Below are 72,089 nucleotides of genomic sequence, written 5' to 3' on the forward strand. Positions count from 1 at the left end.
TAATTCCTATTTGAGGTTAATCCTAACAAGTGGTATCAGAGTCAGGTGGTCGTCCTTTTTTTTAGTTATACTATCATCATTTTTTATTTTTAGTGATCTTCTATAGGAAAGTCTCATGGTTGAGTGGGAGATGAGGGTAAGCTAAGGGATGAAAAGTTTAATAGGAAGAACTTTTAGTTATGGAAGATGCAAATGGAGGAATTTCTCTATTAGAAGGATTTATGGAAGCCGTTGGAAGGAAATAGTAAAAATCAAAGAACTATGAAAAAATGAGAACTGGAAAATTTTAGAAAGAAAGGCACTTGGAAGAATTTAGTTATTCTTAGCACCATCAATGACATTTAACATTACAAAAGTGAAGATGGTAGAAGAGTTGATGGAAACCCTAGTGAAATTGTATGAAAAGCCCTTCGCTTTAGATAAGGTATTTCTCATGAAGCATTTATTTGATATGAAAATGGAAGAAGGTGGATCTATTGTAGTTTATTTAAATGAGTATAATACTATTAATAGATAGTTATCTTCTATGGGTATTAATTTTGATGAAAAAATTAGGGCTCTCTTAATTTTGTGTTCTTTGCTTGAAAGCTAGAATGGCTTGGTAATGGCTGTGAGTAATTCTATTTTTGGATCTAATAACCTAAAATATGATGTTGTCATTAGTGTTATATTGAGTGAGGAAACTCATAGGAAAACATTAGGTAGATCTACATCAAGAAGTGCTTTGAATGCACAAAGCAGAGGCAGAACCATTGAGAGACTAAATAATTTCAGAAATTGTGGGGAATCAAGAGGAAAGAAAAAAGGGGAAGAGGTCTCAATCCAAAGGACCAAGAGATTGCTGGTACTATGGGAACTAGAGCATAAGAAGAAAGATTGTTGGACTCAAAATAATAATGAAGGAGATAAACAACAAGGGAATAAGGAGGAAAACGTGGTAAGTATCAAATCTGAAGAGGATGATTTTCTTCTTCCTTTAGAAGTATTGATGATTTATGGGTTTTAGATTTCGGTGCTTTATTTCATGCTACACCTCATAGAAGTTGTTTCATTGATTATGTCCAAGGTGATTTTGGGCTTGTTTATTTGGGGGATAATGAACCATATCAAGTTGTTAGAAAAGGAAAAGTTAATATTAAGTTGCAGAATGGGAATCGTTGACCACTAAATGAGGTAAGACATGTTCGAAGGCTACGTAGGAATTTAATTCCAGCATGACAACTCGGTGATGAGGGTTGTGCAGTTAATTTTAAGGATAAAAATTGAAAAGTTTTAAAAGGTTCCCTTATAGTAGAAAAAGGTGTGCAAGTAGGCACCTTATATCTTTGTACATGTCATGTTGTTCCTTCTACTTTGATTATTTTAGAGAAAAATGAATGTTTAGAAACAACTGATGTAGTTGAGTAGGGAGAACAAATAGCTAATGTAGATTCTAATACAACACTATGACACAAAAGACTTGGGCACATGAGTGAGAAAGGTATGAAATTACTTCATTCAAAACATTTACATATTTTTGTGAAAGTTGTGTGTATGGAAAACAAAAGAGATTTAGTTTTGTCAAGATTGGGAAGGAAAATAAAAATGAGAAATTAGAGCTTGTGCATATAGATGTATGGGAACCAACTTAGGTATCTTCCCTTGGTGGATCTCATTATTATGTTACATTTATTGATGATGCAACTAGAAAAATATGAGTTTATTTCCTTAGACAAAAATTTGATATATTTGAAACTTTTAAGAAACAGAAATGCTTGGTTGAAAATGAATCTAGTAAGAAAATAAAATGTATCAAATCTGATAATGGTGATGAGTATTATAGTCATGAATTTGAAGATTATTTCTCCACTAATGGTATCTATAGACAAAAAACTATTCCAAGGACTCCATAGGAAAATGGAGTCGTTGAATGCCTAAACAAGACTATAATGGAGTGTCCAAGGAGCATGAGGTTGCATGTTGGGTTGCCCTTAAACATGTGGGTAGAAGCTATCAATACTACTATATATTTGATTAATAAATATCCCTCAACTCCTTTAGGTTGTGGTATTCTAGAGGAAGCATGGACTGGTAAGAAGGTGAGTTATTTTTCTCAAGACCTTTGGTTGTGAAGCATTTTCTCATATAGATTCTAAAACTAGAACCAAGCTGGGAGCTAAGTCAAAGAAATATGTATTTGTTGGATATGGGGTATGTATAGGATCATGTTGTGCCAAAAAGTGGCATTCTAAAATATATATAGTTCTAAAATGCCTCAAATCATTTTAAAATCTATTACAACTTTTTTCCCAGCTACCCTGATACTAAATGAAAACAATTAATATCTTTATAAGGTCTACTATATTTTTTGATACCAACCCTATATGGTCAACTTTAAAAACATCCTTAAAATGTGTTTTTGTTCTTTTTTAATGTGATTTTTACTTCAATCATGTAGCTAATGACTTTTTTTCATCAAAATTGATAAAATGAAAAGGGTTTCTTAAGAATGTTCTTATTTTTCCATAAATGTAAGGTTTGTCAAATTATGAGTTTAGTAATTAATTATTACTTTTTTTAATGGATTTATGTATAAAGTGCTAACTGACACAGTATTTGAAAAAAAGCTATAACTTCCAAATGGTAAAACATTTTTTAAATCCAAAAAATGCATCACATTCTATGTTTCTTCCACTATAAGGAAAAATAAATAAATAAATAAATTTTGGAGAGTTTTGAATTAGTTAAGGTGGTCAGACACGAGAGTTTTTAAATTCCAAAAATACTAAAGTCAAAAATTAATTATTTATTATTTATTTAGAATAAAAATACTCTAAAATATGTGTCACATACAAGCATGAGTCTACTACTTATATCTAGAATATTATTAAAAAATATTATTATTTGATTTTGATTAAGATCATTAGACATATGTCTACTTCTTATTTTTTTTCTAAATTTTTTGTAATATAGCATTAAAATTCAAAATTTTGACCAATCAATTTTTTTTTTTTTTAAGATAAGTCCTAGTTTTTTAGAAACTAGATTCAATTTCCTAGAGATTATTTTCTCTCGACTTTTTTATATAAAGCTAATAACAAGTAGAAAATTGCACATCAAGTTGACATAACCCTGATTTTTTGATTTGTTATTTCCACTTAAGAGCATAGTTTGGTTGACCATTATCCTACACATACCCTATGGCATTAATGAATTTGGTTATAGGCTTTGAGATTTTGAAAATCATAAAATTATAAGAAGCAGGGATATCATATTTAATGAGAAAGTGTCGTACAAATATTTATTTCAGCAACATGAGAAGAAAGAAGGTCATTATGTAGCGTTGGATGATACTCCAAAAGCTTATATTTCAAAAATTCATCATGATCTACAACAACCAAAACAAAAAATACCACATAGCCCAGTGAATGTTAGACAGTCAACAAGGCCAAGTAGACCTCTAGAAAGATTTTGTCTTTCCTTGTATTCTATTTTACTTACTGATACTGGTGAACCTAAATGTTATGATGATGCTATGCAGGTGGATAAAAAGATTTACTAGGAGTCTGAAATTAAAGAAGAAATGGAATTTTTGCTAAGAAATAAGACATGATATTTATGCAAGTTGCCTGTAGGTAAAATGGCTTTATAGAATAAATATCTTTACAGGTTAAAAGAAGAGGATAAAGGTAAAAAATGATTTAAGGTCAAGTTAGTGGTAAAATGATTTCCACAAAAATGGGCATTGATTTTGATTAGATATTTTGTCCTATTGTTAAAATGACTTATATTCGCTCTATTTTAAGTATTATGGTTGTTGAGGATTTGTATTTGGAGCATCTTGATGTTAAAACAACCTTCCTTTGTGGTGATTTGGATGAAGAGATATATATGGCACAACCATGGGGATTTGAGGTCAAAGGTAAGTTGAACGTAGTGTGTAGATTGAAGAAAAGTTTATGTGGCTTGAAGCAAGCACCTTGGCAATGATATCTGAAGTTTGATAGTTTTATGCATGAGCATGGATATAGTAGGTGTCACTTAGATTATTATTTTTATTTTAATAGGTTGGATGATGACAACTACATTATTTTATGTTGATGATATGCTTGTAGCTGGGTCTAATATGGATCACATTAAGGGGTTGAAATGCCAGTTAGCACATGCATTTGCTATCAAGGATTCGGGAGCAGAAAAAAAAATCCTTGGTATGAAAATTTTTAGAGATAGGAAGAATAGGAAATTGACATTATCTCATGTTGATTATATTGCAAAGGTGTTGCAATGTTTCTCTGTGGAGAATGCTAAAGTTGTCAACACACCTTTACCTGGGCATTTGAAGTTGACTAAGGATATGTGTCCCAAGAAATAATAGGAGGAGGAAAAGATGTCTAAGGTACCTTATGCTTCATATGTAGGAAGCTTGATGTGTGCTATGGTATGTACAAGGTCAGATATTACACACACAATGGGAGTTGTTAGTAGGTATATGAGCTATCAAGGAATTGAGCATTGGAATGTAGTAAAATGGATTCCCAAATATTTGAGAGGTACATCCAATAAATGTTTACACTTTGGGGGCTCTACTACTGATTTAGAGGGATATGTTGACTCAAATTTGGTAGGGGATATTGATACCTGCCAAAGTACTATAGTTTATGTATTTACTATTGGTGGGGTAGCAGTGAGTTGGGTTTCTTGTTTCTAGAAGGTTAATGCTTTATCCACTATCGAGGCAAAGTATGTTACTATTACAGAGGTAGCCAAGGAGATGATATGGCTTCAATTCTTCATGGAAGAGTTGGGATATTCACAGCATGATAATTATTTGTTTATAGATAGTCAGAGTGTGATTCATCTTGCCAAGAATTTAGCCATGCATTCAAAGAAAAAATACATATAGTTGCAGTACCATTTTATTTAGTTAGTTTTGGATGATGAATAGTTAAAGTTGGACAAGATACATACCAATGACAATCTAGTGGATATGTTTACAAAGGTAGTGACAAGGGAGAAGTTGAACTCCTCTTTAGCTTTGGTTGGTCTTCTATACTAAATAGAATAAATGAACAATAGAGTCTAGGGTGGTTTGATATTCTAGTGGGAGCTATAGGTTTAGTGGTACGATATGATCAGTCTCCAAGTGGGAGGTTATTATTGTGGAGTCTGATCAGTGTCCAAGTGGGAGATTGTTATGATGTGGAGCCTAATCAAACTCAAAGATTCATTTGGCATGGTTTCCCTCCATATTATTTCTATGGGGGTTAGGGGTAGTGCCCCCAAGATGGGGTCAAGGGGTAATTCCTATGTTGGGTCTTGGGACAATGCCTAAGGTGCACTCCCTATTTTAGTACAGGGTGGGGTTGAGAGGCAATGCCCATGCAGGGGTTTTTTAGGGCAGTACCCTTGAAGCAAAAAAATGCCCTTATATTGTAAATAGCGTCAGCTACTATTTTTTTATTATTCTAGCCCTAATTTGTAAGCGGCAAAAATCTTGTATAAAAAGGCTTAGGGTTAGGGATTTTTATAATGTGTGATGCAAAAAATACTTCTTGCAATATTATTGAGAGCTGTAAGGGATTAAAGATTATGATTAGGTTATAATGACTAGATAATAATATTATTGGACTTGTTGTTGCTAGACATAGTCTAGGGATTGGGTGAACCACATTAAATCCTTATGTCTTGTGTTCCCTTATGTATGATTTATTATTTGTTGATATTGGTTATATTTGCATGTAACTATAATTTATGTCTAAGCTTAATCCTAACATTGGTTTCATGTTGGCATGGGTTGGCTCCAATTTCATACCATCCATTATGGGATGGGTTAGCACCATCTTTTGTAGATGAGATTGACAAGTACAAGTTAGACCCCTTGCAACATCTACACACCCAGGAAAATTTGGTAGAGGCTAGAGTTGGTGATAGTGTTTCAGGTACCTATAGTTGTTAACATCTCCATAGTGTAATTGGGTGTGAGTGTTAGTTTGAAGGGGATTCAGTTGTGGATAGAGTTGGTATTTCAGTTGGGTTGAGTTTCGATGAGTTGTTTCCTTCATTAACACCCAAGGTTTGGTTTTAGATGTTTTTGATGGTGATGTTCATCATTTGGGTGTTGATGCTACATGAGTTGCTTGTAAATTTTAGGGATAGTACAAAATTATACCATTGGGATCCAAGTAGACTATGAAGTTCATTTTTTTTTGAGGATTGCTTGGGGACAAGCAAACTTAGGGAGGGAGGACTATAATGTACCCATTTTTTTTTTTTGGAATCATCAAAAAGTTTCAAAGACTAGCTTATTATTGTAACCCTTGTAGCTTAATATGGTGGTTAGAGGGTTTTATTGGGGATTGACACTTTAAGATGGGGCATAATTTCATATTATCATATTATAATAAAGTGCAAGTATAAAAATATCTTTTATCCCACATTGGAGAGAAAAGTATGTGAGTTCCCCAAGGAAAGAATAAATTAACATGAGAGGTTTTTTTTCTTATCATCCAATTATTTTCATTTTCATTTGATGAGTTTTGTAGAGCCAAAGATTTGAACATTTTCCACTATAGAATGGAGTTCTTTTGTGTGCCTCCATTTGATCTAGTGAAATGGCTAGTGAATTTAGTAGTAGGAGGACATCATAGAGATGTTATATTTGAACATATTGGTGAAAAATTCTTCAAGGATTTGTAGCTATTGGAGAAGAAAAATTAGTCTTTTCATTGTGACAAATTTGTGGCCTCGGGCTAGATTATGGAGTACAATTGAAGGAATAAGTCAAATATGCCTATAATGATTTGTTGTAGTATTGTAGCTACTATGGTGAATCGCTACAGTAAAATCCAAGTTTACATTTTGCATTACATTGAAGTTAGATTTGAATATCTTAGGGAATTTGTAGGGATTTAGGAATCAGTTGTGGAAATTTTGTAATTTTGTTTATATTAGAATCTTATATCAAAAAGTTGTCAGAAGGGATTAGAATATCATTGTACAGCATAGAAGGAATTTCCCTAATGTCTTATTCTTACTGATGCTTATTTTCTCATTTGTAACCAATGTTATATGTTTCAAGAAAATACCAAAAAAATTTGTATCTTCATTGTTAGATGTTTTGGATTTCTTTGCAAGCATATTTGTTTAAGCTTTGCATTTAGAAAGTAATTATAATTTAGATCTATAATATATCCCTTGTGTGTAAAGTGTTTCATTGAATTCTCAAGTTAAGAAATCAAAAAATCCAAATTAGAATTGCAAGGGATATTACAGACTAATACAAAAAAGGTCTTCCATACATATGGGATCAATTTTTTTGGGAATGACCACAATGTAGGTTTCATTAGTTTTTTTCACCATATTCCCAATTCAGAAAAAGTGGTAAATAACTTTGAAAAAATCCTCTCCCATAGTGTCCCAGTATTCCTAGAGAAAAGCTAGGGGGAACCCATCAGGGCCTAGAGATTTGTATCCTTGGAAGGAGAAAGGAACAATTCTTATTTCCTCTCTATCAACCTTTATTTTCATAGAAGCCTTGGAAGGAGAAAGGAAGAATTTTGATTTCCTCTCTATCAAAAAAAATTTTCATAACAACATTGTCCTCAGGAGAGACAAGCTTAGTAATGCATTCCAACAGATCATAACGTTCTTCATCTCCATCATCAATAGCTCCCCTTTAACAAAATTAGTTAATGGATTTAGTATTGATATTAGTTTCCTCTATAACCACCCTATCATTTTCCACTTTAAGATACCTAAATTATCCACTTTAAGAGACCTAAGTAGATGAAAAGAATAAAAAGTTATGATTTTTTATTTAAGTTTGGGATTAAGTTGGTTGGATAATAGTACATGACATAGACATTTGTGCATAGTCAAAATGTTCCAAAATATTTCAAGATTCAAATGAGAATTTTCCATAAAAAAATATTTTTATGTATGTCCTAACATTCAGAAACATCTATAAATTCTTATTGTGACCATTCTACGAATCAAATCTAAAATTATTTTTCCTTCTATAATACATTATTCTTAAACTTAAATCTCAACCTAAATTCATCTCCCACTTTCTCAAAATGAAGCTCTACCAAGATCATTTCATCTCCTAACTATTTCTTTCATCCTACCTAGTTTGTCTCCTTGTAAAGACCAGCATGGCACATAATGTTAAAGAGGATCAATAAATGAGAAAGGGGGGATGTATCAATTATTTCACACTCATTAAAAAGAATTCAATTATAAGAAATTTTTTTTAACACATATCCATTACTTTTTTTATTATAGAGGTTAATATTTTCCAAGTTTCATTTATATTGTTTCTCTTTATATTTTTCTATAAACATTTCATTGTAGTGTCCTCATGATGGGGTCAAGGTGCAAAACCCCTTGTAGGTTCCTAGAGATATTCTTCTTTTGGTTAATATATTTTAACCCTAGGTTTGTAACCAACATAAGTCTTGTATAAAATAGATTGGGTTTAACGAATTTTATATGATGGTTTATTACCTTCTTCCACCAATATTGTGTTTCAAGGGTTTGAAGATAATAATCAAATTGAATTATTAGATTTAATTATACTGGACTATTTTTTCTTGTGGATGTATCCCAAGATGGCTAAACCACCTCTAATCTTTGTGTGTTATTTATTCTTTTGCATTATCACTTATATTTTCATGCAACAATTATACTTCTTTCTAATAACCCTAACAACTTTTACTTGAAATATTTTAGTTAAAGAACATCAATACACCATCAAAAGATAATCATTAAATAATACACATAGTGATACAATTAACACCAATTTTATACATATAAAACCAAACTTGGGAAAAAATCGTGGAAAAACTAATTCTCACAAAATGATAACAACATCAATCGATGTAACATAAATTAGATAATTTAGCACAAAAATTCTAGGTACAAGAATAAAGAGTACTTCATTAATCCAACTACATAAGTAGCTATGCCCCAAATACAAAATTTATCACTACTAATAGAAGGTTCACTGCCAATAGAATAAAAGATGAAATTATAACATAGTACAATGTTAGGCCATTTTAATTTTAGTTGAGAAGCAATTACGTTTCCCTGATCATCTATTTGAGTGGTTTGTAATTTCATTACATGCAAGGATCACTAATATTTTCACATGAAAACTTTTGAATTCATAGTTTCATACTTGAAATAAATTGGTATATATATCAAACTCCCAACATAAACATGCCCACCAAAAAATATTTAAGGTGGAATACATTACCTTAAGAAATATAATAATCCTCAATAACACCAACATACAACCATGATCTTTGGTGCCAATGGATATGATTAAAACACTATGTAAAATTTTTAAGACTAGAACCATTAACACCCTTCACATAGGATCGATCCAAAACATAAGTCCGACATAAGAATCAGGTTGATCCAAGAAATCACTAAGACATGAATTGGATTAGAATTAAGACTTAGCCAATGGTCATGAACAGCATATAAATCACAAATTATCAATGAGAAAGATAATCAACACATATCCCCCAAATATTACACCACAACAAATGGAAAGAAATAGGTCTATACTGATTGATGCACCTAAAAAAATACCAGACATTGAGATGAAGAAATTGACACTAATTTTAACAATATTAACATCAATGAGAACCAAGATGATAATCCTAAATCTGATAATCAAAAAGTTTCCACCTTGTTCATTGATGGAATCAATCATCAATAATAAAGAAAAGACAAAAAGATTCGAAACCATAAAACTCTATATCTAAAACCCTCCCAAAATACAAAGATAATATCCCCAAAAATCTCCAAAACTAGATCCTCATTTGGAAAAAATGACAAATGGTGATGAGTAACATGAAAAAACTACTTTCCATCACTAATACACATATATCCCTCTACAAGGAAGGCCCCAACATTGATCTAGAGAAATATGAAGTGAAAAATGTCGGATCAATGGCTACACCAATGGTCATTAGTGAGTACAAAGAAGGGGCATCATTTTTGACATCACCCAAAGATACTCACAAGTATCTTTGCATAATGGTTTAATGAATATTTCTTCTATATGCTCCTTTATGGGTACATACTCAAATCAAACATCTTTTTCTTCAATTTTCTCTATGACAAATTGATATCAAATGTTAATATACTTCATTATCCACCCCATTACAAAGTTCTCTAACATACTAAATTAACACTTATATTATCACAAATCATCAAAATTAATTTTGGAAAACTAATCCTTGTATTCTTCAAAGTTTTGTTCATCCCTAAAAATTGCATATAATATGAGGATGTTGCAATAGATTCATCTATCTAGCAATAGAAAGAATTATAATACATTGCTTCTTTATTTTCTAAGAGACTAACCTAGAAGCAATAATGAATGATCCTCTACTAATACTCTTTTGGACATCTAAGGATCTTTCCCAATCACCATCTATGTATGTTTTAATGATAAAATCCAGCCCTTTTCAATACCACAATCTATATTCCACTATTACTCTTAGATATATAAAGATCCTTTTTACTATAATAACATGTGATTCTTTTGCTTCTTGCTAAAATATAGATGCCAAAAAAAATACATACATAATATCATATTTAGAAGCTACTAAAGGAAACACACCTATACTAATCAATTTATAATTCCTTGCATTAGCCTTCAGGAATAATATTCTTTTGTGAGTTATTGTAATTCGAAACAATACTAGTTCTAACTAGTTTTGAGCTCTCTAACCCAAACTTCTTCAAAAATTCCTTAGCATACTTCAATTGAGAAATAAATATGCCTTTTTTATATTGGTCTACTTGCAATCCATCAAATAATTTCATCTCTCAAAATATAGACATCTCAATTCTTTTTTTTTTGCATATTATCGAAAAACCTTTTGCATGTATCATATTTTCCTCCTAAGATAATATCATTAATGTGCACAACCAAAATTAGAATTATGTGGGTATTAACTTTGTAATGCAATTTTTTCTTAGCCCAACCTTTCTTGGATTCTTAATTGATCAAATGTATACCAAAATTTGCATTCAAATATTTGGGTATCTTATTGAATTCATGAAGTGTCATCTTCAATCTAAAAGTTAAATTAAGATTCTCTCTAATTAGACCTTCAGGATGTTCAATATAAATATCTTCCTTCATCTTACCATTTATAAATATTGATCTAACATCGATTTGATTGACTTTCAAGTTGTTGAACATTGTAAATGCCAAAAGAACTCTAGTGGCTTCCATTCATGCAATCAATGCATAAGTCTCATCAAAATAAATCCCTGTAATCTTAGAATAACCTCTACAAACAATTCTAGCTTTATTCCTTAAAATCCATTTAGTTCACAACACATTCTTCCCTTTTGATATTGAAACAAGTTCCCAAGTTTGATTCTTCTTAATTTGATATAGCTATTCTCTCATATCTCCTATCCAAATCTAGTCATTAAATTCTAATTCTATTGGTTTAAATTCAATTTCTGATAAAAATACTTCTTTTACTATAGAATTTTTTATTTAAGATGTGAGATGATACACATTCCAATCGACACACTTGAATTGTCACCATTTTGTATGAAGAATTATTAGCTATTTTACTAACACATTTATAATTATAAAAAAAATTTATTAGCTATATAAGACTTGAAGTTTATATCAATGCTTTATATTTTAGGCTTGTGTCTAGAATAAGCACACTATCCATTGACATTTGGGAAAGAAGATGACATATGAAGTCCATTGTTTTACCATAAATCTTGCATGGTGGTGCAGGTGGCCATGGAATCCTAGACCTACATCACATGGAAAATATATTTAAGCCAATATGCTTCACTCCTTGAAAATCTTTTTAAAAAATGAAACCAACTCATTACTTGCAGTGCATACTGTTAGAGTAAATATTTAATTTAATAATTATTTATTCTATTTACTTAAGCTTACTTAGGTAAATGCATTTATTTAATTGTTGTAGTCTAGGAGTTTGTTATAAGTTGTTGACAATATGGGAGTTTGTTCTCTCCTAAGTCATACTTATCCTCTCATCTTGTTCGAGGACTCTCCACCTTATGTGGACATATGCTTAGTTGTCAACCCTATCTTCTAGCATCTTCAAGCTTGTTCTAGAAGATTCATTGAGTCCTTTATATTGGGCTCCCTCATTGTATTTTCATATCACTTTTTGCATATTGTAAATACATTTTTAGTGTTTCATATTTTTCTCTCTTATGTTAGTTTAGGGTTTTTCCCTTGCTCCACACTCTTGCTTCATTGGTTTCCCTTTGATAGGTTATTTGCACATAGGTTGATCTTGGGCCTCTTTAGAGATAGATTTTATCAACTCCTACATGGTATCAGAGCCTCCTTGCTACTTCTTGTTGGAGGAATTTTTAAAGCCATGATTCAGAGACACAAACCCTAGTTTATTTGTGCTTTTTTCTTCAAATTAGGGGGAGAGCAATTTTTTGGAGCACTTTGGGCCCAAACAGATGCTGCCATTAGATCTCGAAGAAACTTTTTAGTTAGGATCCATATAAAAAAAATTATTTTGGTGACAGGGCTCTCAGAGGCAAAATAACTTTTACTTAGAGGGCTTTTGTTACAGACTATATGAATGTGTAGGGTGAAAAAAATAAATAAATATTTAAAATTTGGGTATTGCTAGCGTGCCGCTAGGTGGCCAACCACACTTTGCTGACCATCGACTGAGCCACTGTAGAGTAGCCCGGCCTGGCTGCCACCAATGAGCCACCCTAGCGTAGCCCTTCCTTAGCCTCCATCAACTCTTCTTTGACGTCCCCCACCTCTACCCAGATGGCTCCACTCCCACACCACCATTTGCATCAGTGCTAGCATAGGGTTGTTCATGCATAGTCAGCACATGCAATAGTTTCTACAGTTGATACGTGGCAGTGGTGTCACATGGCCTCTTTTTTCACTGCGACGACTATTGGGCCATCAAATTTTACCTCATGAAATGCTAATGTTAGCATGATGTCAGTACTACCTCAACACCTTCCTACCTCTCCTCTAGGGTCCTTTTTGACCTACCTTTGATTTTGTGGCCATAACTTGAGCATACATAGGTATTTTCCCAATCTAAAATAAGAGCCAAAAAGCTAGTTCTGAGACAGAGACATTGGTGTAGGTATTTTCAAGTTTTGATGTAGTTTATTACCTTTTTTTAGTCAAAGTCTAAAGTTCTATTTTTGACTTTGGCAAGCTTTTCTTTTGCATCCCATGTCCATTTTTTAAAACATTATAGTTTTGGAAAGCTGATTCTGTCTACTTTTTAGAAATGTTGTCATTTCCTTTAGATTTTTCCCCATTCTCTTTCTATCATGTTTTTGGCATTTTTTCTCTATGGTGGATAACTTGGGTGTTTCAAGTTCGAGGGTCATTTTCTTGGTATGGGATCCTTTGTTTTGAGCTATACTATATTTTTTATCAACTTGTTTTTTGTTTTGATCATTATAGCTATCATTTGTAAGCATTTTTATGTATATGCACTAAGATAAAGTGCCACTCTTGCATTTTGGGGGTCATGAAGGTTGTTTTGAGATAGTTCTACCTGCATTAATTTCTTAAAGAACCATGGGGGGATAGTAGTTGCCATATTTGTGTCATCTTCCTTTGTCAAGTGAGTGTCCCTTCCATGACATTAGCCCCATGTAAAGTCAGTGTGACCATGCCTTTATGGGTGTTTGTACCTCTTCATCTTTCTCGTCATTCTTGGTTTGTCTATAGGAGACTTTGGCCCACCTTTTTAGTTGCTTGTCATCTCACCCCATCTACATTAGGGGGGGTTATTCTATTGTTCTAATGCTTCCATGGTTTGATGGTTCATTAGTGTGAGCTATGTATTCAGTGGTTGATCCTATATACAAGGCAATTGCAATGGCTAGCTACCTATGCATTTCGGTGAGATGAATCATCTACCATCTAGACACGCTTGGTTTGAGCCTTCTTCTTCCATGATGGTTCTTTAGATCAATAGTTTATTTTTGATGATATATTTATGGCTTCTTCATGCTTTAGTGATGCTCTTCTTGATCACTTTATGTTCCTATTTGCAAGGACATTTCTCTAGTTGGAGGATTCTTTAGTCCTTCACTAGGTTACCTCTTTTTGGGGGAGGGTTTTCCCACGTGGTTTTCTCTCTTTCTCCATTTTTAGTGGTTACATTTTTTTATTTGTACATGGGTACCTAACATGGCCTCATTTTCGGGACCCATTCTACATTTTCTCTTAGTTTTGTGAGCTTAAGGCATTTTCCTAAGTTGCACTTAAGGGGGGGTGTTAGAGTAAATAATTTATTTATTATTTATTTATTCTATTTACTTAAGCTTACTTAGGTAAATGCATTTATTTAATTGTTTTAGTCTAGGAGTTTTTTATAAGTTGTTGACAATATGGGATTTTGTTCTCTCTTAAGTCATACTTATCCTCTCACCTTGTGTGAGGACTCTCCACCTTATGTGGATGTATGCTTAGTTGTCAACCTTATCTCCTAGCATCTTCTAGCTTGTTCTAGAAGATTCCTTTAGTCCTTTATATTGGGCTCCCTCATTGTATTTTTATATCACTTGTTGCATATTGTAAATACATTTCTAATGTTTGCATATATTTCTCTCATGTTCGTTTAGGGTTTTTCCCTTGCTTCACACTCTTCCTACATTGGTTTCCTTTTGACAAGTTATTTGCATGCAGGTTGATCCTAGGCATCTTTGGAGTTGGATTTCATCAACTCCTACACATACATTAGAGTAACATTCCAAATGGTTCAGTAAATATGTTTTGCCAAAATTATGTTGATCGTCATAAGTGTCGATGAATTGTAGTAGTTGATTATCACTTAAAATCTTTCACACTGCCAATGCACAAAATTTTCTCACCCATTTCCTCTATTGCTTCTATTCATTATTTGTAGGAATAAATTATGTATCAAATTATTTTTACAAGGTAAAACTCGTGATATGAATTATTACCACTTGGTGGCATGTTTTGAAAAGATGCCATGAACTTGGTCAATAATCAACATTTCTAAATTAAATTATTCCTTCATTTGTTTGTTGCATTCTTATAGGAGTAATTAGCCATAGAGTAATTTACATCACAAATGTCATTTTGAATCCATTTGTTTGCTGCACTTTACCTTTTTTAGTAGAAAGAGTGAGCACTTTGTACTTTTAATCAATAAATAATGTAGAAATTAGTAGGTTGAGCATATTTGTTTTGAGTGAAGATTTGGATTCAAAAGTAATATGAAGGCAGACAAACTATTTTGAAGTACAAATAAAAAAATAAAAGTCACGATAATTGTTTTTACTAAAACTCTCATTTAATATAAGAAAATCACATTTTTAAAAGTACAAAACTATTAAAGCATAGTAAAGGAAGAAAATAGATAAAAATGATGGGTAAAGGGGTAGTTTAAGCACAACAAACACAATTTGTGTGTTAAATATTTGACATGACATCATGTTTAACATTAATGAAATTCATTTAAATAAACATTATAGTTATATTTATATATTATATTGTAACTAATAATTATTAAATATGTCTAAAGCATAGATTTCAAGTGAAATATTTACTTGTAAACCATCATTGTTGGCAGAATTATCAGTAGGTCCAAAAGAAGCAATGTGTAACACAAACAAGAACAAATGATATAAATTTCAATCTTGACTAGTGTGAAAGAAAGATACTTCTTATTTGTTTTAATTTGATTATTACATTAAAAAATCATAGAATTTACATCTCTCTACTTTCAAATACATTAAAATATAGAAAAATGTTGTAGCGTCCAATAACATGATTCACTTTATTGTGGTATTGCAACAATAATTGAGGTAGGGAAATGAAATATTTCTAAGAAAGAAAAAATCATCTTTATTAAAATTGTTTATACACGTAAAATACACGTTGAATAATTTTAATTAAAAATATATTTAAAAAATAATGTATGCTAAAAAAAGATATATTTAATAGAAAAATAATATATACTAAAAAAATAATATATATAAGATTTATATACATATAATTTAAACATATTTCATTATGAAAATGATTGTCACTCGTGGTATGCTTGACCCAATAGTCTCCTTTGAAAACTAAAAATGACATAAAATATTCTCAAAAAATAAAATATGTAAAAACATTTGAAGTAGATTTAGTAGATGAACACCAATGTACATTGAACAAATATATTGCAAAACAATTGTATGAGAAAGATGCTAGGTTCCTTATGCAACATTGGGCAAAGGTATGACATTTACATGTATCATTTTTATAATAATATGTGCATTGAGAATGAGAGAGGAAAATGATGTTGAGGGTTGAGAGAGGGATGACTAAGACTAAAATGAGGGTTAGGGTTAAGGTTAGCGATTTAAGCCTAGAGAGCGATAGAGTGAGGGGATGGGAGAGGGAAAGCGTGTGTGTGAGAGAGAGAGAGAAAGAGATATAGAGAAAAGTGGGGGATATTTACAAAGGGAGAAAAAAAAAAGGGAGTGAGTGACAAAGTGAAAAATAAGAGGAAGGGAGAGGATGGGAAGATGAAGAGATAAAGTGGTAAAGATTATGTGGTGATAAATAGATCGATCGATAGATAGATAGATAGATAGATGCATCAAGAATTTCATCTCTTGAAATATAGACATCTCAATATTTTTTTTTGCATATTATCAAAATACTTTTTGCACATATCATATTTTCCTCCTAAGATAATATCATTAATGTATACAAAAAAAATTAAAATTATGTGGGTTTTAACTTTGCAATGCAGTTTGTACTTAGCCCAACCTTTCTTGGATTCTTAATTGATCAAATGTATACCTAAATTTGCATTCAAATATTTGGGTATCTTATTGAATTAATGAAGTGTCATCTTCAATCTAAAAGTTACATCAAGATTTTTCCTAATTAATCCTTTAGTATGTTCAATATAGACCTCTTCCATCATCTCACCATTTAGAAATGTTGATTTAACATCAATTTCATTGACTTTCAAGTTGTTGAACATTGTAAATGCCAAAAGAACTCTAGTGGCTTCCATTTGTGTAATCAATGCATAAGTCTCATCAAAATAAATCCATATAATCTTAGAATAACCTCTACAAACAAGTCATCAAAATGCAGGGTCGGAAAGATAAAGGTGAGTGAAGTCATAACTACCCTCGTTAATGCATCTGACACATAATAAAATAGCACATGCACCACCTAGCCTGGAAAAACTTATGATCATCAAAAAATGTAAAAGTGACTACCGGCCATTATTTTTGGTGAAGGCATCATGTCACTAATGGCGAAGTGCCCAATTTCTCTAATAGCGACAAAGTGACTAATAAAAAAAGTTTAGATTTCTATTGACACCTTTTGTACCTCAATGTTGTAATTCCTTTTCAGGTTCTGACATGTCTGTTGTAAACGTGATGAAATATCTCTGAAACAATACAATCTCCGATCACCATATTTCCACTTGACGGTATTTCTTTTCAACTTAGCGATGGTCATTATGTCACTAAGGGTAAAATATTTGTATCTTTTCATAGCGAGATAGCGATTGTCGTAGATCTTTTAGGGATCAAGCAGTTAGAAACACAAAAGAAAAGATGTGACTCAGGGTGCAAAAAGTTTGAAAAGGATGGGAATCTTCACATATTTTTAGTTTCGCGCCTGAAAAATTTAAAAGAAAACAAGACCTAGGGTTTCGACAAAAATTTGCTTCAAAGACCTACAAAATATGACTTGGCTAGAAACCCTATTCACCATAGGTGGATCCCAATCTGAATTCTTCTATACCTTGGACAAAGGAATTCGATTATGCAAAAATTTAGACCAACAAAACTATCATGGAAAAACTATGACGAAGATGCCACCTGCAACTATTAGACTATCATAGAAAAATTGTGATGAAGATGACATTAAAAACTATTGGACTACCATGTGTACAAGTCACAAAATGATTCCAACATATGAAATTAATTGTACTACATAGGATAGTGATGACTGAATTTCCATGCCCTCCAAATTTGGTGGTTGTAACATTTATACCAATTTCATTTGTGGGATACACACTCTTGATAAGTTAGTTAGCCTTGCGACTAAGGTCGATGGGGAATGTTGACACATGCAACCTGAGCATGAGTTTGAATTGGGTATTTCCTTGGAGATATTTACTTATTTTCCAAATAGAAGGTATCATCTCCATTTTTTCTGTCATGATAAGAATGAATTTATTTTCTTGTGTGTATTTCTTCTCATAGAATGAACAAAACTTATTAATGCTCCACCAAAAGCCATAGAAGGAACAACAATCTAAAGTATGGGCTTGTCGCTGCCAAGATCTCCTCCCTTTCCAAAGAACCCCAAATAGAAAAAGCAAACAAACAAATTCAAGAACTTTTAAGCTTTACCCAATAATAATATCCCAGGAGTCCAAGAACAACATTTGACTACAAGGGTGGCGATGAGAGGTGTGGGGTAGCATCCCTTTAGAGCATATAAATTCTTCTACAGTTCATGTTTTGAATGCCATAAAAACCTAGAATTAACATTAGAATCTATGGTTTGAATAATATAAAGTCTTAGAATCAATCAATACAAAATACATGGTTTGATTGCTATGAAAACTTAGGACTAGTACTAAATTTCATGCTTTGAATGCAATAAAGACTCGGAGTAGTCATATAATGTTTTGTAACTCAACATTGCACTCTTCCCTAGAACATCTAATATCAAAGTCAAAACTCATAAACAAAAAATCAATCAATTTCATTTCTAGGGCTTTTATAATTCCTCAATAAAGTTTGACTCATGAGGCTTCACCAATATGTCACTTTAATGACTTATATAACTATTTTTTGTGTTTGAATTAAGTTATGTCATTATTAAAGGCATACTTTTCCATTAAATATAATGGCTCCTCAATAATACTTTATGAAGATAAGTAATAAATTTACAATATAACCATTATAAATAGCTTTATTACTGTTACTATAATATTAATATCTCATTGATTACTCATCATCTCTCTCTCTCATCTGAACTAGTTGGTCAACCATTGCTTCCATTGCACAACCAACTGCCTTACTGAAAATATTAATGGTTCTCTCTGGTAACTCCTAACTTACTATAACTAGTAATTCCCTAAATATTTGATAAAATTAATAGTGCCAAGGGTCATCACTGTGTTGAGATCAATCCAGGTGCCTTGCCAAATGTAGAAATGTTGGATACATAACTTACTATAAATTGTAAGTGTACCTAACTAAAACAAATGAGGAGCAATCGTAAACACTTCTATACTATAGAAGGGAAAGATCCTCTTATTTTTCTAGATGGGGCCCTCTAGCCATCAGCCTTAACCTACGAGGGCCAATAATAGGTCAATCCAAACATAAACCATGGCGAGCTAAAATGAGGACATTACACTCTACAACCAATCCTACTTGTCAAAAAACACATAAGACACTTCAAAAAACATTTTAACGAGCCCTCTTAACTTCAACGCGCTCTATTCATCTTTAGAGATCCCATTTTTCATCACCAAATCTCCATTAAATGATCTCTAGCTTCTCATGGAGTTCCTATATTAGAAGCTTCATACATAGTATCACTTCCATCATCTGCAATAGCTGGTGATAATCCAGATGTAACCAATGCACGATTGCCAACTAAAGAAATACTAGAGCCAATGTTGAGATCTAACTCCACAATAATAGCTAATGAGTTTCCATGTTTTTTTATCAATGGGTTAATCTATTGAATTTTTAGAAAATTTACGAGTCAATAAAAAAAACTCATCAAATCAAGCTTCGTGTTATTCTCAATTATAACAACAACCATTTAGGCCAACTGTTCGTAAACTACATATTGATATTTGGTTGAAACTCAATAGTTTGGATGGTAAATCTGATAATGTTTTTATGGTTGTAGAAGAAGAACTCATTTTTAGCATATCCTTGCTCAAAATAGTTTCCACAAAAATTAAGATCCACCAAATATTCTACACCTCAAAATAGAAAACAATCAAATGATGCTAGTTGTGCACACCATGTTTACTTTGGTTCTAATTATCTTCCTACCAAATAATAGTATAGGGCTTTTCTATAAAACAATGCTACTAGCTACCACATTTCTAAAATGATCAACTGCATGCCACTATCAACTATACTCTTGCACCTATGCTTGGTGCAAGCACTAGTATATATATAGTACTTAAGATACCACTGAATATCTAAATCATTGTTTTTCAAAGAAGTTGTAAGGCATAATTCGAGTGAATTTAAATACTCCAGGCAATTCTTGAGTGCGGATGTTTCAATTCCTTAGTGTCAAAACTTGAATATATTTCATGCTTATCATTTCCTCTAGCAATTCTTACGTAAAACATCATTAAAATAATTGTTCCCTTTGACAGCATCAAAGAGTGTATATATACAATATTTTTGAAGTTATTTTGTGCTAAATGAACCTTTTGTGATCAAGTCTTGTAAATATCTTGGTTGGTACAACTGCAGATTTCTTACTGGCTTTGTACTAGTACCCAAGATGAACATTGATGACATTAGTAGAATTCCAAGTTTTGCACTTGTATTCCTATTAATTGTACTTGATTGTCGAATATGTTAAAGAAGAAACAAATGTTAGTTAATTTATAGACTGTAACTGACCTGAATTGCTTGATGTATTTTTTAAATGTTGATATGCATATACTAAGAATTGTTTGTTGCTGCAGGCCAAGCCACAGTTGACAGACAGGCCAAAGCTTCCAACTATTGTTGATCATGTGATTAAAGAGTTGTTGAACTTGAAATATCTTCAGCAAGTAAGTTGCATGCAAAATATTTCTTTTGAAGGGAATTGACATTATTTTTTAAAATACATTCATTTTATACAATTTTACTCATGTTTTGGTGGATAAAAACTTAACGTTCTTCCACATTTCTTGCCCATTTTATTGCATATCTGAAATAAGATATAATCTTGCCATTTTTCAATAGCTAGATGTCTTTAACTGTGATTGGAATTTGGCATAAAATGTATTTTTTAGGTTAGATTGTCAGCTAGTTCTAGTTGATCACCATTTGAAAATTAGAGGTGCTAATCCTTTCATTGAAGATAAAATTTATAATGCACTACATATCATCACACTTATACAAAAAAGTGAAAGGAAACTCAGGTGCGGAAATAGCTTCCTACACTAATCTCATAAGGAAAGTATGATGCAAATCCTATTAAAATCTTCTACACTTACAGATTCAATATCATGTAAACAACAATATTGCAGCCAACCATGCATACAAAAAATAGACAGAGAAACGAACACATAACACAAGGATTTTCCGGTGGGGAAAAAGCTTTTTGTAAAACAACCCCACCCCTTCAGAACCTGCACAATGTATTATCTTTAACACAAGGTTATAATACACTTGCAATGCAAGTTCAACATCAACAACATAAGACACTAGTAGCTACTCGCAGTACCAACAATACACCTTTTTCACATCACATCTCTTCGCAACTCTAAAAATGCTTATAACATACACTTCACTTTAGGGATACTCCCAAAAAGTAAACCGTATTAGGGTTTTACCATTCTCTGAGAAAATAGGAACCCCAAAAAATTTGGGGTAGAGTGTACAGTACTCAAATATCTTAGTTGCCACATGTCTTCACATGTCATTGAATCTTCCTAACATAGCTCTTACGTGTCATAGGAATTTGTCATAACCATTTTAGTCATGATCTCCTTACACACAATTCAAGATGTCAACACATCAAAATTATTTGCAAGAAATAAATTTCAAAAAAATAATAATAAGAATAGGAATTATACAAGGTTGAGACACCTTATTCCTATCAAAAAGTTGAGCCAAACATTTGATTATCTAGATTTAAAGTCATTGTCCACTTCATAATCTTAGCAAGAAGAACACCATAAGTTCTTGTGAACCAAGTATTTATGATGAAGCAAGAAGGAAAGAAAAATGAAAAAAATGTGTTGAGTCGGGAGATAGACATTGGAAAGAAAGCCATTGATTATAAAAAGTATTAAGATCAAGTTTTAAAATAATGTTTTAATTGACAAGCACAAAGTAAGATTAGTAGCTAAAGAGCAACAAATTTTCCTTGTACATCCGTGCACTATCTCCATGATTCCATGTTTGGTCCTTAGCCTCTTTGCAATAACCACATGATCGATGATTTCCAAATAGTGCCAACATACTATGTGAAAAGGCCCTTTCTAGATCATATGTCAATGCAACAATTTGTCAAATGATGGAGCTTTGAGGGGACAATGATCATCTTCAACTGTGTGACTTTGGCTCATTGCTTCAAATTTGTTAGAGGATATAGAAACTTACTGACTGTGAACAACAGGTATGTTCTTAGAAAAAAAACCCATACTCATTGTAAACAGCAAGTATGGACTTAATGCATATTTCATGAGTTGTGGTTCATAAAAACCCATACTCATCAGCTTGAATTGTTTGTTTAATACCCAATGCATTGAGGTGATGCTTACAATTTGAATTCATAACAACCATTTTTCATCAACTTAAATTTTTTGTTTAGTACCCATTGCATTGACATGATACTTACAAGGTTGAAGTATTGCAACTTCCTAGAAGGTTTGCTTACTCAATTCCATGATGATCCAACTTTCCTTGATCCTTGGGAGAATGATGCAGGAGCATCAAGGTCAAGGTTGAAGGCATGAGAAGACATTAAGGTCTCAAGATAACCAACATGACCATGTTAGAACAGTTGATGTAATAAGACCCTGTGAAGGTCCTTTTTGATATGTTTGTAATCATTTTAGTTACATTTGAAAACATTAATTAACAAAAACCATATGTGCAAATATAAACATTAATCACAACATGTCCAATTTATTTGTAGGTATATTTTTCTATGAAGAAAGACCATGCCTAACAATATGAATCTAGAAGAAAATAATGAGACAATGGCTGCATTGTGGGCTCAATTTTGAAGAAAACCTGATAAATGTTATCGTCCTTGCAAAAAGTGTAAGGGTTTAAAGAATCGAAGAATTCTAATCATAATAGCCTAGAGGCATTGTAGGCAATATGGTCATGTTGAAGGGGGCCACGATTTTCATCCATTTCTGAATGTGGATTTCCTACTAGAGGAACATGGAGGTGTGAATATCCAAGCTGAGGATAACGCTCCCATGGAAGAAGATGATAATGTGCCAGAGCACATGATTGAAGAAGATGGGATTGGGGCAAGTGATGAGGAGGCTCACAATGATGGTACTAGCGAATCTGATAATAATGATGAAGATGGTCTTGATATATCTTTACTTGAGAAGGCACACGAGCCCTTATACCTAGGCTCCCAAAAAACTCTACTGTTGGCTATAGTGTTGTTGGTGAACTTAAGGGTTATGAATAGCATATCCAATGTAGCAATGCCATGTATGCTAAGGTATGTCATTTTTGTCATCTTCAAGGTTAGCATACAATTACTATTCATTATATTAACAATGCATATTTGTTGTTGTAGGTTGATTAGTAAGTTTTTGTTACCAACATCAAATGTTTTTCCTCGTTCATACCGAGAATTATCTAACATTATGGATCAGATTGGAATGAAGTATCATACAATACATGCATGTCCCAATCATCACATTCTATATCATAAACAACATGAATTTTTAATAGAATGTCCTGATTGTCATGTTAGTAGATATTGGTAAGACCAAATAACAAAAAAAGTGCCTCAAAAGGTTCTTCGGTACATTCCCATTATTCCACATCTAGAACGGTTATTCAGGTGCGCTAGCTTGGCACAATTTATGGATTACCATGCACGCAATAGAAGTTAGGATGACATTATGTGAATGCCTAGCGATGGTTCTACATTTAAAGAGATAGAAGAAACATGGTCACACTTTAAAGAAGAACCTCATAATCTGAAACTTTCATTGGCGGCAGATGGTGTCAATCCATATGGAGATATGAGATCTGTTTACTCAGTATGGCATATTTTTGTTATTAACAATAACATTCCTCCTTGGATGTCAATAAAGAGGGAGTGCATAATGTTATCAATGATTGTGCTTGGTATTTTCTTTTTATAGTTATCTAAATTAATTTATAAATAGTGCATGAAAATGGTTATAATAATTACGTAATGTTTATGTTCATTCAATTGCTAGGTAAATACCAAGTTAAAGATATGAACATGTATATTGAGCCCCTAATTGATGATTTGTTGAAGTTATGGAATGGCATCACTATGTATGACATCTCTAGATAGATAGGACATCGACAATTTCAATTCCATGCAATGCTTGTATGGACAATACATGATGCCCCTGAGCTAACTCATTTTTGCAGTATGTTATATTGTTAAGATCACATATTTTTAGTTTATTATAGTGCTTACACATTACTATCAAATGCTTAAGTTGCGCATGATAATTGTACATGATCCAATTATACATGATCTTTTAGGTCTTCAGACAAAGGGAAAATTTGTATGTCCAGTTTGTGGTTCAAAGATGAAATGTTGTCATTCGAGAAGTTTAGGAAAACAGGTGTTTGATGAGTTTGGACACTTTCTGCATAGTAATCATAGGTGTCAAATTGCCAAAAAAAATCTTTTTAATGGGAAAGAAGAGACATCATCAAGGCCACGAAGAATGACACCTCATTTATGGAAGTTGGAATACGATCGACTAAATCGTCGAGGTAATGTCCAATTTGTCGTCCAAAGTTTACAATTTGTATTTTGATATTGTCTTATATTTACTAATGTTGTAACTGATGCTTGTGAAGGTCATCAAGGCATCAATGACCAACTTTCTAGAGGAATGAAAAGTTATCCTACTCAATTTAGTAGGTTACCATACTACAAGGATCTCCCAATCGCGCATTTGTTTGATGCTATGCATATTAGAAAGAATTTAATAGAGACACTATGGAAAATGTTGGATGGAAGATGTGATAGAGAAAAAATTGCTAAAATTTGTACTGACATTCATGAATCTAATCATGCACTAAAAGTTTTCATTGAATCAAATAGGAATGGAGATCGCATAAATACAAGTGCCCTTCCTTGGTTATTAATGGAGCAACAAAGTGATGCATTAAAAGAAGTCATAAAAAAAAAAAAATTCCAACAGGATTTGTTGCAAATATAAGCACTCTTCTATCAAAGAAAGGTGATTTTGGGCCAGGGTTGAAGACACATGATTGCCATACCTTCCTCAAGGTAAGTCATGTTTTCTATTTACAGTATATTTGTAAGATTGAATGTAGTACTAGTTGCATTATTTAATAATATATTGAAATGATCATTTTTTAATGATTGCAGTTCATCCTACCTCTATCCCTTCCACAATAGTTTGACAATAGTATTAAACAAGTTATATATGATCTTGGAAAATACATGAGGTTAGAAGAGTGTTTTTTCTTAGATTTGTAGCTTTTTATCTGAAATCTATTGTATAATTTTATTTGAAATCTCCTCTATGTGTTTTTGCATGTTGAATCTCATTTAGGTGGTTATCATCTAAAGAAATTGATTAAAAAGATATAAAATATTGGAACAGAAAAATTCCACAGCTTATGTGTGAAATGCAAAAGTGTTTACCTCCAACATTTTTCAATGCTCAAAAACACTACCTCATACATCAAGTTGAGGAGATTGAATTGTGTGGACCTATACAAGCTAGATCAATGTGGATGGTTAAGAGGCATTTAAAATTTATGAAGGGCTTGGTTTGACAAAGAGCATGTCCTGAGGGTTCTATGATAGAGGGATATATGATATACCAGAACATGGTTTATATCAGTGAATATCTTCCAAAGTTTGCAGTAGGTATCCATCTAGATCGCATTTGGGATCCCAACTATAATGACAAATTCAAAGGGGAGTACCTGATGGAGAAAGGTAGATTGAGAAGGGTGAGAGGTAATTATAAGTTTTTTTTTGTAATTTAACAATTCTTAACCATCATCAATATATATAAGTTATTTCTAACTGGTGTAATTGTCTTCTTTATAGTTGGTCGTGAGTGGGATGCACTACATTTGTATATTGCAAACAATCTTGATTGGATGACAGTATGGATTGAACAGTCTCAAGAAAATGGTCACTCATTAACATGGGATGGCATTGCATCATTGGTTAAAGAAGCTGATTGTAATGGAGATCCCAATGTTATGCCAATGGTACTTGATCTAATATATGGCTTAAGAGATGAAAAGGTATGCATAAGATTACTAATCATGAGACATAAGTTTCATATCAACTCACAGATCAATGAGAAGATTCTGGACATGTTTGAATAATTGCAGGTCAAACAACACAAAGCTATGTACTACCATGGCTATAAATTCTGCACAAAAAAGTTAGATGAATCGAAGAAAACATGTGATTCTGAGATAACTGTTGTCTTCGCGATCACCAATATTTCATCTAGAACTGACATACATCCTCAACAATCTAAAAATTGATACTATGGCATTTTGGATGATATACTTGAGTGTGACTTTAATTCATTCAAAATAGTTCTATTTGTTGTCAAATGGTTTAGGTTATGACTGAATCAAAATGATCCTGATAAGAATATTATTGAACACGACAGTGGATTTACTATGATTAATACAAGGTCATTTGAGCCAGTCGGAGATGAGACCTATGTTCTTCCAATTCAATGCAAGAAAGTGTTTTACTTTGGTGTTCCAGACAAACCAGGTTGTTCATTTGTTGTTAGAAATGACCCAAGAGGAAGGTCGGTAAAGTATAATGTGATCGAAGAAGAAGATATTGAAGAAGCACAAGAGGAAGTAAATGATTATCAGGAACAACAGTTACCCAGTGATGAAGAAGAAGATGGTGATAATTTTGGTCATGCTAATGATAATGGTGATAATGATGATGATGATGCTGATGATGATCATGATCATGGTGACGAAGATGGTGGTGATCATGGCGATGATGGTCATGATGATGATAGTGATCAAGAGGATGATGGTGGTGACGACGACGATCAAAGTGATGAGTATGATGATGGTGATGATGATGATGATGATGATGATGATGACATGGATTATGATCATGATGATCAATGAAATCTTTAGGTACGATAAATTTCAACTATGATGGGGTCTTGTATGACCAAATATTTCTTTCCAAACCATATGTGCACATATAAACATTAAGTAGAACATGCCAAATATTTTTTTAGATATAAACATTAATTATGCTAAATTTTTAACTTAAGACATGATTTACATATACAGTCTACTTTATTATTAATATATTTTTTGGTAAGTCTATTACTTTAATTTTGCTACTGATTTCTAAGACTTACTCATTTTTTTCACAGGGCGATATGGATGCACCATGTTAGACACCTTCAGTAGAGGTAAACATTAATTATTGTAAATTTTAATGTTAATATGGAAACAAATGTCCTATTATTATGTTTTTTTCTTTATGGCTTTGGAGTTATTTTGATGAAAGTATATGAATATTTGATGTCACAACTGATAGGAAAAAGCTACAATGATCACTGATCAAATGCAATCTGAAATATGAGCATCATATCTACATGACATTGGCCTTAGTACTGACCCTGTATTCATCACCCAAAAAATTACACAAAGATACACTGATGAGCGTGTTCAAATTATCATCAAGGATGACAGAAGTGAGGAGAAAGAGGCACTGAGAATAGAATTGGACCGTAGAATCCTATCTTTGAAACTAAGCAGTAATTCGACTAAAGCAGTAATAAAAGTTCAATAGATATTAATATTTTATAGTATCTTATGGATCATGATCTCTAATTTTATGTGTTCTTGTATAGACATATGTGCTAGTTGCAACATCACATGCTGAACATGGTTAGGGTTGTTTCACAATACCTTCGTGTAAGTAACACTTTGTTTGTTTTGATCAACATTATAACACGTACCATTTTTTTTTTTGATGTTTCTCACTAGTATCCCATTTGATCTTTATCTATTGCAAATGTCTTTGATAACAATATTCTATTCTTCAGCTCATGATGAAGTGTGGACTCCTCCTTTGGTTGGTGGTCCACTATTGTCTGCTGCATTGTCGACAACAAGGACCATGCAAACATCATCGTCTATGCCCAATAGAACTCGTAAAACCTTGTTTTGCTATATTTTGTAATGTATTTCTACAAGTTGATGAACAATGAAGTAGCACATTAGTGCTTAAATGACGTCTACAGAAGCTTGCATACACACAAACACATGCATACACACACCACGCATACATACATACATACATACATACATATATATATATATATATAACCACACATAGAGAGACATGGACATCGGTAGGGAGGTAGACCAACAAAGAGCAGTACTAAAATTGTCATTTAATTGTTATGATGTTTCAATTGATAGAGAAACAAAGAGCAGTACTACTAAAGCTGATCCATTTCCTAGAGCAATTCGTGTGATTAGTACTAGTTCGTATGAAGGGACATTGTTGCTAAATAAGAAAACTATGTTTCCATTAAGAGAACGAAAGTTCCAGGTGCTTTAAAATTGATATTTTTTAAAGTGTAAATTTAGTTTACTTTTACATTAATCATTTTGGACTAATAAATCCTTTATGTTTTTGTAGGTAATAATGCTTTCTTTGAACATCTTTTTCATATGACATTGAGACTGTTTGGACCCACCATACGTAAAAGGTACGTAGTTTCATATCATTGCTACATAATTTTTATTTTCTTCTATTTATTGTAATATATTAAAGTTATTGATCTAAAAATCTATTTGTTTTTAAAAAGGTGGAATTTACAAGCTGGGGAATTAAAAAATCAGCTAATTACATCCATTTAGGAGAAATTTGAGAAAAACATTTTTGACACTGGCCTACTTCTGAAAAGAGTAGCAAAGCATATAAAGATTGTGAGGGATCAATATAGAAAGGGTCTTAAGGATAACCCAAAGTATGACCATCCTCCTATGATTCCACCAATGGAGTGGAATGAAATAATAGAAGATGCAAAGGAGAAAAGGCTATGTGAAGATAGAGATAATGAAGCAGCGCAGGGCAAAAAGAGGTATCTCATTATAGTATTAAGTACATTGTAATCATGCACTAATTATTGATATTTGTAAATATATAACCTAAGATGTTTGAAATTGTTCATAGATTGCAGAACACATCCATGGCTACAAAAGCAAGAATAGAAAAGGTTGGCCAACACAAACTTGGCTCTGGTGGCTATATGAATCTGCAGTCTCGACTTGTAAGTAGAGCAATGAATTTTGTTTTTTTTTTCTTTAATATAATATTGTAAACAGTTTTGTTTAATGAAACCATACATCAAAAATGGATGTTATCAAGCAAAAACCACAGGGCACAGATTTCAATGTGGAGGTCACAAATGAAGATAGAAAAATTTCCTTGAAAGAAGGCTATAAAGTTGTGGTTGCACGCCTACGTGAAGAATCTGTAAGCCTTGCCCAAGAATCTAGTGCACCAAATGATATCTCACAAGTAAATTGGTTAGATGAAAAGTAAATGAAATTAAATAGTTGAGAAGATTCTTTTTTGGTATTATTTTTAAACATAAATTGACTACATAACAATGTGCATAACATTTTACTGCAGCCTTCATATCCTACCACAGAACCTACTCTTGACAAAGGCCATGATGTGCATTATAGTGGTGGAGGTATTAATTTGCTATTGGAAATCAATTATGCAATTATGAATACAATTTAACATATTCAATTGGAATTTGACATGTATCCTTTTTTTGAATATTTCAGAGCATGTTGAACATCATGCTGAAGGACTGGACCATGTTCCAAGTGTTCAACATGTTGATGCGGTGGCAGATCAAAATGTTAATGTACATGATGTGGCATTTTCAGGTAAGAAAAATGCATTTTATGTTGTACTCATACTTAATTAAAAACTTGTAACATTTAGAAAAAGAAAAAGAGTATACCAATTTATTGCATTCACTTGTTCTTGCAACAGAGCCCCCTTTAGTGCAGCAACCTCCTGCTCCTCCAAAGAAAAGGAGCCATCATAATTTGACATTACACATGCCAAAAGAGGAGGAGAATGAAGCAGATATGGATGTCCCTATGAGCGCTTTTCTTAAGAGAGCTCAGAAAAACAAAAAAAAGAAATGATGTTTTAAAAATCTTCTTTGATAAACCTTGTTGGATAATAAAAGAATTTTGTTTTAAGTAATTATGTATGAATGATGCATATTAATACAGATTTTTATTTTATGTTAATGAATATTGTTATGTGTTAATGAAGTTTTGATTAGTATTGTGTATAAATGATTTTTATATCATATTAATGAATTTTATGTGATTGTATTGATTGAATGTTATAGTTCATAAATGGATGGATGAATGAATGAAGTATGTAATTAGATAATAATGGGTACTTTAGATTGATGTTAGGGGGAGGGGGGTGAGGCCACATGAGCTTCCACCTTCACGTGATTGGCCTTGATAAGTAGAGAATATTATAGTATTCTTGAAACCAAGTGAAGCTCAAATTTGTTAAGTCTTCAAACACACATCCCAATTCTCTTTAACGAGACTGAAGTTTTTTCGCTTGTAATAGTCTCATTCCAGTCATCTTTTGGTTCCTTGAACATATAGTTCTTGCTTAGTTTAAATCCCAATTATTAGATATTTGTCCACATTGGAGTTAGTTTGGCATAGAAGCCTGCATATTTTATTATATATATTTAGTCAACTAAAAGCAATGTAGAAAGCATTCGCATAGTTGATGTCTAACAAAAAAGACAAGATGCATATACTATTTAGCATGGAAATCCTTGTAGGTAAATTGTGTGTGTATGTACACAAAAACACATATATGTATTTATGTATATAACTTCAAACAAATGTGTAGACTCAATTAGCAAGAGACACCAACCTCAAATCTTGCAATGCAAAAGGAACTGACCTTTGAAATGCAAAGTGTTTATAATGTAGGTAGATTTGCCTTGTACTTATGAATAATCCACCAAGATTTGAAATATTGTTTTTCAATAAATTCTCTAAACTTGGATAATACCTTCATAAAAATTCTACCTTAGATCTACTCATCATATTCAAAATAAGCCTTCACATGTCTGTTCACTTAGGTCTGATTTAGGTCTTCCACAAATTTGGCTTATAATTATGCTCTTGAATCTCTTAAAATCTTCTTTGTATTCAAATGATATTTAATGAATTGATTGACACAAATTTCCTCATACTTGAATCCAAATATCGTTGTCATTGTCAAACATAACATAGACATAAAATCATTTTGGTTATTTTCTTTTTATACAAGTTAGTCTTATCTTTTTGGTTTTCACAAGTCATGCACTTATGCATCTTTGGGATATCCACAAGCTATTAGAGATGTTTGGATGGTTCATGTCCTTATTTTTTTTGTGTTGTTTGTAGGGTTTTTGCCATGAAGTCTAAGGATAGACATGTTGGATGTTTCTGATAGACATGTCCACCTATAAGAAAAGTATCAAATGTAGAAAAAATGAAAAGAAAAGCTTGTAAGGGTTTTAGGTGTCTTTAGGCCTAGTATAGCTCATAAGGGTTTTATGTGTCTTTGGAAGGGTTAGTGAAGTTATAAAACCTTTGAAAAGGTTAGTGAAATATATTAAAGGCATATATGATTGTAAGTTATCAAAATTGACACTTTGTGTCAACTAGACAACAAATTTCAGTTTATAACTAACTGGTAACAGTCAGATAGTTAGACAGTAGTGGTTGTTTACTGTTGTTTGGTTATTTAGAAGGGATTTTTCGAGTGTTTTGGGGAGAAGTAGATTTGGGGTGGTGAGACAAGGCATTGTGAAAAAATTATAATCAATAAAATAATCTTGTTCTCTGCAATTCAGTCTCTATCCAATGGAACAGTGAGTTCCTATGATGTATCAAAAGCATTTTGACTAATATTTAATGTGAGAACATTTTATTATTTTTATTTTCTTTTCCACGCATTCTTTTAATTTTCATTGCGGGTTGAGTAAGGAATAATAGACTGGTGCATTCAAACCAGTGACTAGTTAGGCACAGTCAACTGTACTTATTCTAAAGTTTCCAATGTAGATTCTCTCCTACCACCTGTAGTCACTGTTATTGGTGGGAGAAAATGAGGTTGTGATAATTTATTTGTAGTATATTAACCAAATGTAGGAGAGTGGGAAAACTTGGTTCAAGTGCACTGTTGGATGGTAATTGCTGATGGAGGTTTAGCTTGGATTAGACACCAGTCTAATAGACAGTGGATCATTTCATGTTTGAAGATATTTAGGGGGTGAATCCTTCATTTTGGGGGGTGTCTCTGTTACCAAAAATGAGACAGTAGAGCACTGCTAGTGTTATGATGGGAAAAATATGTCTTTCATTGTGATAGACTATTTCTAAGTCATCTGTGTTGTTTCTTGCTATTGTCAAGTAGTCTTTGTTTTCCTTGAGATCATGAACAAAATTATCTACCATTTTTGCTAATGATAAACTTTTGACTTGAACAATGATAAAGTTTATTAGTAATCATTATAGTGGAACAACTTTTGACTTGTTCAAAAAATTTAGTTGAAGGTGTTGGAATTGATAGTGAACCCCAAGCTCTTAGAAATCACCTGCAACCAAAATGCATGTTACATCTATGTCTGAGAGAGAATATGATCCAAAAAGCATGCCTACTTTGGTGATTTGGCTATTATTGCAACATTACAAAGTGTCTTATAATGTTTCTCATTTTCTTAAATAATAGGCGATTATTTCATGATTTCATCATATCTTATAGTGGAACAACTCCAAGAATCTTGGGTAAATTGCTTGCTATAAGACTTTCTTGTATAGGACACTCAATAATGTGGGCTAAGTGGTGGGCACAAAGAAGAACAAGAAAGGATCTGTACAAGTGCATGGTGCAGTAGAATTCAAAAATGAAATTATTGTAGTTTCATTCTGATTCTCCTCTGTTACCCTCACATACATACATAGCTCACTTCAATTCTTCAATGCTCTCAAACTTATACGCATCCCTTATCAGTAGATCTGGTCATAATTCTCTTAAAATTTACAAATATTCCTGGAAATAGCAGATACCTAAGACTTAGGAATTAGATATAAATGAGTTGAGACCAACATTTATAATTCTTGAACATGATTGAAAATCATTTTGATTTTATAAGATGATTTGATATGCAGCAGCAGAATTCATCCTTGTTTACTTCTGATTTATAGGACCAGTGCCTTATCCATTGGGCAAGAAATTGACTATTGGTAGGAGATCTAATTCAAATAACTTGTATAAGAATTAATCAACTGCAATCACCCATCTCCATTCTTATGCAATATCCCTTTTATGAACTCATAAACCCTACTGATTTACTGAAGCATTTATATAATTGCTTGAATTAAAAGCAACAATAAAACCAGCATACAACCCATCCAAACTACATTCAGCCAAATAAACCTTATTTAAATGACTTCAAAGTAAACAAACCCATAAACTGGAGACAAAAATTTATGATCCACAGATATAGTGTAAATACCCCTTTGTATTATCCTTTTCATATGACTAATACAATAACCAATAGAAAACCAATTGAATGCCCAAAATAGATTGCCATTTTTATCATTTCAATTTGCTTATCAGAAAGTACAATGGAAGCAAACTCAAAACCTCTACATACTATTGGACCAACTGAATATGTACTCTTCTTGAAAGAAACAAAAAATTGCACAAGTCTCGAACCATCACAATGCCTTGAAAACTCATTTATATAGCATGAGTTGCAACAAGAAAAGGGCAATTGTGATCTGACAAGTGTCCAAGGAACAAAGCATCATACAAAGGACAAAAACAATCACAACAGAATGCCACGCATATCAAATATTCCTTCAGGTAGGCCCGTTCCAATTTCTATTATGAATCATCAACTTCTTATTTGTCTCTCATTATTCTGGCTCCTCAGAATATGTGGCTACCAAGCTGGCCAAAGAAGGATGATCTTGTGATACCTTGAAATCAGTTTTCTCCTACGAGTTCTCACTACTTTCACCCTGAGTAGGCATTATTACCCTTTCCCCTTCTTCTTTTAGTTCTGGTGCAGAGGTGTCAATAACCTACACCTCGCCTTCTAGTTTCTCATCATCATCTGAACTGTCCTCCTCTAACTGCTTGTCCAACAGAATATCTGCCATCCAAGTGTCAAATTGTATATCATTTTGCTTTTTTAAAATATAACCAGCCTCCTTTTCAAAACCAGCAAATTCTTGCTTCAAAGAATCAAAAAATAATTGGACTTTAACCAATTCCTCTATCGTGGTGGCCTACCAAACATGCCCCTTTTCATTAATAACTTTATTTATCCTTGTGGAGAAAAGGTCATCCAATTCTTTACTCCACTCTTCCTTATTTTTAAATTTCTTCTTTCTATCCAAGGCACAAGGAAATAGATCAAATTTTTGATTCGTGTACTTATTCAAATAAGAAACAATTTTTAGTTGCAGAGCAACTCTCCTGTTATCAAAATCTGACAGGTCATTAGCAATATCATACAATTTTTCAACATGGTCATGGGAGGACTTTATAACTGAATAACATAGAAGGGTGATTTCCTTTTCCCTTCTTCCCCATTTATTAACAATAGGCTTTAGGGTATCATCATGATTTTTCAATTCCTCCTATATATCTATTACTTTTACCAACTGATCAAAGAATAAGGGCCACTCAATTTTGTCCACTAAATACATTAGAGCCTTTCTAAGCTTATCCTCATACTACGTATTTAACTCTACATGTAAGGCCCATAGTTTTCTCTTCTCTTCTTCAAATTTCTCAGCTGTATAATATTTAGGCCTTTGAGGTGTGTCTGGTATCTCTACAAGGGGGGTGGATTTAAAAGGTTCCACTAGAGGATGGGGGTATGTTATTCTTGGCCTTGTGGATTTCCCCATTTCCTTGTTTTCAAGTTCAATTCTCCTTTTTACCTCCCTATTATAGGCCTCAAGAAGTGTTTCATATTTATTCTATAACTCATACGTAACCTTTTCCTCCTTCTTAGTAGTGGCCAGCACAAACTTAGAAGAATCCACATTCCAATATGCTGCCTATACATGTGAAGTGTCAGCAACCCTTCTTACAAGTATATTTCCCATCAACCCAGACTCATTTGATTGTGATGGTGTGGCTCTAGATCCCTTTCTCAATGACCAACTAACCAATGCAACTTGATCTTCAATGAATGAAGTGCCATGGAAGTCTCTTCTATTTGGGTCTTGCAACTCCAATCTACTTGAAACAAAATTGATAATTAATGCATCTGCAATTTCCCAATTGGGCAATAATAAAATGTTAGATGCCTTTATCATTTTCCTCCCCTCCTCAGGGCTTATATTCTACAATTCCTTCATCATTTCTTCTTTAATTTGGTTTTGCATGGAAGTTTCATCCATTTATGGATGCTCTGTTTTCATATTTTTACATTTCTTCTCGAAAACGTTCATGTTTTTCCTCCATGCAAACTGTTGAAAAGCCCTTGATTTCACAAAACTATCATCAGTCAAAAATTAATGACTTTCCTGCTCTAATATTGGGTCCAACTCCTTGCCTCTATAATCAGCTATTGTTAGATCCAAACTTGGGAGATGAAGTTCTAGAGGGTTACCCTCATCTAATTCTGCTTGAGTAATAAAAATATCTCCCTGTGATCCCATTTGTTCAACCTATTCACCAGTGAGTTGCTCTTCTCCAATCCTCAAAGGGTACTAGGTGGGTGAATATTCCTCATCTTTATGCCTTTCTTCTATCATTACCTTTTGCCTCTTAGGACTAGGCTCTTTAGGTATCTCCTCTTGGGCTATACTGGTAGATCCTATTATTTGTTTGCCCTTGTCTATAGGAACCCTTTTATTCTAAATTATAGTATATTCGGGCCTCTTTTGTACAATTATTTTATCAGTTCTCACATTTGGAGTGAAAGCCAACCTCCTCATGACCTCTCTGGCCTTATTAGGATATGAATCAATACAAAATTGTTTCTTTTCATTCATGACCTCCATTATTTCAAGGAAGGTATTCATGAGCTTACTTATTTTGTCAGCCTCTATAATAGCATTATCCAAAGGATCATATTTATTATCAAAACAATGAATGAATTCTAAGACCCAGGAATAAACTCTCCATTTTTCCTTTTTAGTTTCCTTCTCTTGCAATGAGAATTCATTCCTTATAATATGCTCTAGATAATAAGAATCGTGCTTGACTGGTCCCAACTTGATTCTATGTCTCAACATCTGATTGAAAAATCCCTCAGAATCACAAAAACGGGGATGAGAGACAGCCATCATATATTGCTCCAAAATTTTATGCAAAAAGATCCATCCCCCTTTTGTAATCACAAACTGATGGCCCATTGTGCAGGTAGGGAAAATTGACCCTAATTTCCTTTTCAACAAAAATATTTCTTCCACTCCCCCTAACTGCCATAAAAATTCAACCATTCCCACCTTCAAAAGAACTTGGTAAGGAAAAACATGAGGGTTCCCCTTGAAACCATATATTCTAAAAATAGTAGAAACGGGGTAGGGGATGATATCTCCCCAATTATGTGAAACTTTCAAGTCATGGGGGTTATCCATAGGCCTGATGAGACTCATTAGTACCCTAGGGATTCTGGAATTGTCACTCAATATGAGGCATCTCAATTTAGCAAAAAAACATCTATCAAATTTGACAAAACTAGCATTACTTGCATCCCAGGTCATATCTGCACTCCACAACTGGACTGGCAGTATTTCCCCATTCTCCTCTCTATTTAGTTCCATCTCATTACCAAAATATGTCATACCTTTGAACAAAAACATATGCATTAATAGAGAGTAGTGACCAAAATTTTTTTCCACCTTGCCCTTCGCAATCCCAACTAAACCAATGTGAATTTCTTCGGCCAAAAAGGAAGCAAAATCAAAAATAGCATCTACACTGAAGGAAGCAATCTAAACCATCATGTACATGAAACCAATGGGCATAAATTCTTTCTCATCTCCACCAAAAACTCAGCATAAGGTCTTGTATATCTCTACAGCCCAGGAAGTGAAAAGACTCTTCTTAAAAGGCTCTCTAGAGGCTGCAGTAATTACTGGAAAAGTTCCTATTGTACCAATATGTACCCTTAGTGCACCTCCCCTAATTACATCCTTCTTTGCTTTACATTTCCTCTCTAATTCTAGCAGATTGATTTGCACATGGTAGTCTGATAATGGTTCCAGGTGAAAAACCTCTCTAATTTCTTCAGGAGTAATTAAGACTAGAGGCACACCATCCTTTCTTCTTACAACCCTAATGGCTTGGTCATAATTCTTAGCAATGGCTGCAAGCAAATCATAATCCATGAAAACACTTGGGGCAAACAACTTTCTTTCCGAAAACCACTGTTTAAACAAGATAAGGCCAGTTTGAGTAGTTGTTGCATCCCTAACCCAGTTCCCCTTGTCATATAGGCCATCACCAATTTTAAGCCTAGGGTTTAAGGAAATTAACTTTTTAACTTGTGCAGGCTATACAGTAGATTCTGGGAGTAATTCTAATAAATCATCGTGGACATTCCTGTCCACATAATTAATTTTCCTAGAGAATGGTTTCTTAGGAGGCATTTTGACAGTATTGAGAGAATTGGAATGCCACAGAGATTATAATATGAGTACTTACTTGAGTTTCTGAACTTTTTCTTCTTTGAACTTCTAAAATTTCTCTCGAACGACAGAAGAATAGTTTCACATCTTTACCAGGCTTAACACGACACAATCAATCAGGCTCTTGTGCTAAAAAATTTGCAATCTCTATTCACGTGGGACTAGAATTAATGAAACTCTCTATGTTATACTCTGTTTCTCCCACATGTGAAGCTTTCACTTATCATAAATACACTAAACAGAAAAATAGAGTGGCGTCACACTTTCTTTTTGAAACTTGTGTCATTGATCCTTGAAAAATCCTACGATCTCGAAATGACAACTAAGATGACTCAGCTTTCTTCTTAACACATTGGCAGTCAAGCCAATAAAAAACCTCCACCTCTACCTTCCTTTCAAGGCTGGTGCTTCAAACCAGGCCCATGCATGACTATGCACATATGTCATCAATTCGCTAACTCGTTATACATAATTCTCGAGCACCTTTCCATAGCGAGCTAGCAATGATCACTGATCTTACTTTAATCATGTGGTAGACAATTGAAACAACCTTTAAGAACACGATGGTGGGTCCATTGCTCATTAACTCGCTATACCTAATTTTTGCACATCTCATTATAGCAAGTCAACGAGCATCGTCGATCCAAACTTGATCTTATGGACAATAATTTTACTTCAACAGTAGTGGGCCACACTCGCTAACTCACTATACTTAACTTCTGTGCACTTCTTCATAGTGAGTCAATGCCACCCTTTGATCCTAGCTCATAAATCTTCATACCTAGTACATGGGAAGTGGTTCCATAATATCGTTGTCCATGATATGGACCCTACAGATTTCTACCAAGTATTGGTCTAAAGTTCGACCAATGAATGGCAGAAAATGCACTGACAACACCAACATTTTTTGACCACCGTATTCGTTGAAGTTTTGACCAACCTACTGGATGGTCAAATTTTCGACCAAAAATTTTTCAACCAGTGCCATCTAGTTTTCTACCATGCATTGGTCAAAATTTCAACAATTGCCCTGCAGATTTCAACGAAGCATTGTTCGAAAGTTCGACCAATGAATGGCAAAAAATGGCTCAACAACCTGGACATTTTTTGACCAACGTATTGGTCAAAATTTTCACCATCTAGTAGGTTCGTCAAATTTTTAACCGAAAAATTATTGACCAATTCATTGGTCGAATTTGGTCAAAGATTGGTCAAAAAATGGGTCAAAATTTTGACCAATAAAGATCAAAAAATGAGCCCAAATGTACTAGTGTAGAGTGACCTATGACCCCCTACGACACATTCCATGATGACATATCTAGGACCCCTAGGGAGATATTAGAATCTTTCATATGGGTTGAAAGTTGTCATAGGTTGACCTATGACACCATTCGACCCATTACATCATGACATATTTCCCTAGGGGTCATAGGACCCCTATGGACATATTAAAATCCTTCATATGGGTTGAAGGGTGTCATAGGGTGACCTATGACACCTTTGACCCATTACATGATGACATATGTCCCTAGGGGTAATAGGACCCCTAGGGACATATTAGAATCGTTCATATGGGTCGAAGAGGGTCATAGGTTGACCTATGACCCCCTTCGACCCATTACATGATGAAATATGTCCCTAGGGGTCCTAGGACCTCTAGGGACATATTAGAATTGTTCATCTAGATCTAAGGAGGTCATAGGGTGACCTATGACCCCCTACAACACATTCCATGATGGCATATGTCCCTAGGGTTCCTAGGACCCCTAGGGAGATATTAGAATCCTTCATGGGTTGAAGGTTGTCATAGGTTGACCTATGACCCCCTTCGACCCATTCCATGATGACATATATCCCAAGGGGTCCTAGGACCCCTAGGGACATATTAGAATCCTTCATATGAGTCCAAGGGGGTTATAGGGTGACCTACAACCCACTTCGACACATTCCATCATTCATAGGGGTGACCTAAGACCCCTAGCGACTCATTAAAATCATTCATATAGATTGAAGGTGGACATAGGGTGACCTATGACCCCCTACAACACATTTCATGATGACATATGTCCCTAGGGGTCCTAGGACCCTTAGGGACATATTAGAATCCTTCATATAGGTGGAAGGGGGTCATAGGTTGACCTATAACCCCCTTCGACCTGTTACATGATGACATATGTCCCTAGGGGACCTAGGACCCCTAGGGACATATTAGAATCCTTCATATGGGTCGAAGGGGGTCATAGGTTGACCTATGACCCCTTTTGACCCATTACATGATGACATATGTCCCTAGGGAACCTAGGACCCCTAGGGACATATTAAAATTGTTTCTAGGGGTCGAAGGGGGTCATAGGTCGACCTATGAAACCTTTCAACCCATTACATGATGACATATGTCCCTAGGAGACCTAGGAGCCCTATGAACATATTAGAATACTTCATATGATTCGAAGAGGGTTATAGAGTGACCTATGACCCCCTTCAACACATTTCGTGATGACATATGTACCTAGGGGTCCTAAGACCCTTAGGGACATATTAGAATCATTCATATGGGTCACAGGGGGTTATAGGGTGACCTATGACACCCTTAGATACATTTCATATCCCTATGACCCCTTTTGACACATTCCATGATGACATATGTCCCTAGGGGTCCTAGGGACATTTTAGAATCCTTCATATGGGTCAATGGAGGTCATATCTTGACCTATGACCCACTTTGACTCATTACATGATGACATATGTCCCTAGGGGTCCTAGGACCCCTAAGGACATATTAGAATCATCTATATAGGTTGAAGGGGATCATAGGGTGACCTATGACCCCCTTCAACCCATTACATGATAGCATATGTCTCTAGGGTTCCTAGGAACTATACAGACATATTAGAATCTTTCATAGGGGTCGAATGGGGTCATAGGGTGACCTATGACCCCTTTCAACCCATTTAATGATGACATATATCACTAGGGATCATAGGACCCCTAGGGAAATATTAGAGTCGTTCATATGGGTTAAAGGGGGTCATAGGGTGATATATGACCCCCTTCAACACATTGCATGACGACATATGTTCGTAGGAGTCCTAGGACCTCTAGGGACATATTATAATTATTCATATGGGTCGAAGGGCCCTTCGGCACATTCGATGATGACATATCTCCCTAGGGATCCTAAGACCCCTAGGGACATATTATAATCTTTCGTATTGGTCAAAGGGGGTCATAGGGTGACCTACGATGCGCCCCGAAACATTCTATGATGACATATGTCCCTAGGGTTCCTAGGACCCCTAGGAACATATTAGAATTCATCAAATGGGTTGAAGGGGGTCATAGGTCGACCTATGACCCCATTTTACCCATATGAATGATTCTAATATGTCCCTTGGCGTCCTAGGAGCTCTAGGGACATATGTTGAAATGGACTATGTTGAAGGGGGTTATAGGTCAACCTATGATAACCTTCCTTCCATATGAAGGATTCTAATATCTTTCTAGGGGTCCTAGGACACCTAGGGTCATATGTCATCAAGGAATGTGTCGCAGGACTTATGACCCCCTTCAACTCATATGAAAGATTCGAATATGTCCCTAGTGGTCCTAGGACCCCTAGTGACATATGTATCATGTGATTGCTCGAAGGGGGTAATAGGTCAACCTATGACCCCCTACAACCCATATAAATGATTCTAATATGTACCTAGCAGTCTTAGGACCCATAGTGACATATGTCATCATAGAATGGGTCGACGGGGGTAATAGGTCACCCTATGACCCCATTCGACCCATATGAAGGATTCTAATATGTCCTTAAGGGTCCTAGGACCCCTAGGGACATATTTCATCATGTAATGGGTTGAATGCAGTCATAGGTCAACCTATGACCCCCTTCAACTCATATGAAGGATTCTAAAATGTACCTAGGGGTTCTAGGACCCCTAGGGACATATGTCATCATGTAATGCATTGAATGGAGTTATAGGTCAACCTATGACCCCTTTCAACCCATATGAAATATTTTCAAATGTCCCTAGGGGCCTAGGACCCCTAGGGATATATGTCATAATGGAATGTGTTGAAGGGGATCTTAGGGATATGGAATATGTTGAAGGAGGTCATAGGTCACCTTGTAACCCCCATTGACCCATATGAACCATTATAATATGTCCTTAGGGGTCCAAAAACCCCTAAGGACTTATGTCATCATAGAATGTGTCGAAGGGGGTCATAGGTCACCCACTAACCCCCTTCAACCCATATGAAGGATTCTAATATATCCCTAGGGGTCCTAGGTCCCCTAGAGACATATGTCATCATGTAATGGATCAAAGGGGGTCATAAGTCATCATATAGCCCCCCTTGATGCATACGAAAGATTCTAATATGTTCTTAGGGGTCTTAGGACCCCTAGGGACATATGTCATCATGTAATGGGTCAAAGGGGGTCATAGGTCAACATATGGCCCCCCTTGATGCATACGAAGGATTCTAATATGTCTCTAGGGGTCCTAGAACTTCTAAGGACATATGTCATCATGTAATCAGTCGAAGGGGTCATAGGTCACCCTATGACCCTCTTTGACCCATATATAGGATTATAATATGTCCCTAGGGGTCCTAGGACTCCTAGGGACATATGTCATCATGTAATGCGTTGAAGTGGGTCATAGGTCAACCTATGACAACCTTCGACCCATATGAAGCATTCTAATATCTCCCTTAGGGTCCTAGGACCCCTAGGGACATATGTTATCATGAAATGTGTCACAGACCTCTGACCTCCTTTGAACCATGTGAAGGATTCTAATATGTCCCTAGGGGTTATGCAATGTGTCGTAGACCTATGACACACTTTGACCCATATGAAAGATTCTAATATGTTCTTAGGGGTCTTAGGAACCCTACGGACATATGTCATCATGTAATGAGTCATAGGGGGTCATAGGTCAACCTATAACCCCCTTCGACCCATATGAACTATTCTAATATGTCCATAGGGGTCTTAGGACCCCTAGAGTCATATGTCATCATGGAATGTGTCATAGGGTGTAGGAAGTCACCTTATGATCCCCTTCAACCCATATGAACGATTCCAATATGTAGGACCCCTAAAGACATATGTCATCATGTAATGGGTCGAATGGGGTCATCGGTGGACTCATGACTGCCTTCAACCCATATGAACAATTCTAATATGTCCCTAGGGGTCCTAGGACCCTTAGGAAAATATGTCATCATGGAATGTGTCGAAGGGGGTCATAGGTCACCTTATAACCCCCTTCCACCTATATGAATAATTCTAATATTTCCCTAAGCATCCTATGACCCCTAGTGACATATGTCATAATGGAATGGGTCAGAGGGGGTCATAGGTCACACGATGACCCCATTAGACCCATATGAAAGATTATAATATGTCCCTAAGGGTTCTAGGAACCCTAGGGAGATATGTTGTCATGGAGTGTGTCAAAGTGGGTCACAGGTCACCATATGAGCCCTTTTGACCCATATGAACGATTTTAATATGTCCCTAAGGGTCCTAAGAATCCTAGGAACATATGTCATCATGTAATCGGTCGCAAGGGATCACAGGTCACGCTCTAACCCCCTTTGACCCATATGAACAATTCTAGTATGTCCCTTGGCGTCCTAGGACCTCCAAGGACATATGTTGAAATAGATTGTATCGAAGGGGGTCATAGGTCACCCTATGACCCCCTTCCACACATATGAATGATTCTAATATATTAGCAGGGGTCGTAGGACTCTTAGAGACATATGTCATCATAGAATGTGTCAAAGAGGGTCATAGGGTTACCCATATAAAGGATTCTAATATGTCCCTAGGGGTCTTAAGACCCTAGAGACATATGTCATCATGTAATGCATCGAAGGGGGACATAAGTTACCCGATGACCCCCTTCGACCCATATGAAGGACTCTAATATGTCCCTAGGGGTCCTAGAACCCCTAGGGATATATGTTGTCATGTAATGGTTCGAAGGGGGTCATAGGTCATCCTTTGACAACATTCATCCCATTTGAGAGATTCTAATATGTCCTTAGGGGTCCTAGGACCCCTAAGAACATATATGGTTATGGAATGTGTCGAAGGGGGTTTTAGGTCACCCTATGACCCCCTTCGACCAATATGAATGACTCTAATATGTCCCTAGGAGTCTTAGGACCCCTAGAGACATATGTCATCCTGGAATGTGTCGAAGGGAGTCATAGCTCATCCTATGACCCCCTTCGACCCATATGAATGTTTATAATATGTTCCTAGGGGTCCTAGGACCCCTAGGAACATATGTCATCATAGAATGTGTTGAAGGGGCTCATAGGTCACCTTATGACCCCCTTCAACCCATCTGAACGATTCTAAAATGTCCATAGGGGTTCCATGACCCCTAGTGACATATGTCATCATGGAATGGGTCGAAGGGGGTCATAGGTCACCCTATGACCCACTTCGACCCATAAGAAGGATTCTAATATGTCCCTAAGAACATATGTTGTCATGTAATGCATCGAAGGGGGTCATAGGTTACTCTATGACCCTCTTTGATCCATATGAAACACTCTAATATGCCTCTAGGGGTCCTAGAACCCCTAGGGACATATGTCATCATGTAATAGTTTGAAGGGGGTCATAGGTCAACCTATCGACCAATATGAAGGACTCTAATATGTCCCTAGGGGTCTTGGGACCCCTAGGGACATATGTCATCATGAAATGTGTCGAAGGGAGTCATAGGTCATCCTATGACCCCCTTCAACCTATATGAATTATTATAATATGTCCCTAGGGGATCTAGGACACGTAGAGACATATGTTGTCATGGAATGTGTTGAAGGGGGTCATAGGGTGACCTATGACCCCCTTCAACCCATATGAATGATTCTAATATGTCCTTAGGGGTCCTATGAACACTAGTGACATATGTCATTATGGAATGGGTAGAAGGGAGTCATAGGTCACCCTATGATCCCATTTGACCCATATGAAGGATTCTAATATGCCTTGAGGGGTCTTAGAAACCCTAGGGACATATGTCATCATGTAAAGGGTCCCATCGACCCATATGAAGGTTTTTAAAATGTCCCTAGGGGTCCTACGACCCCTAGGGACATATGTCCTCATGGAATGTGTCGAAGGGCCTCATAGGGATATGTAATGTTTCGAAGGGGGTCATAGGTCACCCTATGATCCCCTTCAAATCATATGAACGATTCTAATATGTCCCTAGGGGGGACATATGTCATTATGGAATGTGTCGAAGGGGTTCATAGGTCATCCTATGACCCTCTTCAACCCAAATGAACCATTCTAATATGTGCCAAGGGGTACTAGGTCCCCTATGGACATATGTCATCATGTAACATGTTGAAGGGGTCATTGGTCCCATATAAATGATTTTAATATGTCTCTAAGAGTCCTAGGTCCCCTAGGGACATATGTCATCATGTAATAGATCGAACAGGGTCATAGGTCAACCTATTACCCCCTTTGACCCATATGAAAGATTCTAATATGTCCCTAGGGTCCTAGGTCGATAAGAGAAATATGTCATCATCTAACAGGTTGAAGGGTGTCATAGGTCAACCTATGACCCCCTTCCACCCATATGAAGAATTCTAATCTATCCCTAGTGGTCCTAAGACCCCTGAGGACATATGTTATCGTGGAATGTGTCGAAGGGGGTCATAGGTCCTTTCGACCAATATGAAAGATTCTAATATGTTCCTAGGGGTCCTAAGTCCCTTACGTACATATGTCATCATGTAATGGGTCGAAAAGGGTCATAGGTCAACCTATTATCCCCTTCGACCCATATGAAAGATTCTAATATGTCCTTAGGGGTCCTAGTTCCTCTAGGGACATATGTCATCATGTAATGGGTTGAAGGGGGCATAGGTCAATCTATGACCCCCTTCCACCCATATGAAAGATTCTAACATGTCCCTAAGGGTCCTAGGATCCCTAGGGACATATGTCATCATGGAATGTGTCGCAGGGTGTCATAGGTCACCTTATCACCATCTTTGACCCATATGAATGATTCTAATATGTCCCTAAGGGTCCGATATATGTCATCATAGAATGTGTTGAAGGGGGCCATAGTTCACCCTATGACCCCTTTTAACCCATATGAATGATTTAATATGTCCCTAGGAGTCCTAGGTCCCCTAGGGATAGATGTCATCATGTAATTGGTCAAAAGGTGCTCAACCCATATGAAAGATTCTAATATGTCCCTAGGGGTCTTAGTTCCCCTAGGGACATATGTCATCATGTAATAGGTTTGAAGGGGTTATAGATCAACCCATGACCCCCTTCCACCCATATGAATGATTCTAACATGTCCCTAGGGGTCCTAGGACCCCTAGGGACATATGTCATCATATAATGGGTCCAAGGGGTCATAGGTCACCCTATGACCCCCTTGGACCCATATGGAGGATTCTTATATGTCCCTAGGGGTCCTAGGACCTCTAGGTACATATTAGAATAATTCATATGGATCGAACAGGTTCATAGGGTGACATATGATCGCCTTCGACACATTTCAGGTTTACATATGTCCTTAGGAATCCTAGGACCCCTAGAGACATATTAGAATCATTCATATGGGTTGAAGGGTGTAATAGGTTGACCTCTAACCTCCTTTAACCCATTACATTATTACATATGTCCTTATGGGTCCTAAGACCCCTAGGTACATATTAGAATCATTCATATGGGTTGAAGGGGGTCATAGGGTGCCCTATGACTCCCTGCGACACATTCTATTACGACATATGTCACTAGGGGTCCTAATATCTCTATGTACATATTAGAATCCTTCATATGGATTGAAGGGGATCATGGGTTGACTTGCTTCGACCCATTACATGATGACATATGTCCCTAGGGGTCTTCGGACCCATAGGGACATATTAGAATCGTTCATATGGGTCAAAGAGGGTCATAGAGTCACAGGTCACCCTATGAACCCCTACGACAGATTCCATGATGACATATGTCCCTAGGGGTCCTAAGACCCCTAGGGACATATTAGAATCATTCATATGGGTCGAAGGGGATCATAGGGTGACCTATGACTCCCTTCAACACATTCCATGATGACATATGCCACTAAGGATCATAGAACCCCCAAGGACATATAAGAATCCTTCATATGGGTCAATGGGTGTCATAGGATGACTTATGACCCCCTTTGACCAATTACATGATGACATATGTCCTTAGGGGTCCGACAAATCTTGGTGACATATTAGAATCCTTCATATGGGTCGAAGCGGGTCATAGGGTGGCCTATGACTGCTTCGACCCATTGCATGATGACATATGTCCCTTGGGATATTAGAACCCTAGGGACATATTAGAATCATTCATATGGGTCGAAGGTGGTCATCTGGTGAACTACGACCTAATTTGACACATTTCATGATGACATATGTCCCTAGGGGTCCTAGGACCCCTAGTAACATATAATAATCATTCATATGGGTCCAAGGCGGTCATAGGTCCATTCGACCCATTACATGATGACATATGTCCCTAGGGATCTTAGGACCCCTAGGGACATATTAGAATCATTCATATGGGTGCAAGAGGGTCATAGGTCACCCTATGACCCCCTTCAACACATTCCATGATGAGATATGGCCCTAGGAGTCTTCAGACCACTAGGGACATATTAGAATCATTCATATAGGTCAAAGGGGGTCATAGGGTGACCTATGATCCCCTTCGACACATTCTATGACAACATATGTAGAAAAAATCCTTGATGACATATTAGAATCGTTCATATGAGTTGAAGGGGGTCATAGGTTGACCTATGACCCCCTTCAACCTATTAAATGATGACATATGTCCCTACGGGTGCTAGGACCCCTAGGGAGATATTAGAATCGTTCATATGGATTGAAGGGGGTCATAGGTTGACCTATGACCCACTTTGACACATTACATGATGGCATATTTCACTAGGGGTCCTACGATCACTAGGGACCTATTAGAATCCTTCATATAGGTCAAATGGTCTCATATGGTGACCTATGACCACATTCAACCCATTACATGATGACATATGTCCCTAGGGCTCATAGGACAAACATATGTCATCATGTAATGGGCCAAATGGGGTCATAGGTTGACCTATGACCCCCTTCGACCCATTACATTACAACATGTGTCCATAGGGGTCCTAGGACCCCTAGGGACATATTAGAATCCTTCATATGTGTCGAAGGGGGTAATAGGGCAACCTTTTACCCCCTGCGACACATTCCATGACTACATATTTTCTTAGGGGTCTAAGGACTCCTAGAAACCTATTACAATCGTTCATATGGATCGAAGGTGGTCATAGGGTGACCTATGACCCCCTTTGACACATTTCATGATGACATATGTTCCTCGGGGTCTTAAAACCCCTATGACTATATTAGAATTGTTCATATAGGTTGAAGGGGGTCATAGGGTGACCAATGACCCCCTTCGACACATTCCATTTCAACATATGTGCCTAGCGGTGCTAGGATGACAAGGGATATATTAGAATTGTTCATATGGGTCAAAGGGGGTCATAGGGTGACATATGAACCCCTTCGACACATTACATGATGACATATGTCTGTAGGGATCTTAGAACCCCTAGTGACATATTAGAATCTTACATATGAGTTGAAGGGGATCATAGGTTGACCTGTGACCCCCTTCAATTGATTACATGATGACATATGTCCTTAAGGTTCCTAAGACCCATAGGGACATATTATAATCAATCATATGGGTCGAAGGGGTTCATAGGGTGACCTATTACCCCCTGCGACACATAACATGATGACATATTTCTCTAAGGGTCCTATGACCCCTAGGGAGATATTAGAATCGTTCATATGGGTCAAACGGGGCCATAGGTTGACCTATGACCCCCTTCGACTCATTTCATGATGACATATGTCCCTAGGACCCCTAGGGGCATATTAGAATCATTCATATGGGTCAAAGGGGGTCATAGGTTGACCTATGACCCCCTTCAATACATTATATGATAATATATGTCACTAGGGGTCCTAGGTCCCCTAGGGACATATTAGAATCCTTCATATGGGTCGAAGGTTGTCATAGTTTTACCTATGACCCCTTTCGACCTATTAGATGATGACATATGTCAATAGGGGTCCTAGGACCCTTAGGGACATATTAGAGTCCTTCATAAGGGTCGAAGGGGTCCATAAGGTGACCTATTATCCCTTTGACCCATTACATAATGACATATGTCCCTAGGGGACCTAGGACCCTTAGCGACATATTATAATCCTTGATATGGGTCAAAGGGGGTCATAGGTTGACTTATGACCCCCTCTGACACATTACATGACAACATATGTCCCTAAGGGTCCTAGGATCCCTAGGGACATGTTAGAATCGGTCATATGCGTCAAAGGGGGTAATAAGGTGACCTATGACCTCCTTCGACACATTCCATGACAACATATGTCGGAAAATTCTAAGACGACATATTAGAATCTTTCATATGGGTCAAAGAGGGTCATAGGTTGACCTATAATGCCCTTCGACACATTACATGATGACATATGTCCCTTTCGGGTCCTAGGATCCCTAAAGACATATTCGAATCATTCATATGGGTGGAAGAGGGTCATAGGTTGACCTATGAACCCCTTCAACCCATTACATGATGGCATATGTCCCTAGGGATCTTAGGATGCCTAGGGACATATTAGAATCCTTCATATGGGTTGAAGGGTGTCATAAGGTGACCTATGACTACCAACAACAAATTCCATGATGACATATGTCCCTAGGGGTCCTAGGACCCCTCGAGACATATTAAAATACCTCGTATGGGTTAAAGGGGTCCATAGGGTGACCTATTACCCCTTCAACCCATTACGTGATGACATATGTACCTAGGGGTCCCAGGACACCTAAGGACATATTATAATCTTTGATATGGGTCAAAGGGTGTCATAGGTTGACCTATGACCCCATTTGACCCATTACATGATGACATATGTTCCTCGTAGTCTTAGCACCACTAGGGACATATTAGAATCCTTCATATGAGTCGAAGGGGCTCATAAGGTGACAAATGACACCCTTCGACACATTCCATGATGACATATGTCCGTAGGGGTCCAACAAGCCCTAGGGACATATTAGAATCATTCATATGGGTCGGAGGGGGTCATAGCATGACTTATGACCCCCTTTGATCCATTCTATGATGACATATGTCAAAAAATTCCATGACGAAATATTACAATCTTTCATATGGGGTCATAGGCCTTCAACCCTTATGAAGGATTATAATATGTCCCTAGTGGTCCTAGGACTCCTAGGGACATATTAGAATCTTTCATATATGTTAGAGGGGGTCAGAGGTTGACCTATCACCCCCTTTGACCCATTACAAGATGACATATGTTATTAGGCATCCTAGGACCCCTAGGTAGATATTAGAATCCTTCTTATAGGTCAAAGGGGGTCATATGGTAACCTATGAGTCCGTTCGACATATTAGATGATGACATATGTCCTTAGTGGTCTTAGGACCCTAGGGACATATTAGAATCGTTCATATGGGTTGAAGGGGGTCATAGGTTGATCTATGACCCCCTTCCAACCATTACATGATGACATATGTCTGTAGGGGTCTTGGACCCCTAGAGACACATAGAATCCTTCATATGGGTCAAAGGGGTTCATAGGATGACCTATGACCCCCTGCAACACATTCCATAACAACATATGTCCCTAGCAGTCTTAGGACACCTAGGGACATATTAGAATCGTTCATATGGGTCAAACGTGGTCACAGGGTGACATATGACCCCCTGCCACACATTCCATGATGACATATGACATATAAGAATCATTCATATGTGTTGAAGGTGGTCATAGGTTGACCTATGACATCCTTCGAGCCATTACATGATGACATATGTCCCTACTGGTCCTAGGACCCCTAGGTACATATTAGAATCTTTCATATGGGTTGAAGGAGGTCAAAGGGTAACCTATGACCTCATTTTGACAAATTACATGATGACATATGTCCCTAGGGGTCCTAGGACCCCTACAGACATATTAGAATTGTTCATGTGGGTCGAAAGGGGCCATAGGTCCTTTGACACATTCTATTTCAAAATATGTCCCTAGAGGTGCTAGGATGCCAAGAGACATATTAGAAGCATTCATATGGGTCAAATGGGGTCATAGGGTGACCTATGACTCTTCGACACATTTCTTGATGACATACATCCCTAGGGGTCATAAGACCTCTAGCGACATATTAGAATCCTTCATATGAGTCGAAGGGGGTCATAGGTTGACCTATGACCCCCTTCGAGCCATGACATGACAACATATGTCCCTATGGGTCCTAGGATCCCTAGGGACATATTATAATGCTTGATATAGGTCAAAGGGGGAAATAGGTTGACCTATGATCCCCTTCAACCCATTACATGATGACATATGTTCCTAGTGGTCCTAAGACATCTAGGGACATATTAGAATCCTTCATATGGGCTGAAGGGTCTCATAGGGTGAACTATGAACCCCTTCGACACTTTCCATGATGACATATGTCCTTAAGAGTCCTACAACCCCTAGGGACATATTAGAATCATTCATATGGGTCAGAGGGGGTCATAGGGTGACCTATGACCCTCTTCGACACATTTCATAAGAACATATGTCGACAAATTCCATGACGACATATTACTTTCATTTATATAGGGCCATAGGTCACCCTATGACCACCTTCGACCCATATGAAGAATTCTAATATGTCCTTAGGGGTCCTAATATGTCCCTAGGGGTCCTAGGACCTCTAGGGACATATTAGAGTCTTTGATATGAGTCGAAGGGACCTATGACCCCCTTCCACCCATTACATGATGACATATGTCCTTAGGAGTCCTATGACGAACATATGTTGTCATGTAATGGGACAAAGGGGGTCATAGGTTGACCTATGACCCCCTTCGACCTATTACATGACAACATATTTCCCTATGGATACTAGGACCCTTAGGGACATATTAGAATCCTTTATATGGGTCGAAGGGGGTCATAGGGTGACCTATGACCCCCTGTGACACATTCTATGATGACATACGTCCCTACGAGTCCTAGGACCCCTAGGGACATATTAAAATTGGTCATATGAGTTGAAGGTGGCCGTAGGGTGACCTAGGACCCCCTGTGACACATTCTATGATGACATAAATCCCTATGGGTCCTGGGACACCTAGGAACATATTAGAATCATTTATATGGGTTTAAGGGGGTCATAGGTTGACCTATGACCCCCTTCAAGCCATTAGATAATGACATATGTCCCTAGGGGTCGTAGGACCCCTAGGAACATATTAGAATCCTTCATATAGGTTGAAGAGGGTCATAGGTACCCTATGACCCCCCTTTGATGCATTACATGATGACATATGTCCCTAGGGGTCCTAGGGACATATTAGAATCCTTCCTATGATCTTATGACCCCGTTTGACACATTTCATCACTACATATATCCTTAGGGGTCTTAGGACCCCTACGAACATATTAAAATTGTTTATATGGGTTGAAGGGCGTCATAGGGTGACCTATGACCCCCTTCGACACATTCTGTTTCAACATATGTGCGTAGAGGTGGTAGGATGCCAAAGGACATAAGAGAACTATTCAAATGGGTCAAAGGGGGTCATAGGTCACCCTTTGACATATTCCATGATGACATATGTCCTTAGAGGTCATAGGACCCTTAGCGACATATTAGAATCCTTCATATGGGTCGAAGGGCATCATAGGTTGACTTGTGACCCCCTTCGATTGATTACATGATGAAATATGTCCCTTGGGTTCCTAGGACCCATAGTGATATAATAAAATTGTTCATATGGGTTGAAGGGGTTCATAGGGTGACCTATTACCCCCTGCAACAAATTCCATGATGACATATGTCCCTAGGGATATATTAGAATCATTCATATAGGTCAAAAGGGGCAATAGGTTGACCTACAACCCCCTTTGACCCAGTACATGATGACATATGTCCCTAGGGGTCCTAGGATGAACATATGTCATCATGTAATGGGCCAAAAATCTATGACCCCCTTCAACCTACTACATGATGACATATGTCACTAGGGGTCCTAGAATCACCAGGGACATATTAGAATCTTTCATATGGGTCGAAGGGGTCCATAGGGTGACCTAATACCCCTTTGACCCATTACTTGATGACATATGTCCCTAGGGGTCCTAGGACCCCTAGGGACATATTATAATCCTTGATATTGGTCAAAGGGGGTCATAGGTTGACCTATGACCCCCTTCAACCCATTCCATAATGACATATGCTCGTAGTGGTCCTTGGACCCCTATGGACATATTAGAATCTTTCATATGGGTCGAAAGGGCTCGTAGGGTGACCTATGAGCCCGTAAGACACATTCCATAATGACATATGTCCCTAGGGTTCCTAGGACCCCTAGGGACATATTAGAATCGTTCATATGGGTCTAAGGGGGTCATAGGGTGACCTATGACCCCCTTCAACACATTCCATTATGACAAATTCCATGATGACATATTAGAATTGACCTATGACCCCCTTCAACCCATTACATGATGACATATGTCCCTAGGGGTCCTAGGACCAACATATGTCATCATGTAATAGGTGAGAGGGGATCATTGGTTGACCTATGACCCCCTTCAACCCATTACATGACAACATATTTCTCTACAAGTCCTAGGACCCTTAGGGACATATTAGAATCCTTCATATGGGTCGAACCTATAACCCCCTTGGACCCATTACATGAAGACATATGTCCCTAGGGGTCTTAGGACCCCTAAGGACATATTAGAATCATTCATATGAGTTGAAAGGGGTTATAGGGTGACCTATGACCCCCTATGACACATTCCATGACGACATATGTCCCTAGGGGTCCTAGGGCCTCTAGGGACATATTAGAATCATTCAGAATGGTCCAAGGGAGCCTTAGGTTGACCTATAAACCCCTTTGACCCATTACATGATGACATATGTCCCTAGGGGTCCTAGGTCCCCTAGGGACATATTAGAATCGTTCATCTGGGTCAAAGTGGGTCATAGGGTTACCTATGACCCCCTGCGACACATTCCATGATGACATATGTCCCTAGGGGTCCTAGGACCCCTAGGGACATATTAGAATCGTTTATATGGGTCTAAGGGGGTCATAGGTTGACCTATGATCCCCTTTGACCCATTACATGACGACATATGTCCCTAGGGGTCCTAAGTCCCCTAGGGACATATTAGAATCGTTCATATGGGTTAAAGGGGGTCATAGGGCAGTTTGACACATTCCATGATGACATATGTCCCTAAGGATTGTAAGACCCCTAGGGACATTTTAGAATCCTTCATATGGATCAAAGGGTGTCATAGGTTGACCTATGACCCCCTTCGACCCATTACATGATGACATATGTCCCTAAGCATCCTAGGAGCCATAGGGACATATTAGAATCCTTCATATGGGTTGAAAGGGGTCATAGGGTTACCAATGACCCCATTTGACACATTTCATGATGACATATGTCCCTGGTGGTCCTAGGACCTCCAGGGACATATTAGAATCTTTCATATGGGTCGAAGGGGGTTATAGGTTGAGCTATGACCTCCTTTGACCCATTATATGATGACATATGTCCCTAGGGGTCCTAGGTCTCCTAGGGACATATTAGAATCATTTATATTAGTCGAAGAGGGTCATAGGGTGACCTATGACCCCCTGCGACACATTCCATGATGACATATGTCTCTACACCCTATGATCCCCTACGAAAAATTCCATGATGACATATATCTCTAGGGGTCCTAGGACCCCTAGGGACATATTAGAATCATTCATATGGGTCAAAGGGGGTCATGGGTTGACCGATGACCCCCTTCGACCCATTGCATGATGACATATGTCCCTAGGGGTCCTAGGACCCCTAAGGACATATTAGAATCATTCTTATATGTTGAAGAGGGTCGTAGGGTGACCTATGACCCTCTTTGACCCATTACATGACGACATATGTCCGTAGAGGTCCTAGGACCCCTAGGGACATATTATAATCCTTGATCTAGATCGAAGGGGGTCATAGTGTGACCTTTTACGCCCTTTGACACATTATATTATTATATATGTCGCTAGGGGTCCTAAGACCCCTAAGGACATTTTAGAATCATTGATATAGGTCGAAGGGGGTCATAGGGTGATCTATGACCCCCTTCGACCCATTACATGATGACATATGTCCCTAGGGATCCTAGGACCCCTAAGGACATATTAGAATCATTCATATGGGTCAAAGGGGGTCATAGGGCGACTTATGACTCCCTTTGACACATTCAATGATGACATATGTCCCTAGGGTTCCTAAGACCCCTAGAGACATATTGAAATCGTTCATATGGGTCAAATGGACAATATTATATTTAATAATTATATTATATTGTATACTTTAATATAATAATAATATATTATTAGGTTATATAACAATTATAATCATATATGTTACTAGATTATAGATTTAATAATATTAATAACCATATATATTATTTTATAGAATTATTTTTTCATATAATACTACTATATATATTTAATAATAATAGTATATATCATATATATCTCTATATTATATTTAGTTATAATAAAAATTATATTTAGAACTATATTATATTTAATAATAATAATCATACATATTACTATAATGTAATAATAATAATAATAATGTCCACATTTTCTCGAAATAAATTTTACTCTAAAATTGTCTAAAGTTTCCCTCTTAAGTTTAATTCCTTTTAAATTTGTCTCCCTCCAAATTTAAAATTCAAAATGATCTCCCTTTTGAAATTTCCCTCCAAATATGATTGTAAACATGTTGGGCCTAATTGGATATCTGATTTCAAATCGGATATTCAATTAGGCTTGGTATTTACCAAGTCTATTCGGTCAATTGAAAAAACATGTTTGAGAAGGGTTTCAGTGACACTCAGACTTTGGGTAGCCATTTGACAATGTTATTTTGATCGAAATTGAATGAAATAAAATTCCATTGATATAATTGTTGTCAAATTCTAAGTTTGATATGTATTTATTAATTAATTTTCAATGAACATTATTGTAAAGTGTGGATTGAAAAATGGTTATAACTTTCAAATGGTATAACATTTTTTAAATCTAAAAGTTGCATCACATTCTATGCTTCACCTAGTATAAGAATTTTTTTTTTTTTTTTTTAAATGGTAAGATTTTCTATTAGTTAAGGTGGTTAGACTCAAGAGTTTTTTTTTCAAAAATTTTTGGTAGAAAATTCATATTTAATTATTTATTTGGAAAAAAAATACCCAAAAATATGTGTAACATCCAAGAAAGAGTCTACTTTTTATATCTATAATTATATTAAAAAAATATTATCATTTGATTTTGATTAAGGTGGTCAGACATACACCTACTTTTTATTTTCACCCTGAAATTTTTGTAGTACTACATTAAAATCCAAACTTTTGACCAATCAATTATTTTCTTCTCCAAATAAGGCCTAGTAGTTTAAAAACTACATTCAATTTCCTAGAAATTATTTTCTTACAAGTTTTTGATATAAAGTCCATAACCACTTTAAAATTATGTGTCAAGTTGACATAACCTTGATTTGCTAATTTTTCACTGCCACTTAAGGGCATAGTTTGGTACACCGTGATCCTACACATATCCGATAATATCATTAATGTATACAACCAAAATTAGAATTATGTGGGTGTTAACTTTGCAGTGCATTTTTTACTTAGCCCAACCTTTCGTGGATTCTTAATTGATCAAATGTAAACCTAAATTTGCATTCAAATATTTGGGTATCTTATTGAATTCAAGAAGTGTCATCTTCAATCTAAAAGTTACATCAAGATTCTCTCCAATTAATACTTTAGGATGTTCAATATAAACCTCTTCCTTCATCTTACCATTTAGAAATGTTGATTTAACATTGATTTGATTGACTTTCAAGTTGTTGAACATTGTAAATGCCAAAAGGAATCTAGTGTCTTCCATTCATAAGTCTCATCAAAATAAATCCCTATAATCTTAGAATAACCTCTACAAACAAGTGTAGGTTTATTCCTTAAAACTTTTCCATTCTCATCCAATTTATTCCTCAAAATCCATTTAGTTCCAAACACATTCTTCCCTTTTGATATTGAAACAAGTTCCCAAGTTTGATTCTTCTTGATTTGATTTAGTTATTCTCTCATATCTCCTATCCAAGTTTGGTCATTAAATTCAGCTTCTATTGGTTTAAATTTTATTTCTAATAAAAATACTTCTTTTATTATAGAATTTTTTATTTAGGATGAGAGATGACACACATCCCAATCGACACACTTGAATTGTCACCATTTTGTATGAAGAATTATTAGCTATTTTACTAAGACATTTATAATTATAAAACATGTTTATTAGCTATCTAAGACTTGAAGTTTATATCAATGCTTGATATTTTATGTTTGTGTCGAGAACAAGCACACTATCCATCGACATTTGGGAAAGAAGATGACATATGAAGTCCATATTTTTACCATAAATCTTGCATTGTGGTGTAGGTGGCCATGGAATCCTAGACCTAGATCACATGAAAAAGATACTTAAGCTGATATGTTTCACTCCTTGAAAATCTTAAAAAAAATGAAACCAACTCATTACTAGCGGTGCATACATAGTAGTAACATTCCAAATGGTTCAATAGCTATGTTTTGGCAAAATTATGTTCATCATCAAAAGTGTCGATGAATTTTAGTAGTCGATTATTACTCAGAATATTTCACACTGCCAGTGCACAATATTTTCTCACCTGTTTTCTCTATTCCTTCTCTTCATTATTTGCAGGAATGAGTTATGTATCAACTTATTTTTACAAGCTAAAACTCGTGATATGAATTATTACCACTTGGTGGCATGTTTTAAAAAGATGTCATGAACTTGGTTAATAATCAACATTTCTAAATTAAGTTATTCCTTCATTTGTATGTTGCATTCTTACAAGAGTAATTAGCCATAGAGTAATTCACATCACAAATATCATTTTGAATCCATTTGTTTGATGCACTTCACCTATTTTAGTCAAAAGGGTCAGCACTTTGTACTTTTAATCAATAAATAATGTAGAAATTAGTAAGTTGAGCATATTTGTTTTGAGCGAAGATTTGGATTAAAAAGTAATATGAAGGTAGACAATCTATTTTGAAGTGCAAATGAAAAAATAAAAGTCACGATAATTTTTTAACTAAAACTCTAATTTGATATAAGAAAATCGCACTTTTAAAATTACAAAATTGTTAGAGGGTAGTAAAAGTAGCAAACAAATCAAAATGATGGGTAGAGAGGTAGTTTAAGCACAACAAACACAACTTGTGTGTTAAAGATTTGACATGACATCATGTTTAACGTTAATGAAATTCATTTAAATAAACATTATAGTTATATTTATATATTATATTGTAACTAATAATTATTAAATATGTTTGAAGCATAGATTTCAAGTGAAATATTTACTTGTAAACCATCATTTGTGGCAGAATTATCGATAGGTCCATAAGAAGCAGTGTGCAACACAAACAAGAGCAAATGATATAAATTTCAATCTTGATTGGTGTGAAAGAGAGAGACTTCTTATTTGTTTTAATTTGATTATTACATTAAAAGATCATAGAATTTACATCTCTCTACTTTCAGATACATTAAAATGTAGAAAAATACTATAGTACCCAATAACATGATTCACTTTATTGTGATATTGCTTCAATAATTTAGGTAGAGAAACAACATATTTCTAAGAAAGAAAAATTCTCTTTAGTAAAATTGTTTATACACGTAAAAGTACACTTTGAATAATTTTAATTAAAAATATATTTAAAAAATAATGTATGTTTTAAATTTTTTTAATATATTTAAGATTTATATACATATAATTTAAATATATTTCATTATGAAAATGATTGTTGCTTGTGGTATGCTTGACCCAACAGTCTCCTTTGAAAACTATAAATGACATAAAATATTCTCAAAAAATTAAATATGTAAAAACATTTGAAGTAGATTCAATAGATGAACACCAATATACATTGAACAAATATATTGCAAAACAGTTGTATGAGAAAGATGCTAGATTCCTTATGCAACATTGGGCAAAGGTATGACATTTACATGTATCATTTTTATAATAATATGTGCATAGAGAATGTAAAAGTGAGAATGAGAGAGGAAAATGGTGTTGAGGGTTGAGAGAGGGATGAGTGAGACTAAAATGAGGGTTAGGGTTGAGGTTAGGGATTTAAGCCTAGAGAGGGATAGAGTGGGGGGATGGGAGAGGGAAAGTGTGTGTGTGAGAGAGAGAGATCTAGAGCAAAGAGGGGGATATTTATGAAGGGAGACCAAAAAAGGGGAGTGAGTGACAAAGTTAGAAACAAGAGGAAGAGAGAGGATGGGGAGATGAAGATATAAAGTGGTAAAGATTGTGTGGTGATAAATAGATAGATCGATAGATAGATTGATTGACCAAAGAGAAATAGAGAACATTGAATATAGATAAAGATGGTGAAGGTCAAAAGATAGGAATGTTAATTTGTGTATTTAATAAATATATACAAAATGATTAGGGTGATAGATAGAAAAATTGTGAGACAAATAAAGACATATAGATATAGAAATAGAGAGTGATTCAATAATAAGCTCTATATAATCATTTGGTATATATTTGACTATGACATAACTCTTGCATCCCTCAAAGATCTATGAGTCGGGTGCATGTTTGATCTAAAGAGACATTGAGCCAATAACAGAAACTTCAAGAGAACTCTTTCTACGTACGTAATACTGCTCAGAAGTCTGTGTCTTCGCTTTATGACTCCTTGGGGAGTCCTTCCTGATAATCATTAGCACTAGAGTTGTTGGAAGGGGGTTCAACGTGAGGAAACTTAAAAAGCTTTAAATGCAAATTAATAGTTTGAGGTCGGTTTCCCAACGACTTCGAATTTCGCTTGCTTTGTCTTAAATGGGTGATGTCCAGCTATGACCCGGCCCACACGAAGATGATATTTGACCCACTCACCTTATAATAAAACCACAGGGATGTCCATCTTTCCCATTGTCCCATTTTCCTTTTGTTTCAAAAAGCTTGAGAGTTTGTGAAGAAACGAACATGGAAAGCTCTCGCCCCCCATTGTCACCTCACACCTTGTGTACCTTCCTTATTCTTCTCCTATGCTCATCAATTACATTGCCACTAGTTGTTTCGTCCCTTGAGAATACCCCTAACACTAAACATACTAGAGAAAATATTAGATATTTCAATGATACACTATATCAAGTAACTTGTGGAATGAACTCAATGGTTACTTTATGTTTGCTATGTCATGTTATAAGTCATTATCATTTTTTTTCTTTTAATATATTTTCAAATATATTAATTGAGATATACATTTTTTATGTATATCCTTCAACATATTAATTGAAATATATCTACTTTCTACATATGTATAATTATTGTACTTTTTTCTAGTAGAAATACTAGTGATAACATTATTAAATCTAAAATGTTTAAAAAAATAAAAACTCATACTAGTATCACTTGTAATCTAAATTGTTGAACTATTATCAAGAAGTATCATTGAATTTTTCAGATCTTCATAATTCACCCCACAATAATAATCAAATTCTAAACCACATAGTATGAAAAAAATTCTATTAAATATTTTAAATAGCCTTCAATTTTTCATGTGAAAAAATTGAACCTTCTAGAATGTTTTAAACTACAATCCATAAGTAGAGTAGTAGACACCAAATCAGGATCTCTCGTCAAAGCTGACCCACACCACAATGTAATGTGCATAGTGCCCAGAAACATTTAAATATTGCTTTTAATTCAATTTGAAGTTAAAAAATAAGCTTTAAAAAAATATTGCTTTTAATTTAACATATATATATATATATATATATATATATATATATATATATATATATATATATATATATATATATATATATATATTCAAATGGTTTGACTTTACCTATTAAATAATAGTCCAACTTGACAATGATTTCCTCAATCAAATATTTACTATTGTCCATCTTTCCTATTAAACCACTGAATGGACAAAGCCTTTCTAGAAAATGAGATAAGAAACTTTGTGATCGAGAATGGAGCTTCTAATCCTCATAACATGCCTCCTAATCCACGTTTGTATTGAGGCAGCACACCCACTGTAGTTTCGTATAACTCTTTCAATTTGTTAGAATCTTTAATATATAATATTATTTGAATTCAATTGTGTAACTTTTGAATTAAACTGATTGGCCTATGTTTCATTGATATTAGTTCACAATATCCACTTTTCTTGAAATCCCATCTACCTAAACCCCATCCACTTTGCTTGCAACCATAAATAATTAAATCCATTTTTCTTGAAACCCAATTTACGTACTAATGAGAATCCCTGTTAGTTTAGGTAGCTTGGACAATTGTTCATCCATATGTGATAAATTAGAAAAATAAATACTTTACTAACTAATGGGTTAGAGTTAAGACAAATATTTGTTAATTATTTGACTACTTCTAGAAGCAACTAGTAGCCTATTGGTTAGGTTATTTTAGTCAAGAAGCAACTAGAAACTTCTTGGTTAGGTTGTCTTTCGTCAAGAAGCAACTAGAAACCTCTTGGCTAGGTAGTATAAAAGGGGGTTAAGGGAGGCATTTGGAGAACAAGACTTCATAGAAGCATTTGTAGTGTTAACAATGAGTTTGCAGTGATAGAAAATGAGTTTGTTGTTCTAACAAATTGTCTTACAGTATTAGCAAGGGTGCAGTGATAGCATTGGGGATAGTAGATGAGAATATCAGTAGGAGACATTAGGAGGTTGTCTCAATTTTGCTAGTAAGAGGCAAGAAATTTTGTATGTCTTGATTTACTGAAGTTAATATATTTTCCATCTAAAGAATTGGTTTTCCCTTAGGGGTCTTTTCAGGGATCATTTGTGTGAAAATATTCTATTATTTGTGTTGTGAATTTATTTTTGTATTTTATTGGTGAAGTTGTAGTTGTGTTATTTTTGGATATTAGTCGTGAATTATTTTTTCAACAGTTTAATCATCATTTACAATAGGAGATTAATATTTAGTAGTTGCAATAGGAAATTCCACATGGTATCAGAGTAGTTTTGAGGGTAAAAGAGTTTTGCACTAGGAAAGAAATTAACCATTTATATAACCTAGATTGATCTCTTTAGATTTATTATTGCTTAATCCCTTGCGATGGCTTTAGCTAGTGTGAGAGATCAGGACAAATTGAATGGTGCCTCAAATTTTGGTGTGTGCAAGGCCAAAATTTCTTTATTGTTGGAAGAGAATGGTATCAAGGATAATGTTACTAGTGTTGTAGATGTACCAACAAATGCGACATAGCCTACAACATATAAAAAGGATGATGCCAAGGTGAGGAGGATTATCCTTGATGGTGTCAAGGATCATATTGTTCCACATATCTTAGACCTAGATATGATGAAGATGATGTGGGATGCCATTTTGAATTTGCACCAGAATGCTACTGCCAATAGGAAGATGATTCTTAAAGAGAACATTACAAGTTACCTCATGAGGCTTAGACTTGTCAATGATGAGTTAATAGTTGTTAGAGATAGTCCTAGTGATGATGAGCTAGTGAGAATAGCCCTAAATGGGTTTTTCTAAATAATGGAGTGTCTTTGCTCAAGTTGTGAGTGGATGAGATACCTTATTGAGTTGTGATTAACTATGGAATGATTTCACTCCATAGGAGTTTAGACTAAGTCTTGTGAATAGGGTCAACAAGAGTAAAAAAGGTGAGGTCGAATAGGAAAATGTTGTCCTAGTAGGGAAAGGGAAAGAAAAGAATGGGTCTAGCAAAGGATCAAATTCACAAAGTGAGAAGAAGAAGAATGAGCTTTATAAGATCAAGTGCTTTGGATGTCATGGGTATGGTCACTGTGTTAATAGTTTCCCAAAAAGGAACAAGGCAAAGAATTAGGTGGTAGCTTCAACAAGTGTAGAAGAAATCTCCAATATAATTGAAGATGAGGTTTTACTTATAGCTTCTATGGTGAACTCAACCTCACAAGCTATTTGGTATATAGATAGTGGGATGCCATTTCATTTGACATGAGTTAAAGAGTACTTCTCTAGTTATAAGGAGGAGAACACCAATATCCAATTTTCTATGGGAAACTTGTCCAAACTCAACCCAATTGGGAAAGGGACTATTCAATTTTAGAGGGATAATGGAAAGATAACTATAGTTCAAGATGTGTTGCATGTACCAGGATTAGGTATGAATTTGATTTATATATCTATTCTTTAGGATAGGGGGTATACTGTACACTTTAGAGGGACCCATGTGTTGATAAAGCACAAGGATTGGAAATCACCCATAACTATGGGAATTAAGAGTGGTTTATAGGTTGCAGTTTGATACTCCTAAGAGATTCATGAGCAGCAGTAATCCTAGAGATCTTGGAGAGCTATGGCATAGGAGGATGGGCCATATTCATCATGGAGTTCTTAAACTACTTCGTGAGATAGTGAGAGGTGTTCTAGAGGTGAGCACAGAGCATGATGATGTATGTAAGGGATGTATGTTGGGAAAGTTTGTGAAAGAATATTTTCCAAGGACTAATACTAGATCTGAAGGTGTTCTTGATCTAGTATATTTAGATATATGTGGATTGATGTCGACAAAGTCTCTTAGAGGATATGAGTACTATGTTACTTTTTTTACAAGCTAGAGTTTCCATTGCACCATAAGATTGACTTGTTAATGCTCGATACAGCCATAAAATTATAGAACATAGGAGGTGGTTAAACCATGTCATGAATCTCGAAGGGGAAGGCTGGTGGTTAGTCCAACAATTCCCCCCTTAGTGTTACCCGAGGAGATTCGAACTATGATCAAACTCTAATACCACTTGTTACAAGCTAGAGTTGTCATTGCACCAAAAGATCAGCCTCTTAATGCCTAATATAGCTACCAAACTTATAGAGTATAGGAGGTGGTTAAACTATGTCATGAATCCCAAAGGGGAAGGCTAGCAGTTAGTCCAACAACTTTTATCGATGATTTCTCTAGGAATACCTAGATATACTTCTTGAATACCAAGGATGAGGTTTTTAGTCGATTCCAAGAGTTCAAGGCTCTTGTGGAGAACTCAAAAAGAAGAAAGATAAAGCTTTTTTAGTTAGATAATGGAGGCGAGTACAAAGGAAATAACTTCTAGGAGTTTTGTACCAGAGAAGGAATCAAGAGAGAGTGGCTTATTCCTTACAATCAATAATAGAATGGATTTACTGAGAGAAAGAACCATTCTATATTGGAGGCAACAAGAGCTATCCTACATGATTAGGATATGTCATATTACTTATGGGAAGAGGCATGTAGTACAACAATCTACATTTAGAATAGGGTTCCACACAATGAACTAGGGAAGATGACATCAGCAAAATCTTTCATAAGAAAGAAGCCAAATATTGGTCACTTCAAAATATTTGGGAGTTTTGCATATTGTCATATTCTAGGTGATATATGTACCAAGTTAGATCATACTGTAGAGATAGGGTTCTTTTTTGGGTATAATGAAACCTCAAAGGTGTAGACACCTAAATTTGATTACACTGCTTTAGTAATCATATTTAGTTATCTCTAAAGGCATCATTAATTAAATTTCTATTTAATTAATCATTTGCCATTCCCTAGCTGATTAATTTAATTAATCATCTATAGTCCTAATTGATAAATCAAATAATCTATTATTTATCAATTAAATCCTTTTCTCCTATCTAATTCCAAAAATCCCCATTTATTAAATAAATCTATGTGATAAATGAAATCCTCAAATCCAAAAACTCCTAACTTATCCCTAATCCTCCATTTAGCCTAATCCACCCCATCCACCCATGCTAACCTAGCTTAGCCACTAACTCACCCAACCTCATTAATGCCATCCACTTGCACATCTCTAACATCTCTAATCTAATCCTAAACCCAAGCCTAATCCACCCCCTAATGTTGTCACATTCCTTAAACAAGTTTAAGACTTTCCTAATCCAAACCAAAGTCTCCCCTCAAAAATCCCAACCATCAAGTCATGAGTGCCCTTACAAACCATAAAAGACTCTTACAAGCCCACTCATGACTCTTACATCCATCTTCCACACTCTTCCCTCTTCCACACTCATTCCTCTTACATCCCTCTTACATACTCAACCCCACTCATCATGTCTTTAACCAACCCTTTACCCTACCCTCTCACACTCATCCTCCTTGTGACAAGTGTCACCTTCCCATTGGTGCTAAACAAGCACAATCCATGTGCTCTCCTTTGAGTGCATCCTAGCCCTCCTTAAGCCTTCATCCATCCTTGCATCTAAGCCCTCCATCCCTCTACCCCTTAGCCTATAAATTGAATCCCATCCCAAGCCATTTCATCAAACATCTTTGAGCTAAAGTTACCATGCCCTTTTGAGAGCCAAAATCCATACCCATACCCTTATAATGCCAAATTGAGAGCTCACAAAGCTACCAATTTGCTATTATCCATCTCCACCATTGAAGCAATTTTGAGCATTTGAGCATACATCCCCAATTTACACATAGACGCCATCTCAAAAACAAGAGAACAAATCTCATTGAGAGATCCTATCCATGGCTCACATTCTCATTTGAGTTTGTCTTCTCTTTGTCTCTCTTATATGTTATGTTAGTTTAATGTGTAAATGATTTCATTAGATTAGTATTTCTAGCACATTAGATTAGTGTATACAAAAGGCATATAGGATTTTTGTCCCCAAGACTTGAAGAATTATTGTTAAACATGATATAAAGTTCATTAAGGACAAGGCTTTTAGAAGCTCTAGGGTTTTGGTAGTAGATGATAAAAGTGAGCAACCAACAAAAGCTACAAGGCCTAGTCAAGGGCAGCAAAGCACAAGTACAATTACCAATACAAGTGTAGGTTTAGGTAGTGAAGTTTCAAAGAGCATGGAGCAATAGGTACAAAAGAAAATGCATCTAGAATACTTAAAGGTTGATATTTCATCCTCTATAGTTGGCAACACAAACCAAAAGGTTCAAGAGACACTAAGGGATACACAAGAATTTGTGGGAGCTCCTAGGAAGAGCATTAGAGATTGGAGACAACCAACCAGGTTCAACGACTATGTGGCATTAGTTAGTTAGTTGATAGATAGTGAACCTTCCAGCTATCAAGAGTTTGCATGCCATTATGTATGTCAGGATGCTATGTTTGAGGAGTATAACTCAATTGTGTAGAATGATGTGGGAGGTAGCTCCTAGAAAAATAGATAGAGCAATAGTTGGATCATGTTGGACCTATAAGATAAAGAATAGTGCAGATAGTAGCATCAAGAAATACAAGGCAAGGTTCATGGCAAAAGGGTTCTCTCAAGAGGAGGGAATAGACTACGAGGAGACATTTGCTTAAGTGGCGAAGTATATTTCTATACAATATGTGATCTCATTTGTAGCACATGTCTGATAGGAGATCCATCAAATGGATGGCAAGATAAGATACCTTAATGGTGAATTAAATGAGGAGTTATACATAGAGCAACTAGAAGGATTTTTAGAACACAACAAAGAGACCCACATGTGAAGATTAAAGAAAGCATTGTAAGGACTCAGGAACACTCCTAGAGTGTGGTATGAGTATATTGATATATACTTTTAGGAAACAAGATTTGTGAAGAGTGAAGCAGATGCTAACCTCTACTACTTGGTGGTTGGGGGTGAGGTTCTCATTATTGTTCTTTATGTGGATGACCTATTTCTTATAGGTGCACTAGGGCTCATAGAAGGCTACAAGAGGGACCTTGCAGAAGAGTTTGAGATGAAGGATTTGGGATTCATGCACTACTTTCTAGGCATGGAGGTGTGGCAAATAGATAGAGAAATTTTCCTTGGTTAAGGGAAATATTGCATTGAAATATTGAAGAGATTCGGGATGGAGGATTGCAAAGACATGTCTATAGCCATGATCATAAATTGAGGGAAGGTAGATACAACTAAGGAGAAGGATTTAGATCCCACTTTATATAGCCAGTTGATTGGTTCACTTATGTACTTTGTCAACAATAGGCTAAATATTACATTTGTAGTGAACTCAATTAGTCAGTTCATGGTTGAACCAAAGACAATGCATTGGATAGCATCCAAGTATGTATTGCATTACTTGCATGGTACAATTGAGTATGGGATCAGATATGTTCAAGGTGAAGGTATCAGATAGATAAACTATATTAATGCAGATTGGATAGGAAGTACAATGGACAAAAGGAACACTTCAGATTATTGTTTCAGTTTGGGATCAAGAGTTGTATCTTGGTTCAATGAGAATAAAAAGTATATGACTTTGAGTTTAGCAGAAGCATAATACATAGTAGCTAACATGGCAACATGTGAAGCTATATGGCTTCAAAATTTGTTAGTATCCTTGTCTGGTTAGAAGGTTGAGACTACTATGATACATTGTGACAATCAAAGTTGCATCAAGTTGTTTGAGAATCCAACATTTCATGATAGGTCTAAAAATATAGACATCATATATCACTTCATTATAGATTGTGTACAATGGGTGGTTTTTCAACTATAATATGTACCTACAAAAGGAATAGGTAGCAATCATTTTGAATAAGGCATTGGGGAAGGAAAAATTCATCTTCTTTAGAGATAAGTTGGGTGTCATGCATAAAAGCTTCCTCGCTAAGAGGGAGTGTTAGTTTAGGTAGCTTGGACAATTGTTTGTTCATATGTGATTAATTGTCAAATAACTATTTTACAAACTAATGTGCTAGAGTTAAGATAAATATTTGTAAATTAATTGACCCCTTCTAGAAGAAACTAGTAACCTATTGGTTAGGTTGTTTTAATCAAGAAGAAACTAGAAACTTCTTGGTTAGGTTGTCTTTCATCAAGAAGCAACTAGAAACCTCTTGGTTAGGTTGTATGAAAGGGGATCAAGGGAGGAATTTGGAGAAAAAAGAGTTTGTAGAAGCATTTTTAGTGTTAGCAAATGAGTTTGCAGTGATAGAAAATGAGTTTGTAGTGATAGAAAAAATTCTTGTAGTGTTAGCAAGGGTGTAGTAATAGTGTTGAGGATAGTAGTAGGGAATATCAACAGGAGAAATTAGGAGGTTGTCTAAATTCTGCCAATGAGAGTAAAGGAATTTTGTATCTCTTGATTTGTTGAAGTTAATTTATTTTGCATCTACATAGTTGGTTTTCCCTTAGGCGTTTTTCCAGGGACAATTTGTCCAAAAATATTGTGTTCTTTGTGCTATGAATTTCTCTTTCCATATTTTATTGGTGAATTTTTAGTTATGTTATTTTCCAGTATTAGTCATGAATTAATTTATTAACAATTTAATAATCATTTGCATTAGGAGATCAATAATTAGTGTCTGCAATAGGATTTTTCATAATCCTAATTTTAGATGTACTTCCATACAATGACCAAAATGAATTACTTACATACACTACATTACATTTGGACTTAGTTGTTTCTATTTATAAGATGAAACATTCATGATTTTAAGATATAATGATCAATATGAGTTTGTATAATTATAGGTGTTGATACCTATCCATAACTAGGTCTATGATTGTTAATGTTGAGATAGAAGTTGCAAAAAGATATGATTACATCATAGTTGGAGGAGTTGCATCTAGTTCTCTTCTTGCTGTAACTCTCTCACAAACTACTCTATTTTGTTATTGGAAAGGGGAGACTCTCCTTATGAGAATCTTGACATTGAGGATGCCAGTACTTTTGGCAAGGCATTGCAAGAAACAAATAATTACACTTCCATAGCTCAAGGCATGTTAATAGAGGATGGATTTGAGGTTGACAAAGACAGATTTTTAGGAGGTGGAACTACCATTAATGTTGCATTTTACGACAGAGAAAAGCTTGGAATATACTCAAGGAATGAGATGGGATGAGAAACTCATGAATGAGTATTTTTTGTAGGTGGAAAAATTGAAGAAGGAATGGTTTCTTACAAGGGGTATACTATGCACTACTACATTTGGACCTGAATTGCAATGATAGGTTGTCACAATCACGATGGCCACCCATCGTCCAAGTGACATAACCATGAATTGGCTCTGGGTGAAAAGGTGTCAAACATTTTTTTTTCTCAAATTGTGGTGGCAAGGTCATCTGTCTCAATTGTGATGGAAAAATTTATTATAACTTGGAAGAAGAAAGGGGCAAGAGTTCATATTGAAGATGTCACAACTGTGATAGTAAGCCATCATAATTATGATGTCTTAAGCATCTTGTCTATCATCGTAATTATGACGTCCATGCAAAAACCACATTATGGAAGCAACGTTGATATGTCAAAACTAGCCATCAAAATTGTGATAGTTTTACAACAACTATGCTATGCAAGTGATGTCTAGTTGTTAGAAAATGTCATCGCAAGCCTAATTATTAAAAAAAAAATTCTTGTAATGCCTAAATTTACAATTTCTTGTTTAATGTTTAATTTTTCCAAATTTTTCAATTTTTTCTATCATTTAAGATATGATTTTAGAGGAGGCAAAGCTTGTGTCTGAGTCAGTTCTCAAGAAGAGAAAAAGAAATGAAGAATGGGAGAATGATAATGACAAGAAATAATAGTTGGAAGTTGCAAAAGTAAAACATGCTACAAATTACAAACTAATACTTAAGAAGGTTGAGGAATATTCAAAGGAGTATATGGAGCAAGTAATAAATTGCTTGATTTGAGAGTGATGTGTTACCATTCCATCTAGTGTTAAGTGTGTACCTTAGTTTCTTTTTGGCAAGTTTTATATCAATTTACATGTCATCAAGGAGTATGTGAATCCTTTAATAAATTTTTGGGTTATTGATGTGTCATCATGCTATCTAGGGTTGAGGAATGTACTTTAGTAAGTTTCTTGTGTACTTTAGGACAAAAATCAGGAATGGGAGGTTATCAAATTGAAGCTCAAGAGAAATGAGATTTAGGCTCAAGAGAGTAAATTGAAGTCTATTAGACTAAAAAGAGAGATTCATGAGTCAATTTGAGCCCTGTTTCTTGATCATGAGTGCTTCACTCTTGTATGACCCTTAAATAATGAGAAGGATCTCTAGTGACTTGATCAAATTTTGGTAAGACATATTTTCTAAGTCTAGATTTTATTGTCTTTGGATAAAGTATTGGTAGTTAACTATGTCTTTTTCCCATAGATGGACAAATTGGGCCCAACATTTTTAGCTAATCATGATGCATTGATAAATTTTGTATTTGAAAGAATGAGGCAAAATCAAGTTGGGTCAACAATCATGACTAGTCCAATACTTGTAGGGCTCACACAATCCTTCTTGGATGCAATTAATGCAAGGTTTGTGCCAATAATGCAACATCATGGTAGGTGAATGCAATTGGTCATCTTTCATTTATGAACTTTTCTATTGATATTCATTTCTACTTTTATTTTATTTTATGTTTCCCAAAATTGTTGTGAAACTATTCACAACCTTTGAATTCCAAAAAATTGGTTTTTACAAGATGTTATAGTAGCACATGGTACATATCATACTGTCATAACCAATTATTTTAGAATTGAATTAAGCCTAGTATTTACTATTTTACTATGGATTGCATGGTAGTGGTGGTTTTATTTTTTTATTTCAAGTATGATAGTTTTGTTTATCATAATCTTAATTTACCCAATTCCTTGAGCACATTTAAATTTTTTGGCTAGAAAAATATATAACTATGATGTTAATAATGGATCTAGTATGCTTATTTTTAAAGATGCATATTTTTCTAATTCTAAAATTTGATTAGGTTTTGGCTCTTGGCCATATAATAAGTGCCCCAAATCATTTTCTTTGATAAGACTATCACAATCTAGTTTGGATTTTTGAGCTACTTGCATTGCTTAAATATCTCCAAAATTGAAAATCACTTTGTGAGTTGTCATGTCATTATTATCCATAAAATCCTTGAATCACTACCCATTGTATAATGTTAATTTTTTCTTTTTTACTGATTAATTGTGTGAGAGAAGGTGAATATAGGTGAGCTTATGAGTTTTTTTATTAAATTCTATGTAGGGCTATCAATCTGCAAGATTGAGAGTCAATTTGTAAGCTATTGTCATTATTCCTTACAAAATACATGTATCACTTGTCATCATACAATTCAAACACTTTTTGTTATTGATAATAGAGTGTAAGGAAGGTGAATGCCAATGAGATAATGAGTGTGCTATTGAAGCCTATGTGGGGTCCTTTGATCCATCAAAACCACAAGGGTATTTGTGTGTATCAAGTTCATAACCTTGGATTGTGTTTATAACTTTATAACATTGAATTTGACTCTTTCTTGCAGCTCTGCAAGAATCATATGAGGTTGTATTGCAAAATGATTTAGGTATATTTAATAGAAGTATAGTGGGAGTATGTGTTGCAAGACAAAAATATGAGAAGATGGTCCAAACTACCTTGAAGAAGCATTTTGAGGTTAAAAAAAAAAGATGATTTGTTAATGTTTTGATTTCTAAATATGCTTAGCTCGTAACATTGAGGGTCATACTCCAAGGAACTTCTATTTGTGTAAGTTATTTGTAGACTAGGTTCATTATTACAACAAATATTTTATGGCCTCAAATTTTAACATACAAGAAAAATTGTAGTTTGACTTGTAATTTTTTTTGAAATATGTAACATGGCCTTGCATAAGTTGGGCTATGATGTTTATGTCTATTCATAATTATCAGGAAAAAATTATAATTTTGGCCTTCTAGGTAGGTGTATTATATACTACTAGACAACTAGACCTTCTTAAGAAATAGTGATAACAATGGCAAGTAGACAATAACAATTTTAGAATCAATAAAAAATGTATTCTTAAAGAGGAGAATCAGTACATAAAATTAGGCTAAGTAAATTTCCCAATGTATGTATATGTGTGTTTAGTTCCTTTATGTTGAAATATAATGGGTTATTGTCAGGTTATAAGTGGCATAACAATTTTTTTGTCTATCCTATACATCTCTTTAACTTGGTTGATTTGAATGTGGCAGATTCAAATATTTAGAATTACATTGAGTTAGTATCGATGCAATGCAAGGTAGGAGAATTCCTAGAAGAAATGTCATAGCCCCCAGAAATATAACCATGCAATGGAAACACAATAGGAAGAAACAACAATACAAGATCTG

This window comes from Cupressus sempervirens, chromosome 9 (assembly GCF_028749045.1).
Source record: "Cupressus sempervirens isolate cs-2001-9-10 chromosome 9, ASM2874904v1, whole genome shotgun sequence".
Classification (NCBI taxonomy): Eukaryota; Viridiplantae; Streptophyta; class Pinopsida; order Cupressales; family Cupressaceae; genus Cupressus; species Cupressus sempervirens.